The sequence below is a fragment of the Pygocentrus nattereri genome, chromosome 8, assembly GCF_015220715.1.
Source record: "Pygocentrus nattereri isolate fPygNat1 chromosome 8, fPygNat1.pri, whole genome shotgun sequence".
Taxonomy (NCBI): Eukaryota; Metazoa; Chordata; class Actinopteri; order Characiformes; family Serrasalmidae; genus Pygocentrus; species Pygocentrus nattereri.
Window position 1 is genome coordinate 2,945,287 of NC_051218.1, and position 72,089 is coordinate 3,017,375.

General features: G+C 41.7%; 2 protein-coding genes across 4 annotated transcripts in view; both read left to right on the forward strand.

Moving 5' to 3' along the window:
- The first annotated feature begins 27,726 nt into the window (after nt 1–27,726).
- Nucleotides 27,727–51,303, forward strand: exoc3l1 (exocyst complex component 3-like 1). Of its 3 annotated transcripts, XM_017686678.2 has the most exons (14): nt 27,727–27,801; nt 27,896–27,973; nt 31,702–31,877; nt 32,705–32,924; nt 34,206–34,621; nt 36,444–36,733; nt 37,829–37,946; nt 38,080–38,205; nt 38,909–39,009; nt 39,944–40,057; nt 42,691–42,961; nt 44,298–44,453; nt 48,841–48,974; nt 50,759–51,303. In XM_017686678.2, exons 2-14 carry the CDS (start codon nt 27,940–27,942, stop codon nt 50,943–50,945), a joined length of 2,343 nt encoding a protein of 780 aa, XP_017542167.1. In that variant the 5' UTR covers nt 27,727–27,801; nt 27,896–27,939; the 3' UTR covers nt 50,946–51,303. The 3 variants fall into 3 exon arrangements, with proteins under 3 accessions (XP_017542167.1, XP_017542168.1, XP_017542170.1); XM_017686679.2 differs by lacking the exons at nt 27,727–27,801; nt 27,896–27,973 and having other exon boundaries at nt 31,810–31,877; nt 32,681–32,924; XM_017686681.2 differs by lacking the exons at nt 27,727–27,801; nt 27,896–27,973 and having other exon boundaries at nt 31,863–31,877; nt 32,678–32,924.
- Nucleotides 51,304–57,188: 5,885 nt separating this feature from the next.
- Nucleotides 57,189–72,089, forward strand: part of prmt7 (protein arginine methyltransferase 7) — a 16,350-nt gene continuing 1,449 nt past the window's right edge. Inside the window, exons 1-15 of the mRNA XM_037540717.1 lie at nt 57,189–57,458; nt 59,245–59,281; nt 60,236–60,385; nt 60,473–60,581; nt 61,733–61,845; nt 62,629–62,858; nt 63,223–63,403; nt 65,269–65,393; nt 66,359–66,494; nt 67,469–67,552; nt 67,706–67,753; nt 68,058–68,147; nt 69,740–69,901; nt 70,575–70,649; nt 70,890–71,050. Coding sequence (XP_037396614.1) covers nt 57,364–57,458; nt 59,245–59,281; nt 60,236–60,385; nt 60,473–60,581; nt 61,733–61,845; nt 62,629–62,858; nt 63,223–63,403; nt 65,269–65,393; nt 66,359–66,494; nt 67,469–67,552; nt 67,706–67,753; nt 68,058–68,147; nt 69,740–69,901; nt 70,575–70,649; nt 70,890–71,050 — 1,796 coding nt within the window. The 5' untranslated portion in view covers nt 57,189–57,363. The remainder of the gene's footprint in view (nt 57,459–59,244; nt 59,282–60,235; nt 60,386–60,472; nt 60,582–61,732; nt 61,846–62,628; nt 62,859–63,222; nt 63,404–65,268; nt 65,394–66,358; nt 66,495–67,468; nt 67,553–67,705; nt 67,754–68,057; nt 68,148–69,739; nt 69,902–70,574; nt 70,650–70,889; nt 71,051–72,089) is intronic.

The following is a 72,089-nucleotide window of genomic DNA, read 5'->3' on the forward strand; positions in this document are numbered from 1 at the left end:
ATCCTTGAGCATTTTATTCAGTCAGTACGTGGAACACAATGCAAACGGGCTTTAAATCAACAGTTTGGTGAAAAAAAACACAACTTATCCCAAAGATAATCAATCATCCAAGACGTGTTTTGTGTCTGAAGTTTGCAGTAGAGCTGTGAGGCTAATGTGGGTAACAAGTAGTTGAAATTAAAGCACACCAATTAGAGCAATCAAAACTACTCGTTAAAAAAAAGCCCCAGATTGGACGACCATCGGCAGAAGTCAGCTGCGAGATTGTTTAAATGCATTGCGTCCCCTGTGCAGGTCAGTGGCTGGCCAGTAGCGCTAAATGGAGGCCGGAGGGAGAGGGTAGTGCCGGTGTCAATCACGGAGTCAGGCTGGACAATAGGCTGTAATTGGCGTGGGTCCACTTCATCCCCACATCCACTACTCACTGCTGGCCACCCCCATGCCCCCCCACACCTCGCACCATCCTGATTGTGACTGACCGCCAGCCGTTCATCAGGAGATAACTCAAACGTGCTGCAGGCAGCGTGGCAGACACACCGTGTTATAACACATTTACAACAGTGGTAGCACGGAAATGCAGTATGCTGAGTAGAACAAGGTTCACAGGACACTGCAGAACCCAGAAATTACGCGCTGGACCTCCGTATCTCAAACTGAAAATGAAGTGACGGCAGCATAACGAAAAGCTCAAGTCACCAAACCAAACAGGCCACGGCTTTTATCTACATTCTGATGTCACTCTGTTCTGCAAATTAGGCTCCAGAATATTTCAAATATCTTAGATTTTACACCACAGGACGGCGGATAAGCAGGAAAAACTCATCGAAATCATCTAAAGCTAAAAATGACAACAAAAAGAAAAACATCGCAGTGGGAGTTGTGGGAACTGTAGTAATATTACGCTCCTAAAACCAGAAAAACCTGCCACAAAGGGTTCTACGGGTGAAGCTGTAGGAAACATAATCCTTCTTGGTTCCCTGAAGAACCACAAAAGTAGAGATTTGTGTGTGAAGAACCTCTTAAAAGCTTAAAGAACCTTGACATAAGGTAGAGCTTCTCCACCTTTAAAAATCAAGGTGCCAGAAAAGATTATATGAGTGATGCCTCATAAGAACCACGCTTGGTTCCCTAAAGGACCATGAAATGTGTGATTTATAAGAGGGAAGAACCCTTTAAAGGCTTAAAGAACCCTCATGTGATGTGGAGCTTCTCCACCTTTAAAAATGAAGGCGCTAAAAGGGTTCTATGAGTGATGCCTCATAAGAACCATGCTTGGTTCCCTAAAGGACCATGAAATGTGTGATTTATAAGAGGGAAGAACCCTTTAAAGGCTTAAAGAACCCTCATGTGATGTAGAGCTTCTCCACTTTTAAAAATGAAGGTGCTAAAAGGGTTCTATGAGTGATGCCTCATAAGAACCACGCTTGGTTCCCTAAAGGACCATGAAATGTGTGATTTATAAGAGGGAAGAACCCTTTAAAGACTTAAAGAACCTTCACATAATATAGGGTTTCTCCACTTTTAAAAATGAAGGTGCTAAAAGGGTTCTGTCAGCGATGCCTTTAAATCTAAATTTTTACGGTTCTTTAGGGAACCAAAGGCATAAAGAATGTAGTGTAAAGCTTAAACACACTTAAAAACAAAGCTGCCAAAAAAGGTTCTTTCTGTAACGCCGCAGAAAAAACCTTAATCAATGGTTCTTCGGAGAAATTGATGTTTACTCTTGAGAAAAAGGTGTTGCCACTTTCAGGTCCCTCAAGAACCAAGCTTGAGTGTGAAGAACCTATTGAAAGTTTAAAGGACCTCCACGCACAGTGAGGTCCTCGGAAGAACCCTTAAATGGGCAAAATCCTTCCATGATCTGGAGATTTTTTTTTGTAATGGTTCTTCACACTCAGATCATTTCAAACATGGTTCTTTGGGGAACCAAACGTGATGCTTATATGATACTGCTTAAAGAACACCTGCTGTTTCTCAAGAGCGTGTATCAGTTTAAGGGTTCTTCCAAAAACCAAATGGAGGTTCTTTAAGCTTTAAAAAGCTTCTTTCCGGTCAGATTTACCCTCATTTACAAAAAGTTTAAGTAAAATAGTTTTTCCTTTGTCCAAAGAATCCTTTAGTCCCCTTTATTCATAATAATAACAATAATAATAATAATAATAATAATGTAGCATCCTATAGTTCCTATATAAATTATAACATAATAAATTCTATGATGATTATACTATAGTATAGTTATATATTAAATATACTGCTGTATTATAATTTTTATTTATATATTATCTTTAGTTCTGCCCATAATAAGCTGTTCTGTCTATAAATACAGTACTTTAAACCTTAATTTAAAACTCTCTCAATAAGATTTGAACTCTTTTGGTTGTTGCCAGGTTTTTTATAGCTTCACTGCTGTTATTTTAAAAATAATTGTTAATAATATAATAAAAGGAGATTTCTAGACTGTGATAATTAGGATATCATGCTCTGCAGTCCTGTGGGTGGATTTTCCAGCAGCGCCGCTCTTCTCTAATGATCTATTCTTCAGTGAAAAAATGCCGTACAGCAGCTCAGCGGGTCGTCTCTCTCCCTCTCTCTCTCTGAATGAGAGAGTGAATGGGAAACCAGTCCCTAACAGCAGGCTGAACATTAGGCTAATTCCCTGTGTTTAATACAAAAGGAGCAATTATATGCTAATCAGCTCAACTCAGCACTCAGCTCCTCTCCGTCTGTCCTGCGGGAGGACGGTCCTGTTTCCTTTTAGAGCCGAGCTTCGGTCACCCCTCGGAGAGGAACCTGCTTACATCGGTGTCCAATAAGCATTCGAATAAGCATTCGGCAGTGAATGTCAGCGCGGAGTGAGTGATATGTGCCACCATGGTCAAGCATGCAAATCTTCAGCCTATGCGTATCGCCTTACTTTAGGGTCATTTCACATTGAGAACTAATTGAGATTTCTTCAGTCTACCACAATTGGAGCAGTTTAAATGGTCATTAAGTCAGTGGACCTGTTTGAGTAAAGCATCCTGACTCAAATGCATGCAAAACGCAGCTCTGAGAAATTCCAATGTGTGAATTAAGGCTGTAGAAAAATATCAACAAATGTTGATATGCAGAATTTTAAGTCTTTGGCAAACTCATCAGACTGTTACTAAATAATAATAGTAATAATCAAAACCATCTGGGGGCCTTAAGTGATGTTGTAGTCGGAGGACCCCCATACATGTGGGGGTCTATATATATATATATATATATATATATATATATATATCAGAAGAAAGCCTAGTTTTTCAGTTTTTGACATCATTTGAAAGTGCCTGTTGCTCTTTACACTGGGTGTAAATTTCATGACTCGACCAATAGAAACAACCCAGAATTACTTGCAAAAACGTCTGGTTCCATTGACTTACATTGAAAGTTTAGTATATTTCTTCCTTCTACTGTAAAGATACCATTCTTCCGACAGCAGCGATGTATGTAAAAATGCAAATAAAATGTGTGCTTTTTTTGTAAAAGTAAAGTAATTAGTGACGTGTTTATACGATTTTCCTTATGACGTAAGACAATATGTCTCTGGCGATGCTGTGACTGAACCTAATGATATTAATAAACAGCAACAAAAACAGCCTAACAGAAAATAAACGATGCACTTGTGGCTTATTCACATTTTATAGCATCTTTCATACAGAAAAGAAGAAATATCAACCAAAAGTCTATGATATAGATTTTTATAATAGAGACTTTTAAAGTTATTGTAGTTAAAAAGTTAGAATATGACATACGATGCAAAAAATAAATAAAATGATAAAGAAATTCGACTTCAAATCGAGAGAGGATGGTGTGTACGTGATGTGTTTACGGTTCTCGCTTGCGGTTCTGATAAATAATACGCTTTCATTTTATCATATCACAGCCAACCGCAACAATCACTGAACTGAATGAGCCCTCAAATCATTTACCCTCATCCTCTTCTCAGTAAGACGTTATAACTGTGAGATGAAGGCAGCAGCCCAAGGCTGACCGTTAGCTGGACTCTTCGTGAAAAAGCAAACACGGTGCCTTTCACTCTCTGCCCTTCTCCGATTCAGCTCACAACCCCATTGTTTTAAAATGAACTTCCCTAAGTGGTTTCATTAAGTCCCGAGTCCGCCACCCAACACCCCCGCCGAATCCGTCCCACCTCCTCCGAAAAGGCCCCCGCAGTCTTTCTCCATCAAATGTACATTTACTAGTCGCTTGGCTTGAGACATCTGCTCCATGCAACCAGTCAATATTGCCCCCCAACCCCCCACCCCCCCAACACACACACACACACACACACACACACCTCCCCTTCTCTTCAAAGCAGTCAGTTCATTAGCTACGTCAGCTTTACAAGCGGAGGCTAGCGGCTCTGAAAGTGAGCAGCCACAATGCAGGCCTCATTAGCCAGTGATTTATCATCAGGCAAAAGGCCAGGTTAACCTCTGACCAGCGCAGGCCTCCCGTCCTCTCTCAAAGCCTCTATTGTCAGCTCCCCAGGGCTTCTGGCTCTGTGAAAGGAGGAAAAAGATGATCCAGTTAAAGTCACGTTATTCCACTACCCATAGCAGAGATAAATGGAAGGGCCTTGGCTGGGGATCGCGGCCGATTACCCCGGGGGTGGGGGGGTGGGGGGAGTGCCCCTGCTTAGCTAGCTTTATATGTAAACTTCTCGCCTGTTTCTGATGCCATTTATGCTCCTGAAGTTGATGGGATGATTTATATGCATGACCTGATGTTTTTAATAGACGAGTATATTGGAATTTCAACATAGCAACAACAACTGAAACCAGAATAGTAGTGATAATAATACAATTATAATAGGAATAGTAAATATAGTAATAATACCAACAATTTTACTGCTACTGTTACTATTACTGATAATAATAATGGTACTAATAATAATAATAATAATAATAATAATAATCTTATCCTACCCTATTGTAATAAGAAAGATCAAAATTAGACTTTTCTATATTTCACTCTTTTGCAAAGTGCCTCTACTAGTTTCATGTTTTTGAGTTCCGATGTTTTGGAATTTAAAAATAACAACAAAACCAACCACAATAGTAGTGATAAAAATGTAATTATAATAGGAGTAGTGGATGTAGTTATAATACCAGTACATTTTCTGCTACTAATTTTAAAACTGCTAATAATAATAATAATAATAATAATAATAATAATAATAATAATAATAACAACAGGAATAGCATATAATAACAACAGTGCCTCTTATTTTTTTAATTTTTATTATTATTTTTATTTTTTTTTTTTTTTATGCTGCAGATATTGGCCAAACTATTTATATCTGATATTTTTCATTGATGATGTAACCAGAACAGTAGTGATGATAATAAAATTATAATAGCAGTAGTAGATAGAGTTATAATAGCAATACTTTACCTACTTTAATTACTACTACTGCTAATAATAATAATAATAATAAAAATAATAACAATAAATTTCACCCTACCTTAATTATAATAAGGCAGATAGAATTTTTCATTTTTTTACAGATTGCCTCAACTACTTGTATGTTTCTTATATTATTAAAACATGCAGATAACTGAAATTAAAAGGCATTTTATGTCCCATTTGCACGAAGTTTATATAAAATTCAGAAGTTTATATTTGGCTTACAGATATTTTTATGTTTGAGCACTGATCTCACACAACCATAAGAAGCAGTCTCGGCATCCATGCGCTTTCTGTTAATATCTATGAGCAGAGTAGGTTTATTTTGTCTAGATATGAAAGCTGTCTGACTGGGGATTAGGAACTTGCCATGATGAGATTACATCGCCTGCATAACTACAATGCTGTCTAGACAGGTTTATTCTTATTGTTTATATTGCGGAAAACAATATCACACGTGCAAGTGAACGAGGAGCCCTCAGGGCCTCATAGACCTGATTCCGTGACATAAAAAATACATGAATGTAACTTTAATTCATTTTTGCTTAATAGAATCATAAACTAGTCGTATTAAACTCTTCATTGTAGTTATACTGTCACTGTTTTGGTTTTGCTTGGAAGCAAAATCATTCAGAACAGAAAATGATGCAGTCAGGGTTGATTTTTCTCTGTGGGAGATATTTGATAAGCTAGCTCTCCCATTGGTTCAGCCTTCAGGAGCCGGACTGAAGGCCTTGTGCATTAGATTAACTGCTACCATAATCACGAGGTGGCTAAGGATTTACGGATTTTGTGGAAAGAAAAACAAAAGCATAAGGCCATACAGCTTACGAGCTGTAGTCGAAACAGGTTTCAGTCAGTTGTTAGAAACAGAAAACAGCCACAAGGTAAAATATCGCGGCTCTCTGAAGAAAACCTCGTATCTCCAAAACGGTAACTTTACAGGAGAAGGAAAAAATGCACTTTACTTTTAATGTAAGTCAATGGAACCAGACATTTTTCCAAGTCATTTTGCCTCATTTCTTCAGGTCCATTCCTCATGAAATTTACACACAATGCAAGGGGCAAAAGGCATTTTCAGATGATATCAAAAACTGAAAAATGACAAAAAATGGGGATACAAGGTTTTCTTTTGACAGCAGAGATATGTTATTGTATTAAATCAAATAAAATCACATTTACATAAATGGAAAGTGAGTGAAAATCGTAGGTGTGTAGTCCCCTTGTAGAATTGAAATACCATATATATATATATATATATATACACACCGACTCTAAATGTATACACATACACTCAATATAGACTACTATTGCACTATTTCCAATGTATGAGTGTGTAGTAATAAGTTATGAGATAAAACTCTGAAATGTGCTGTTGCTCACATTCGCGTATGTGCAGTTAGTCTGAGGTAGATAATAAATGAGATGCAGGTACACAGGAGATAGAATATTGATACAGAAATGGATAGAAGACGTACAAGATGTCAATCTACATGAGGAGATTTTCGAGATGGCAAGTGTTGCAAAAAGGCAATTACTTTGCATGTGTGTACTGGATTCAATGGTTTTTTTTTCCCCTTCTAATATTTGATCCAGCGTTTTTTTTGCAAATATCGCCCCAGCACCTGATATCAGGTCAGTGTCAACAAATATTTCTGTTGACAATTTTCATTAACATTCAAAGTGATGCCCAACCTAGAGTTACTTAATGACTCAGCTTGAAGAGGGCTTTATTTATAGTATCATACCTATGAGAAAAGTGAAGGTGAAAGAAGGAATAATTATTATGGCTAACAGTAAAATAAAATAAATAAAACAAATAAATGAATAAATAAAAACTTCTGTTATAAAGAAGGACAAAGTGGTTACATGCAACATGTGCAAGCCTGACTTAGCCGTCCGCAGAAGCACATTACCCATGACTAAGAGAAAAGAGAACGTGTCCATTCAGAAGCAGCGGTCAGTAAAAAAAAAATGCTTTCTTTCTGTGCTGGTGTATAAATATAAAGGTGCAGTATGATCAGAGTCTGTTGGTGTGGATGAGGTGGATTGTCCATGGTGATCATCATGATGATGATTCAGAGGTGTGGTGACAGGAAACAAACCACGTACGGACTTTTACGTGCTTCAAATGTCCACGTTTAACTAGAACGGCCGAAAACTGGTGCATGTGAATCTCCACTAGCATAGCGCTAAGGTACTACTAGAATTCAATATAAGGGCTTATGTGTAATATTCATGCTTCACTGCTGGTGTAAATGTGAGTAACAGGGCTCAGAACTCGATCACGATTTGGGTGTTTGAAGCACTTTTGCGTTGCAAAATGTGGTTTAAGAACAGTTTGGAAAAGATAACTGTCAAATCATTATTTAGACTAAACCTGCTCTTCATAACACTTTGAGGACGAATACACTCTGCTTTTTTTTTTGTTGCTTAATTTAAAAATAACAGTGAAAATCAAGGAGAAAATTCCAAAAAAGAAGGCAAGTTGTCCACAAATGTGTTCCGATTGTCAGCACATGTTGAGACTTGCTGTCCTCTTGTCTCTTGCTCGTCTGTCACTGCTGGTCTTTCGGCAGCAGCAGCATCTTGGCTGCATTGTATGAGTCTTTATGTGTTAAAAGCTGAATCCTTAAACTGGTGTCTGTCATTGATCGGGCGCACAATGAGGATGCTTGCTGGGTTCCATATGGTCCTCACCCAACCCTCTGCTGCGTATAAATCTCACCACAGACCCGCCAGATAATGTATCACCCGTGGTTTGTAAACTGTTTTGTTAAGCGTGCATTATCAGAAGGAAGGAGAAAGGAGGGGTCGCGGCTGAATGTGAACAGTTGGTGCGGTGTTAGGAAAGGGTTTTTTTTTTTTTTTTGTAAAGCGACCACGCATACACATCCTCCCTCCCTCCTGCTCGCCTACAGCCACACCGCCCCGTTCTAACGAGGCATGACTTAGTCATACCAGCTGTCTGTGGCTGTTCCTCATGGGTGGTACTGCCCCCTGTCAGACCCAGCAGACAAAACCTCCACCCACTGGGGACGGGCATATTAACCAATGAATGCACACCTCTGTCGGCCAAAACTGTCGTCAAGCACAAGTTATTAATTTGTAAGAAAATCCCGAGATTAGTCGTAAAGTAATAGCTCGCATAACGAAGGAGAAAGTTAAGGAAACAAAACTGGAGCTCAAAATGATTAAACACTACTCCTAACAACCACCTGGAAGAGCAGACCCCAAAGCCGCCCCCATCAGACAAACAGCACTTAAAGCTTTCATCTCTGAGAGAGAGGAGAAGATCAAGCTGCTTCAGATCTGAAAACATCCACAGGTGTTTCTGTCCATCCTTCCACTGGGAGCAGACCGCTGAGCGCTGGGGGTCTGAAAGGACGTGTAGCTCAAGACTCAAGAAGAACCTCACTGAGAAAATGAGACGGACACATCAAACAAAAAAGCTGGACCATGGACTGACCACCCCAGAGGCAGCAGGGAAATACCACATACCTGGGAATTGAAAATGTATAAAATAATGCAATGAATAAAATCCCACAAGATGTGATGTTGATCCAAAAACAAAATATTTGGGAGTTTGGAGGTAAATTACCAATGGGATATAGAGATTCCTCATTAATGTTTCTCCTCTGGAACACTTAAGGCTGGTTGTGTTTGGTTCTCTTTCTGTTCCTTCTGATCCGTTTTAGTTTACATTCCTCAAATCATCCCTGACCACCAGTGTTCTGCGAATCATGATGTAGAAACCTGAGTAGTAAACCAATGTTTGCTCATGTCATGTCATGCTCATAACAACATGGGGCCTCGTTCACCTACCCTTCCTAAAGGGGCATTACACCACTTTTTCAAAATTTCTGAATCTTTCGATCACTGAGATGAAAACAGTGTCTTCAGTGGTCTGATGTGAAATGGTTCACAGTAGAGAAAGTTACAGACTCTGATTTCTTCACCGTGGGGGTGTTGGTAACCTGGGGGGGTTGCCATGACTACAACACAAATATAGACATTTTCTTTACTATCCAAAACCAGCAATGACCCTAGACTTGTTTTCTCAGTTCCTATATGTCACATTGATAATGGTAAAAAAGGATAAATATGAAAACACTTTTGACTCGGCCGGTTTTCAAAGCATTTCACATCAGTGGAGTTCCCCTTTAAGAAGAAACTTCTTTTAAGATTAAATGACCCATATTAGTCCCACAACAGGGAAATTTCACCTCCGCATTTAACCCATCCGGCACACACACTAGGGGGCAGTGCGCACACTTGCCCAGAGTGGTAGGCTGCCCTATCTGCAGCGCCCTGGGAGCACTTTGGGGTTAGGTGCCTTGCTTAAGGAGACCTCAGACATGTACTGTCGGCGCTGGGGATCGACCCGGCGACCTTCTGGTCACAGGGTCCATGACTGCCCCCTTTTAAGACTCACTTATGTCAAAGGTGTGAACAGTTCTGCAGTTCAATTTCTCCAGAACACATTTAAGAAAAAGCTTGAGAAGATATTGATGACTGAGGCTCATTACATTTAAACAGAGTGCTGAAAATGCTCAAGAACAGCTAGATCAGTCAAGCTGTTCAGGTCAGCGTTGCCTCTTATTTTGGCTGAAATCATGTTTAGTCTTATATTTTCCAATTTTTTTATTATTATTCCAGGCACCCCTTGACCCAGAAGGAGATGTAGCTTAGATGTGTGTGTGTGTGTGTGTGTGTGTGTGTGTGTGTGTGTGTGTGTGTGTGTGTGTGTGTGTATTCCAGACACTCTAACCCATTCCCCCCTTTGTCAAGGCATATGATAATGTAAAGCCGGGGTGCCCAATACTTCGATCACGATCACCCAGTCTATCTTACAGTGCACGCTGGTCCACTCAGAAATAAATGTACTATTGTGTCACTGGGGCAGGACCCCTCTCGTCACTGGGGCAGGACCCCTCAAGGCTCCATCCCAGTACCTTTAGTCAGGGAACATAACTGAACCATAATCCACTGAAATGGATTAAAGCTGTGGTGTTCTAAGCTGGACTGACTCCACACACCTCGCCTCGCCTCCAGGCTTTTATTCTACTGCTCTGTTTTAAAGCATCCAGTGATGAAAAGGTACAAATACCAACTTTTCACCTGGAGAAACTGATTTAAGCTCCACAATCAGACCTTAAACCCACTGTAGAACCTCTGAGGGAACATTTACATTGTTTGTACCTTGATGAATGAAAAATGTACCTGCACAGAACCTTCATTTCCAACAGTGTAGATCATGCCTCATCTAAACAGGCTGTCAACATTTCTACACTAGAGTTTTCCTCTCTAGAAAAATGTAACGTTTTCATTTGTCATTGCCAGTTCGTGCAGCGCCATTATTGTATAACCTGCACTGACTCTTTCAGAAGATGAGTGCGAGACCAAGCACTTGGCTGTAACTGGAGCAGGAGGGGGACTATTTTTTTACAATGCCAAACTTCAAATGCCTCTGCTTGATTTGCCAAGTAGCCATCGCACTTCCAAAGAAGGGTAACGTCAGGAAGCATTTTCAAACTATACACCAAAACTACAACTACGAATTCCCAACTAAAAATGAACGCGAGGCGACACAAACCTGGCTGACAATAAGCTTAGAGCACGTTTTCAGTCACTTGCTCTGTAATGGTGAAGTATATCAGTATAGGAGGCCACTGAAGTGCATTGAGAAGTTTTAAATCTTTCAACAAAGGGATGAGGCCAGCCTTTTGTTTGAAGGTAGATCATGATGACCTGTCCACTGGAAAGAGCAAATCTCAAGCCACAAAAGTATGGGCACCCCTGATGTAAAGTATATTAGGCCGTGCGTGGGCCTCGAGTCCCTTAGAATTCAGCAAATTCATTCGTCTTCATTCCTTCAGGAATGTGAGCTGCCAATGCAACCAGAATTCCAACGCGGCAGATCAATCAGCTGTCCGAAGGCAAAGAGAATGACGTACAGAAGAAACGGATCAGTTCTGCTTTAAGCCCGTCAACAGTCCCATTCTAGTCAGACTCAATTTGTAACGTTTCAATTCAAAGTGCTTTTCGGCGCATTTGATGCCGCGATTGCGACGTGTTAAGCAGAAATACGAGTGGGTCTTTTCAGAGAGTTTATAGATTTATAAAATCGCTCTCTTGTGGAGCTCAGATTGTGTGGTCCTGATCGGCCCATTCTCTCGAGTGTCACTTGAAACGTCCATTGCAGTCCGTGGCTCTGTGTCTGTGGTGCTAAGACGCGAAGGCATTCGCTTTGTAGTGGAATCTGCTTAGTTTGGTCAGCATACAGAAGATGTGGGACAAAAAAGAACTCCCCCCACACACACAGACAAACGCACCTATTACAAAAGTCCCTCAGGGCCTAAAGAGGGACAAAATTGAAAAAACGTGAGCTGCACGTCCGCTAAGCAAACAGAACAATCTAATGGATCCCCTTCTTCTCCACCCATTCCAATTATACTGATCCTGGGCTGAGAATATGGCTGGATTGGTTCACACCAACTCCACTACAGCTAATCCCTCACATACGTGTACATATCACACTCAACAGCACGACTTCACAGCCACCCAGGCAGTCCAGCGGGCCGCCGGGAGCGAGAAGCCGCCTTCTTCAGGTTTGCATAAGCTAATGAAGGCTATGCTAATGGCGCTGGAGATTATGGGATTACCACTTGTCTAACACTTATTACAGATGTTAGTAAACGTCCATTAGCAGTTTGGCCTATTCATATCCTGACTGTTCCAACAGCGCTGGTGTTTTTGGAGTTGTGTGTTTGATGCTGGGGGACATGGTCAAGGCTGTGGTGGGTCCTCCTCAAGGGCCCTGTTGATCCACACACCACATACACAATATGAATACCTCTATGCAATAATACGTCACATCTGTTTTATATATATATATATATATATATATATATATATATATATATATATACATACACACCTTGCTAGTAAAAAGCTGGACCCCCTTTTGCCTTCAGAACTGTCTTAATTCTTCATGGCAGACTTTCAACAAGGTGTTGGAAACGTTCCTCAGAGATTTTGGTTGGTTATTTGAGTTCCTGCTGCCTTTCTATCATCTGGAACCAGTCTGCCCATTCTCCTCTGACCTCTCACATCAACAAGGCATTTTCGTCCACACAACTGACCGCTCACTGGATATTTCCTCTTTTTCGGACCGTTCTCTGTAAACCCTAGAGATGGTTGTGTGTGAAAATCCCAGCAGATCAGCAGTTTCTGAAATACTCAGACCAGCCCGTCTGGCACCAACAACCACGCCACGTTCAAAGCCCCTTAAATCCCCTTTCTTCCCCGTTCTGATGCTCGGTCTGCACTTCAGCAAGTTATCTTGACCACCTCTACACGCCTAAATGCAGTGAGCTGCGGCCATGTGATTGGCTGATTAGCTATTTGTGTTAACAAGCAATTGAACAACCTAATAAAGTGGCCGGTGAGTGTATAATATTTCCATGCTCTCAATAATCTGATCTTAATCAGATTGCAGTTATCTGCAGTTATCTGATTATTCAAATGGTCATATAAATAGCACGCTCTGACTCTAGACTGGAGTAAGGTCTAGAAATCCGATTGAGAAATCTGATAAAGAGGCTGGACTTTAGCTCAGTAGTCAGATTTCTCAGCCCATCTGAACTCTGATTTCGCATTTCTCAGTCTGCGCACGTGTGAAACCAGACGCCGGTATTTCAAATTAGTGAGCAGCGTCACAGCAAGAAGCAGCGAAACACTTCTGGAGTGACGCTGAGACCAAACACGTGCTTGACTAAATGGAAGATTTAAATATTCTTCATCTTCTGGATGATGTATGTTCATATTTTCAGGTAAAGTGTCGCAAAGTTTTATTGGCTGGTTGCAAAGCAGAAATCTGATTACTGTCTGATTCATGTAGACTTGAAAGTTTCACATTATCTGATTACTCAAGTGCATGTAAACGCATTGATTGGATTACTGACAAAATCCGATTTTTTGCTGTTATCAGATTGATAAGTGCATGTAAACTCACTGTCTTGACAAAATCCCCATTTTTTCATTTTTAATTTTTTTACCTTATTTTGAGAATAACAGCTGCCCTTTACATTGTGTGACAGTTTTATGACGAATTGGCCAGTAGTAATGCTCCAAAAATGCTTGGAATAAACTCTTATTACATGCGTGTTTTGGTGCAACAGTGCTGGTGTCTTTACGAGAATCCACATGCAACATGTTCCATGTAAGTACTTATGTGTTAAGAATTTCCAAGCCTATTACTAATTTTAACCTCATAAACAAAGAAACAAAAAAAAATCTCTTTCAGTTTTAATAAGCAAAACATGAAGCTTTTGTTAAAAGTGCTTCACAAAGTCAGGAATATTTGATCCTGTAAGCCAAAACTGTTTGTCTCTGGTTTTCCTGCAAACATGTTTGTCCGTAACCTTCGTCCTCGCCAAGAAAAAAGAAATGGAATTTAATTTATTTCATTTTTTTGTTGTTTGGGGCAATAATAAAAATTATGTGTTTCTTTCTGTTTTTTTGACCCCACAATTTTTTAAATATTCACGTCCACCAAACGGTCGAGATGGTTGAGCAGAACATTAAAGGGCTACATTATATGAAAACAAACACGTGCAGGTGTGCAAACACACACACAAACATGCATACACAGAAAAAAGATTAGAAATCATTCTCAATCTGTTTTATTAGAGTAACAGCACTGAATGGTTTCGCCCAATTCTGCAGTAATTCTGTATTTGTGAAGCACATGAGAGCTAATGAAACAAGTTTGAGAAATTCATGAATGCAGGGCGTATCGACTCTGCAAACGAACTACATGTAAAAAAAATAAAAAAGTGTTTCAGAGGTGCTAATATCAGCCATTGTAACCAGCGGTGCTGAGTCAAAGAAGTCATTAAGATTATCTAGGCAGGACAAAAGAGAGGTTTGAAATGGCAAACAGAGGAGGCAAATCAAACAGAGCTTTGTTCAAGAGGCTTTGGTGTGACGCTGAGGTCCATACCAATTTGGAGATTTTGCAACTCTCTCTCTCTGTCCTGGGAAAATCACAGAGCCTCTTTTTCATGTGGACAAAAGCATTAACCATGACTAGAACTACTCAGATAAGTAAGCTTCAGTAGCCCGCTAGTCACCATGTTATTGGCAGCACTTCTCTATAGAAATGCGTGTGTGCCACCGTAATTGAATTCAGGCCATTGAGTTTACAAAACAAGAAATTCAGCCAGTCAGCAAGAAACGGGTCCAAGCACCCATAGAATTAACATTCCAACAGTGAGAAGCAGCAGTTTTCATGTAGGTCGCATGTTCTAAGTTTGATGAATGCCTTGGTGTGATTCTGGATCTTGGTGTGATTCTGGATCTTGGTGTGATTCTGGATCTTGGTGTGATTCTGGATGGCCAGTTGTCGTTCTCGACTCACATCGCGAACCTGACTCGGTCATGCAGGTTTCTCCTGTACAAACATCTGGAGGATCCGACCCTTCTTCACTTGAGAGGCCACCCAGGTGCTCGTTCAGTCTTTTGTCATCTCAAGACTTGACATCTGCAGCTACTGCAGCCACGTAACCCCACTGCTGCACTCCTTCACTGACTTCCTGTAGCTGCATGGATCAGATTTAAAACCCTAATGCTGCCTACAGAGGCAAAAATGGACCAGCCCCTACCTGATGGCAATGATGAAATCTCAAACTGTACCATGGGCCCTTTGAGCTTCGAGTGCAGCTCGTCTCGACCCGCCATCCTTCAAGGCGCGTGGAAGACAAGCGTGGAGAATGTTCTCCGTACTGACACCCAGGTGGTTTAACAAACTCCCACTGGCTGTCCGAACAGCAGAGTCTCTCACTGTCTTCAAATACAGACTGAAAACCGTCTCTTCACACAGCACTTAAATCAGCACTGAGTTATGTATTGATTGTAATGCATTGTACTGCACTTATGTGTTGTATTGTACTGTATTGTATTATAGTGTATTGTACTGTATTGATTTATAGGGTATTGTATTGTACTGTATTGTATTGTAGTGTGTTGTAGTGTATTGTATTGTATTGTAATATACTGTATTTCATTGTATTGTAGTGTATTGCATTGTATTGTATTGTATTGTATTGTAGTGTATTGTAGTGTATTGTATTGTATTGTAGTGTATTGTAGTGTATTGCATTGTATTGTACTGTATTGTAGTGTATTGTATTGTAATGTACTGTATTGTATTGTATTGTATTGTAGTGTATTGTAGTGTATTGCATTGTATTGTAGTGTATTGTAGTGTATTGCATTGTATTGTAGTGTATTGTATTGTATTGTATTGTAGTGTATTGTAGTGTATTGCATTGTATTGTAGTGTATTGTAGTGTATTACACTGTTCTCTGTTCAAGTCTGTTCCTTTTTCTCTTGGTATCTACAGTGACTTTTGTTTCTAGCAGTATCTGAGCTCAGGACCGTCTTTCTCTCTAACCTACTGGTAACTAGCAAAGATATTTTCTCTAGACAGACGAAGCGCGTCTGCTAAATGCTGTAAATGTAAATGAATGTGCAGTTCAATTCATTTCACCTCAGTTTTTTTAAATATCTCTCTAATTCAGTTTACGGACTCAGATTTCTTTACAGTGCTCAGTGTCTACAAGGCAAATACAGCCAAAGCAATACTACCCAAAATGCTTTTAAAGGCAAAATCTTCTTAAAGCTATCATAAAACACTGTCTCAGGCATCAGGCAGTGAATTCATAACCATCTCATGTAGTAACTTTCTGTAAGGAAACTTTTAGAGGTGGATGTCTGGTTCCTATCACAACAACTCTGACTCGGTAAGTTCCTCTAGAACTGAGCATTTCACACCAAACCACTCTGAATAAGTTTGTTTACATCTTGATCATTTAATTATGCGGATATAAAAATTAAATATGTGGGGAAAACGGAATAAAACCTTGCTGTAAACTCCAGACATGGGTCCACACTGTGGTTCCTCACTCTCTCAAGCACGTAAATGAGTAATATGTGTGGTAGTTTCTGATTAATAAGTATTAATATTAATACCTAAATAAAACACCTGTAGTTTAAGGGGTTAACACAGGCGTTAACGTCTTGAATGTAGGCAGTGGTGGGGTATGTAGACGTCTCATTAGGGGATGAGTGTAAGATGACTATTTGATTGTTTGATGTGAGCTGCTCTTGTTGTTTTACTTATTTACGTAACTCAATTTTCTTGGCTGCCTAATACTACACAATAGAAAACATATCTATCTATACATGTAAAAATTCTACATCTTTTCTTTTTTACAGTGTATGTCAAGTAGCCACCGTTCACCTTGAGAATATCCAACCTGACAGACTAGTGTGTTGATATCATTGCGTCGTCCAGCTCTTCATTCAGACCCAGTCAAACTGCCCCCATCAGATAAACAGCACTGAAAGCTTTGATCTCTGAGAGAGAGGAGAAGATCGAGCTGCTTCAGACCTGAAAACATCCGCAGGGGTTTCTGTCCATCCTTCCACTGTGAGAAGACGAACATCACTGAACGGGCTTGATTACTTCAGAAAATGATCAACCAGCTTCTAAGACTGAACTTTAGAGGTGTGTCTGCAGGTTCCTTTGAGAAATTGAAAGTGAGTCAAAGTGAGATCATATACAGTTGTTGAGTGTTGAGGCTTTTGTGTGACTGTCTATTAATTATTTTCTAAATCTGGGCTTGACTGCAGAACTCATGAACAGTGCATTCAGATTTAGACATTTAAATGCAGGAACCATGATAGGGTGCCTGCCCTCTGCTGACAGCAGCTGAAAGTGATATACTAAAAAAAAATGTAATATGTATATATACATAAAAAAATGTAATGTATATATATATATATATATATATATAACAAATATATTTCTTGTTTGTTAGCTTACTTTTTTTAAGTATATCACATACATATATACAGTAAAAGTTTTAGTCATCTAAGCAAATTTTTAAATGACCTCAGCAGTGAGTTTATCACAACATATATTAGAATAAAGGCATATTCATAATTCAAATAAACAGAAAAACAATAAAAAGATATGATACTGGGCTTCCTCGAGGAGAGGCCTGGAAATGGAAATGGGTAAACAAACACACTAACATCCAGAAAATCACAGTTTATACAGTTTATATATATATATATATATATATATATATATATATATATATATATATATATAATGAATAATGAATAATGATATATATATATAATCATTATTAATTAATATTCTATAAATTTTGTTTATTCAATTATTATTTTCTCAGCAAATAAACACAAACTACACAAATAAATAGATTTTGAAAATGTGTCTTGGGTGCCTCAGACTTTCGCTCAGTACTGTATATTTCGTACATATACATATATATTTATACACATATATACACAAGGGAGATATGCAACAAAAATTTACAAATTAACATTAACATAAAATTAACAATTAACATTTGATTGATTTGATTTGCATCAGCAGATGTAGGTATAACAATCTGCAGTACTTAGTGAGAGACTTGTCTTGTATTTATGTTTTTTCCTCTAAGGTCCACTTAATGTGGACGACTCCATGGTTAATAACAAGTCTGTGGTTTTCTGCACCAACACAGTCTTAATTCAATTTGCATGACCAGACAGATCTATGTAAATGAGCTTTGTTGTGATTGGCTGCCCTGTATTGCACCTCGTTCAGAAAAAAAAAACACTCTTTATAACTTCACTGGGCTGAATTTAAGCTCTGTGGGCTGAATGACCTGATTTATGCAAATGTGTTGGTTTTTGTGACACAGAAAAATTGAATTGACGAACAGCCTCGTGTCTCGTGTGGACTGGTGTGTTTTAAAGCTTTAACAGTGTTTATGTACTAAACTCTTCTGTTTGAATGCAGAAAAGAAAATGTAGTTTTAATGATATGGGACACTTTAATGTCATTAAATGGTACCGAAGGCCTCGGTTAGCAGCATCTGTTGAGTCCAGATTAGGCCTCATTAGACCTCCTATGTTTTAAACATTGTCACAGGGTAGCACTGGGTGCTTATTGGAGAACTTACTTTGGAACAAGCACTTTTAAAAGCTCTGTAGCCCGCATGAGGAGCTTTATGATATGTCTATAAACTTTATTTTTAATACTGTCAGCAATTCCCCTGAGAAAAAAAGCTAGTGACCATGTAATTCCAGCCTCTCCACAAAGCACGGCCTTAAAGTCTTTTGTTGCTCTGCAGGCTGAAACGAATCAGCTGAAGGCGTTTGAAGGTCCACACCGTGATCTGCTTGTTCCAGGCTCCCTTAATAGCGTTTTAAATAGAGGAGAACACAAGAATGGTCATTGTAATTGCTGTGGCACTGGTCCACACAGAAGAAAAGCGGGGGACTATGGGAATTCCCCAGGATGGATGGATGTATGGATGTATGGACGGATGGATGCAGCCTTTTATTTCAGAGGTGGCATCTATTTGGAGCTCATAAAACAATATTTAGGGTGAACTTGGGCGATTTGAGCGTTGCCTGGCTGAATAGGCCCCATTGATGCGGGGTGAAGGGTGCAGCGTGGGGCGCTGGGGTGGTAGCGTGGTCCCCTGTGTTTTTGGGAGGGGCTCACGGTTGTTGGTTGGATCCAGAGAATAGCGTCTCTTGCTTGGGTTCGAGCCGCGGTCATTTAACTGCGTAATCGGATTGAAAGTGAGCCACGGTATTTATGTCAGTTCACATTTCATCAGACGCCGAGTGTGAATCGAAGTCGACAGTACAGAGGGCTAATCCAGAACTAAAGCCAAAATAATTAGGGGCCCTATCTAATCCCCTACTCCATTACTCTCCTGCTCCTGAATTACATTAACATCAGGGGACGCTTACTTTCTGCTTTCTGCTGCTGCTGCTGCTCAGTCTCCAACAAATCAAGGAGCATCTTTAAATATCATGATGGTTTAAAACCTGTAGCACAGATGGCTCTGAAGGAATGCACCACGAGGCTGTTATCTAACCTTAGGCTTGAGTTCGGAGGGAAAATATCCTAAATATGCATGTGTTCTTTCATGAAGTACGCTTTATTTGCTTGCTTATGTTCCATGTTATGCTAATTATATCAATTATTATTGGGATTTCAAACGACAAATCAAATTAATGACCACAATCATGACTTTAAATGAAATATTTAGCTTCTTTACTGGCTTATTGAGCAAATGCTCATTAGTTTGTGCATCATATGCTCTCGACTTTGTTTTACTTGCACCTTAAAGTAAAGTTGTGAGTTCAGGTTTTTTAAAAGAGACTAGAAACTTAACAAATCAGATTCTTCTGTTTGCAGTTCAGAGTTTGGGAAATAAAATTAATGAATTAAAAAGTAATTTCATATATATATATATATATATTTTTTTTTTAAATGCTGCCACCACCCCCCGTCTTTGGAGGACAAATTTTTCTTTATTACTCGTATAGCAAATTTCTTTTAGTATATGTTGCCATCGTGTACAGGGAGGACAACAAATTGCAAACATACAAGTAAACTAAAATTACAAGGGGGAATAAAGGAGGGAAAAAATGGTAGAATTGGGAAAAAAAAAACACAAAATAATAATAATAATAATAATAATAATAATAATAATAATAAAAGAAACATACAAAACATGTAAAACAACAACATAAAAATAGAGAAAAGGGAATATATATATAATTTGTATTCTCAGAGAATGAATTGAGCTTTAGCTATTTGTTATACAACTACCTGCCATATAAATTTAGCTCTGTGTGTGTGTGTGTGTGTGTGTGTGTGTGTGTGTGTGTGTGTGTGTGTGTGTGTGTGTGTGTGTTTTAGGCATCTATACAAATTTTTAAACGGTTGACCTCAGCAGTGAGTTTATCACAATATACATTAGAATAAAGTCGTATTCATAATTCAAATAAACAGAAAAACAATAAAAAGTAACAAGAATTTCTCGGGTCCATATTTTTACTGGACACCTTCACAGCCGCCACAGAGACTCGTTAATATCATCAATTACATCATGAGCTCAATTTACTGAGCACTGATTGGTCAAACCAGGAGCGGCTTTTTAACTACATATAATACTGGACTTCCTCGAGGAGACGCTTGGAGATGGGTAAACAAACACACCAACATCCAGAAAATCAGAATTTATATATATATATATATATATATATATATATATATATATATATATATATATATATATATATATATATATATATTGCATATATGCATTTACATTATATGTAAATTCCATAATGAATGCACTAAAAGAAACGGCCCAAAATTACTTGGGAAAAATTCTGGTTCCATTGACTTCCATTAAAAGTAAAGTGCATTTTTTCCTTCTCCTGTAAAGTTTCCGTTTTGGAGTTACGAGGTTTTCTTCTGACAACAGTAAGATTATATATATAATTAATATTCTATAAATTTTGTTTATTGAAATATGAACACTTTTCTCAGCAAATAAATGCAAATCACACAAATAAATAGATTCTGAAAATGTATCTTGGGTGCCTCAGACTTTCGCTCAGTACTGTATATATCTATATCTGTCCTTCGTGTTCATGACAAATCTGCCACCAGGCGGCGCACTCGGATCACTGAGGTTTCCCTGCAGCAAAACACGCCACAAACCCTAAACCTAGAAACAAGTGTTTCTGTTGGTTCCTTGTGGTTTTGTAACGTGTTTTTTTTTTTTTCATGGGTTGATATCACCATGCAAATGATCCTAATGGTCTACCAGGTGACCAGTGGCTGATTCTAAATGCATTTGATGGTTTGCTGATGGGATCTAAAGGTGTTGTACAGGAACCTAGTGGTCTCTTTTGGAAACCATTAACGCAGCTCCCATTAGAAATCAAAGCGACTCGGTTTTAGGGTACCGTTTACATTTGTCTGTACATTTGTTTTGATTTATTTCAAAAATACATAATATTATCCTAAAATCAGATGATCAACAAACAAATCATTCAAAAAAAAAAAAATCTGGCCAATTTGTTCAAAGAATTAAGCCTGTGTGTTTAGACTGACCCCTGCTGGTTCTCAGTAAGATGACCAGATTGTTGAGATTCAAAAACGTTGTCTCTCTCACACACACACACACACACACACACACACACACACATATATTTCTGAAATAGTAACTTAGGACTAAAACAATCTTACCTTTCAGTGTAAAGAGGAAAGAGATTTTATTCAGAGTAATTTTGGGGCATTTCTATTGGTCCATGCATCATGACATTTTTAGACAGCATAAAGGACAGACGGTGTGTTGAAATGATGGACATACATGGTTTTCTTCAGACAGTGACTCGAATGCTTTTGCCTGCCATTTAAATGGCTTTATGGGCTAAATACAGTTGTAATGAAAACTAAAGCATCGGAAATAAAGGAGTGAGGAAAGAGGGCAAACAGTAAGATGTAAATGGATGCAGGCAACATAAATAACTAACAATTAAAGGCCAAAGCTCACAAACAAAGTATAAACAAGAGATAGAGCAAGTCAATACGCCGAGAAATACTCCAGACTTGGAATGAATGGGAAGATAATCAGTTACTGTGGCCAAAAGCAATGCAGGCCTATTACACCTCGAATACAACCTGCTGTCTGCGCTGTTGCACCGCCGTTGGTTTAGTTGTTCACCTCCGGCAAAGTCGTGCATTACAGCCAACAGAGCGTCCTTTGTGAATCTGTAGGGTGTATTTGTGAGTGAAGTGTCTGTGAACTGCCTGATTCAGCGACCCACCCATTTCTCGCTGACTTAACACGAGTTTGGCGTTTGTAATGGTTGTGTTTGAGGAATTGTGTGTGGGTGTGTGTGAAAGAGAGAGAGAGCCCTTTTGTGTGTGTTTGTGTCTGGGAAAGACACAGTGAAGCAGGAACTCAGCCCAGGTCAGGAATGTCAGGCAGGAAGTCCTCCGGCTGCTTCAGAAATAGCCTTCCTGTTCCCTGCTGCCCCCTTTGGGTGGGGGTGGGGCTTCTTCTGAGGTGTTGACAGCGAGGGCGTGGCCATTTGGAGGTACAGCTAGGGAAGCAAAGACAGAGCAAGTGTGGCATTGGTTGGGAAAAGCATCGGCGCTGGCTACATGAGAGCACAGCATTGCCCGTAGTGTCTGAGGATAATAAACGGAGACCGGCTGGTGGAATAGTAGTTATAGCACTTTGGACGCTGACCTGCTTTGTAAAGACTTAAGTTTAAGTGATACTTTTTTAATCCCACCAACGGGGAAATTCCACCTCCACATTTAACCCATTCGTGAAGTGAAACACCACATACACACACTGGTGAGCACACACACAGTAGGGGGCAGTGAGCACACTTGCCCGGAGCGGTGGGCAGCCCTATCCACGGCGCCTGGGGAGCAGTTGGGGGTTAGGTGTCTTGCTCAAGGACACCTCAGTGGACTCATGGACTGTCAGCACTGGGGATCAAACAAATTCCCTAACCTCCAGCCCACGACTGCCCCAACTTAAACTTAGTCGTGATGCCACAGCCATACGTAATCACCCACGCCCCCCACTCAGCTTGTTGCTAGCTACAATGGGTGTCTGTTAGGAAACGAAAATGATCAGGATGCTGAACTCAGTCGGTCTCCACAGTAATGATGTTCATGTAACTGTCATATAAGTCTGTCATATAACTACCTCAGAACACAATACAGGCTGTACATCGAAAACCTCGTATCTCCATTTTTGTCTTTTTTTTTTTTTTGCATAATTTGAAAGTGCCTGTTGTTCTTGTTCCTGTGTGTATACATCATGAATAAAGAACCAAAAGAAACGGCTCAAAAAGTCTGGTTACATTGATTTACATTAAGAGTGAAATGTGTTTTTTCCTTCCCCTGTAAAGTTACCACTTTGGAGATATGAGGTTTTCTTCACAGCGATATGCATGTTCTGCTTTTCATACTCAGCTGTATCTTTAAAGCCTTGGGTACATTACACGACTCTTAAAGATTACAAAAGACTGGGCATCTCACACTATCAGATTTTTTGAGCAGGTAAACACGCTTAAATGAGGGTCCTTTATTTAAAAATGTGATCAGTTTGATACTTTTTAAAGTTTTAAACATAATTAAACTTGATTGTGCTCATGCCTTAAATTCACTCAACACGTGAGAGACTTTTCGCCATTTTTCTTTGCTTACTTGCTGTATTTTCTTCTTTCGTGCTCTGTTTTCATTGGCTGTTGCAGGAATCCATTCAGATTGAGTCGTTGGCCAGTTTACCTTAGATTAGACACAGAGTCGGCCAAAAATTTGAGTCTGAGCCCCTCAAAAACCTCTCGACTCTCTCTTCAACCGTCAACTCTGACTGACCCAAAATCTGCAGACTAGAGCCGACGAGCACAGATTCAGCCAGACTGAGAATCAGAGCTAAAATTGGGTAAAAGTCCTGTAGGTTAACCCCATCTTAATAGGGTGGAAAGGTGTTTCTAAAGTTGTGAGAGGTGGGCGCTGTCGCCTCACAGCAAGAAGGGCCTGGGTTTGATTCCCCGGCCGGGTGACCGGGGTCCTCTCTGTGTGGAGTCTGCATGTTCTCCCCGTGTCTGTGGGGGTTTCCTCCGGGTTCTCCGGTTTCCCCCCACAGTCCAAAAACATGCAGTCAGGCCGTTTGGACGTGTTAAATGGGTGTGTGAGTGATTGTGTCTGTCTGTCTGTCTGTCTGCCCTGCGATGGACTGGTGACCTGTCCATGGTGTATCCTGCCTTCCGCCCAATGACTGCTGGGATAGACTCCAGCACCCCCCCGCGACCCAGAAGGAGAAGCGGCTTAGAAGATGTGTAGGTGCGCGATATAGGAAACGTACAATGTCTTGATAGAAAAAGACACTTTACCAATATATGTTATGTGTCACAATATTATATTATATATAGATATAGTTTTCTGATACTTGATAACTAGAGGGAATGGACAGGGGCCCCCAAGTGGCATGTCCATCTGAGCATTGGCCTTGTCATTAGGAGATCAATCCCCTGTCGTGCCACAGCCGTCAGTGGATGGGAATTGTCCTCTCCCTCACTCAATGTGGTGCTAGACAACGTGGGCCTGTTTGCTGATGTGTGTATATACATATATATATATACAGCTCATCTGCTGCTGCACAGTTTGTGTTGGTCATCCCCTAGTCCTTCATCAGTGGTCACAGTACGCTGCCCACAGGACACTGCTGGCTATATTTTTGGATGGTGGACTATTCTCAGTCCAGCAGTGACACTGAGGTATTTAAAAACTCCAGCAGCACTGCTATGTCTGATCCACTCAGACCAGCACAACACACACTAACACATTATCACTAACACATCAGCGTTACTGCAGTGTTGAGAATGATCCACCACCCAAATAGTACCTACTCTGTGAGGGTCCATGGGGGTCCTGACCATTGAAGAACAGGGTAACAGAGTATCAGAGAAACAGATGGACTACAGTCTGTAACTGTAGAACTACAAAGTGCAGCTATACAGTAAGTGGAGCTGATAAAATGGACAGTGAGCGTAGAAACAAGGAGGTGGTCAGAATGTTACGCCGGATCTGTGTATTTGTGAACTGGCAAGGAAAATGCAGTTTTGTTTGTTATGTCTCATTTAAGCAAGTAATAACAATACCTCAGTGCCTTTCACCCCGAAGGAGCTGTTCCCTCAGCGGAAGAGCTCAATTAGTGTCATGGTGCTCTAATTATTATGGCACTTTGTGCGGTCAACAAACTATTGATGGTTATTTATGGGGCCGAACTGGACCTTAACGTTCTCCGTTTGTGAGAAAAGACAGTTGGAGAGTTGAAACAGTTTCAAAATAAACAACTTCTTCACATCAAAACCTTACACAACGCTTTTTTAAAGACAAACACTTACTAAAACAGCTGGCAGCGAAACGTAACACTTATCCAGTCAAAACAAAATCATCTTATAATAATACACAGTTTGCACCTTCTTGCCATAAAAGCTCTTACCAAACACCCACACATGCGCACAGACTCGCTTTCTGGTGGAGCCACTCAGCCAGGCGGGGGTGTTTGTGTGCATGCGTGAGTGTGTGTTTAGCCAGCCTCTTCGGGAAATATGATATAAACACAGACGCCGGGGGGGCGAGGTCAAAGGCCCCGGTGACTGCACGTATAAACAACCTCATAGAGGGTCAGCGTTTTGTCCAGTGTGCAGCTGTGGACCATCACTGACTCGTTTCTAGAAGTATACCAAAGCCTCATAGAACAATTAAGCACTAAAGCTCTCTCATTGTGCTCCAGTTACCGTTTTAAATGGCTTGACCTGAGGTTAAAGGAATACATCAGTGTTTTTTTAGCCTAACCTCTATTTGCTGCAGCTTTAGTGGGCAGTCAGTCACAATGGGAGGATAACTATGACATGCGTCCCTGTACTTAGACAACCCACTGACTCAAAACACTTATAATAGAAGGCAATGAGCAGAAGCATTTATAATCAGGCATGTCATTATGACCACCTCGTTGTTTCTACGCTCATTGCCCATTTTATCAGCTCCACTTACTGTATAGCTGCACTTTGTAGTTCTACAGTTACAGACTGGAGTCCATCTGTTTCTCTGATACTTTGTTACCCTGTTCTTCAGTGGTCAGGACCCCCATGGACCCTCAAAGAGCAGGTACTATGAGTGTATCAGACACAGCAGTGCTGCTGTCCACTCACTGTCCACTGTATTAGACACTCCTGTCTTGTCGGTCCACCTTGTAGATGTAAAGTCAGAGACGACAGCTCATCTGCTGCTGCAAAGTCTGTGTTGGTCATCCTCTAGTCCTTCATCAGTGCCTCTAGTCCACATCACTACCACGTCAGTGTTACTGCAGTGCTGAAAATGACCCACCACCCAAATATTACCTGCTCTGTGAGGGTCCATGGGGGTCCTGACCACTGAAGAACAGGGTAACAGAGTATCAGAGAAACAGATGGACTACAGTCTGTAACTGTAGAACTACAGAGTGCAGCTATACAGTAAGAGGAGCTGATAAGATGGACAGTGAGGGTAGAAATGAGGAGGTGGTCAGAACGTTACGCCTGATCAGTATAGCCAACGAGAAACGTGTTAACCTTAAAAGTCACTCATTTAACTCTGCCATCAGAGTAACAACACTACATACGCATCAAAGGGTGAAAAAAGAATAAAATAATTTTATCAATTCCATTGTTGACACCTGGAGCTTTCTGTCTGCCATGTTTTCTATCACTGTATCAAAGATGCGCAAGGTTTCCTTTTACTGGATGTGCTGAGTGAGTGAGTGAGTGAGTGCAATTCTGGTTAGTAAGAGCTTATTATTGGTTTATTTAACCCCTGTGTGGTGTTGATGTGTTTGTTACTCAGTGGTCTGGTGGACCACCACATTATTGCTTCATTAAATCAATACAGCCACAATTTATGTAGAAATACCAGATGTTTAAAATATCACAAGTGTGCAGCATAGGGTTCTCACACACACACACACACACACACACACACACACACACACACAGACTAACAGCAGTGCAAGGAAACAGCACCTCCACACTTTTATTCCCCGCAGGTTCAGCCCAACACCACATGTGTAATATAAATGTGTGGGGGGTGTTTTATATGATCTCCACCGAAAATGAGGTTGGCCAAGAATCTGAGGTTGAAATAATGATAAATCGCATCATTTTTCCTTTTGATTAATGTTGAAAATGGGTCCCACAGACCTGAACACCACACAAGGGTTAATCACAGTAATAATACTTTCATTCCTGTTGTAGTAAAACCCTTAAGGCTTACGTAACCCTACAGCGCTTCAATAGACCTTTTCACTGTTTTGACCTTATGATAAAGGAATATTCCAGTATTTTAACCCAGAATCTGCTGATTGCCTTCTATTCTAAGGGGGGTTTTAAGTTCATGGGTTTCCTTTTCTTTTACTGTGTACAGAAAAATGGGTTGAAATTATCGTCCGTGCTGATGGATGATGTGCTACAAATGAAGCAGACAGAGTTTAGCGTGAAAAACACTGGCATGTTCCTTTAATAGCATGAGGAGAGTCGATCTGAAGGTTGTTTGGTTTGGTTATGGTGACTGGCGTTGGGGCACTGAGACCGTTCTGGACATGAAAAAGTCCACCACCCCCACCCTAACAACTCTCCATCTGGATTGCTTCTACTAACCCCACCCTCGCTCGTTTCTTCTCTCTCACTCTCCTGTCTCTCTCTCTCTCTCTCTCTCTCTCCATCTTTCTCTCTCTCTCCCGTCCCTACTCCTCCTCTCTCTCTTTTTTATTGTCATAGTCTCTCTCTCTCCCTCCCTCCCTCCCTCCGTCCCTTCCTGTCGGCCTGTGAGTGGAGGATGTGTCTGAGAGAGAGAGAGAGAGAGAGAGAAAGAGAGGAAGGCCGGCTGTAGTAGAGCAGCTCGGGTATGTACGCTCTCTCCTCTACCACCTCTTCTCTCTCTTTCTCTCGCTCTCTCTGTCTGTCCGTCCGTTTCACTGGCTGTCCGTGGTGTTCCAGCGCCCGGGGCAGAGAAAACAACAGCTGAACCACAGAAGGCCTAAATGTCCCACGGAGAAGAGAATGGCCGTAATGAAGGTAGAGCCCTTTAGCCTTTCACTAACAGCTCACTGACTCTAACTCTGCACTCGCGCACGTTTGGCAAAGCTTTTGTCAAAGCAGGATTAGTGCATGGCTGCCAGTAACTCGCTGTAGAACTAAAGTTGTGAAAGTGCACTTTAAAAAAAAAAAAACGCTGCTTTGAATTGACATGACTGACACGTGCATTTGATTGACAGTCATATGAAGTCAAAGCACCATAACAAATAATGGGAAACATATGAATGAACGAATGAAAGGAAGCTGAAGAACGAGAATGATTTCAGATGTGAACAAAGCATAACTGAGGTTTAGCATCGTGGGAACGGTTGGCTGAAGAGGTTGAAAATGATCAGGATGCTGAGCTGAGTCATTCTAAGTAATGATCACTTACACTGGTAAGCTGGAGACTTTGCTGATGTCAAACCCCAGCAAATCACTGAAATTGTCCTAGCCTCGTGACCTCAACGGAGGATGAACAGGCTTATTCATAGAAAGAACTTGGGCAAGTTAACTAAAGCTGTCATTATGACTGCCTCAGAACACAATTCAGGCTGTTCGGCTGCAGAGCTGTACATGCTGTAGATTTAAGCAGGATGGAAAGATCTTTCTAGAGTTGGGAGGTATAGAAAAAAACAGCATGTAAATAAATTTTAAATAAATCTATTTTACTGGTAAAGGTGGGCGATATGGGAAAGATACAACGTCATGATTAAAGACTCTTTACCAATATATTTCATGTATCTCAATATTAAGGTACTTAGATATAGAGTTTTTTGAGGTTGGCAAACAGAAAAGGAATGGACAGGTTGTCCCAAATGGTGCAACCATCTAAATGAAGGCCCTGTGCTTGATTTGGCCTCTGATGATGGGAACTGTCCTCCATCTGGGTGTGTAGGACAGGCCTCTCTTCCCCCCAGCACTCAGCCACTGTGGTCGTCTGTTAGCTAACACAACAGAACTGGAGGTTAGTGTTCTCCTCCAAGTGTGTTGAGCTCCAATGACGTTGTGTCAGCAGCAGTTACTGCAGTGCTGAGAATGACCCACCACCCAAATATTACCTGCTCTGTGAGGGTCCATGGGGGTCCTGACCACTGAAGAACAGGGTAACAGAGTATCAGAGAAACAGATGGACTACAGTCTGTAACTGTAGAACTACAAAGTGCAGCTATACAGTAAGTGGAGCTGATAAGATGAACAGTGAGCGTAGAAACGAGGAGGTGGTCAGAATGTTAGGCCTGATTGGTGTCTTATATACTCTTTATAACACTCAATATGTTATTAACCATGAGTGGTGTAAAATCTATTTGAAACCTTCTTCTTGTGAATTGCTTTGGCTTTTTGCCCCTCAGCCCACCGCAGACATTGCACTTTGGCTCCCAAGACACCTCCCACAAAGTCTGAGCCCCCTCTGGGCTAAGTAAAGTAATGCTAAGTATAAAACTGCATAGGTTTTCAGTGTTAATGGTTTTCAGATACAGGTCAGTGTTGGGTCAGGACCAAAGCAGGATCCATCAGTGAATTTCCAGATAATGAGGCCCAGACACTTAATGGTCCAACCAATGGTTGCAGTGTGAAGTGTAAACTGTGTTGGCATCATTGAGGCCTCTGAGGTTTCTGAGGGAGAAACCTCAGAGGCCTTAAAAGAGAGAGAGAAGACTCTAAAGTGGAGCCCATCTGCAGCACTATACATGAGAAAATCATATGCTTAAGACATCTAGAGATGAAATTCATAAAACTACACACTTAGGAAAGATGGTTCTTCAAGGCTTCTTTAATTAATTAATTAATTAACTAACTAACTAACTAACTTTAAAAAGATGGTTCTTCGAGGGTTCTTTAGTAAAGAAAGCGATCCTATACAGAATTCTAAACACTTAAAGAACCCATGGCACGATGAAAGGGTTCTTCAGGTTGAAAATATTTGAAGAGGGTTCTATACAGCACCAGATGAGGGCTTTGTCATTTTAACATGCTTCATATCGTAAAAATACAATAACAGTTTTCAAAAGGGTTCTATGTAGAACCATCTATAGCACATTCTCCATTAATCGGAAGGTACATTTCATGATTCAAAGATTCCTTTAATTGTCAAAAGGGTTCTTTGAGTGTTCATGGTTCTACATAGAACCATTTTCTTACCAAAGAATCTTTGAGGAACCATATTTTTTGACATTGCGAGGATTTCACACTGTTTATGACTGATAAGCACACAGTTCTTCACCATTTGGTCGTCAAATGAACTGAAGGTATTTTCTATAATAGCACAGCAAATTGCTGTGAGGTCAACCTTGAGCTATACCGCACAGCATTATGGGATGTGATAGCAAAGTGTTATAACAGTTCAGGTTTTGGTGATTTAAAAACTTGAAAGAAATGTTGTGGTAGATGTTCATTTAATTTTAAAAGAGCGTATTTGCATGTACAATGCAATAAACAGCGAATAAATATATTCATTTATATTGTTTTTTAAAATGGCATATTTATAGGTATGATTTAAAAATTAAAAGTCAATATTTAATACATTAGCTGCATCACAGCTATCTTATCATTATTTACTGTTAATAGTATGCAGTAAATTACTGTGAAAGTAACGTAACAAGTAGCCAGTGATTTACTGTAATTTTACAGTGTAATTTTTACAGCATAATCATGCATATGAGCTGAAATGCCTGAGTTAGTAAACTCTAACTCGGATAAAGCACTAAATTGTACAGTGTTTAGGTGCTATGGGCCTCTTAATGGGGCATATTTACATTTATATACTAAGCAGATGCTCTTGTCCAGAGTGACTTACAGTGGTAGATGAGTATGAAGTTGTGCCCATGAGCAAGCAAGCAAAGTTTATTTATATAGAGGTTTTTACAACAGGTGTTGTCACAAAGCAGCTTTACAGAACAATCCGTGTTACAGAAAGAAAGAAAAATTAAAATCCGGGTCCGAGCCCCCATGAGCGTCGCCCCTGGCAACAGTGGCAAGGAAAAACTCCCTAAAAGAGGAAGAAACCTTGAGAGGAACCCATCCTCCTCTGGTCGACACCGGACAGCAAACATTGTTACTATGAAGTTTTATAGAACAAAGTGGGGGAAAAAAAGAAAGCAGTGGCTGATTTGATTAGTTTATGATTATAAAGCAGCAGCAGCAGCAACAGTGGTGGTCAAGCCGATGGCTGGTGAGCAGTGGCACCCGATCAGGGCAGAAGGGCCAACAGCTGATCAACTCGGTAAAGAAAAGAAGAGAACACAGGGTCAGTTCTGTAATGAGTGGCTGACCACAGATTACAGTATAACAGAGCAGCAGAGACTCCGGCAGGTCTAGATCTGACAGGGGAGACTAATCACCAAAGGCTCCACTATACAAGTGAGTTTTTAGCCTAGACCTAAAGACTGAGGCTGAGTCTGAGTCCCGAACATTAACATGAGCTCTTATTCCTATTGCAACGGCATCTGGACGCAAGTCAAATCGCTCGTGTGTGAAGTGATGGTGTTACCACACTGGAAAGGGGATGCACTGAACTGACGTGGTTCAAATGTGAGCATCATTTCCTTTTCTTACCTCAAAACGATTGCTGCCTCACATAAGTAGCCTGAAAGTCATGCCTGTGTTGATGTGACACTTCATTCATGTGGAAATGATGTACGTTTGACTCAAGTAAATTCAGTCCATCGCTTTTATCAGTGCAGTGTTCTGTCCAGCCCGGCTGAGTGATTGTTTCCTTTGGGCTGCAGATGTCCTGGTCCCGGGTGAGGAGTGGCCGGAGCTGGAGCGGGCGGAGTGTTTGGCGCGGGGAGCTGCTCTCAAATGGGCCTCAGGTGTGTTCTGTCGGCCGGAGAACCTGGAAAGGCTGGGACACTACAGGAAAAGGGAGAGTCAAAGAACCACATCCATCAATTCCAGATTAAAGGTACATCAATGTTATTGTTCGGTGTTTTGTGTGATTTTGTGTGATTCCTCTTTGTCTCATTGTTTTGTAGCTGACCATATAGGACAATATGGGCCTAGACAGGTTTAACCAAGGTTCAATATGTCAGTTAACCCTATATGTCAGTTAATCTGTGGGCCCAGACTTTAGTTCCTCACTCTCGAGCCTACAGAACAGTTACTGACTGTATTATAACAGTTGGTGATTAATCAGCTTAACGCTTACCATTGAACTTCAGTGCATCATTCAGTGGTTCATATTAACACCTGTTATTCAGTAACTACTGTGATGTGTATGTTCTACAACTAATGTGTAAGTTCTCTAGTTATCAGAGTGAGGAACCAAGCATGGACCCACATATACATCCTATACGGTTGAGCCATAAAAGCACCACTTTTGGTTCCCTAAGGAAGCATGTTTGATAAAGAGGTTTATAAGTGCGAAGAACCTTTAAAAAGGTTGAGAGAACCTTCACATAATGTAAAGGTTCTGTCCCAGTTTAAGGATTCTTTCCAGACCCTTTGCATTATGTGGAGGATCTTTAAATTTCATAAAGGTTCTTCACACTCACACCACTTTATTGAGTGGAGAATCATTATATAGTGTAAGGAACCCTTGTAAAGGTTGAGAGAACTTTTATATAATGTAAAAGTTCGACACCATTTTAAGAGTTACATTCTATAACTTTATAAAGGTTCTTCTCGCACATCTCATTTAAAAAATGTTTGAGGTTCTTCTGTGGCAAAGCGTAAAGAACCGATGTTGGCACCTTTCATTCTAAGAAGGTTCCTTAACTGTACTGCCTGCAGTCAGTAGTGCAGTCCTACCTGGAGGGGGTGGACTGGGGTTTGGGGCAGCTGCGGGAGGCGCGTACTGAGCTGAGAGAGGCGTCTCACTCCATGCACAAAGCCAGGCTGGAGTGCAGTCAGAATGCTGAAGCCATCGTCACCCTGGAGACGCTGAGGGAGATATCGACCAATCACTGTCAACTCCTGGCTGCTGTTAGCAACCTGCCACGCCTCTACTCAGGTCAGCGTTCATACACTGTCATATCACACTTCACTGAAATGAATTGATTCAATTCAATGTACATCAAACTATGTAATTGTAACCATTGCTTAAGTCAAGTGACCCCTATTAGTCCCACAACCTCCGCATTTAACCCATCCGTGAAGTGAAACACCACATACACACAAGTGAACACACACACTAGGGGGCAGTGAACACACTTGCCCAGAGTGGTGAGCAGCCCTATCCACGGCGCCCGGGGAGCAGTTGGGGGTTAGGTGTCTTGCTCAAGGATCCTTCAGTCATGGACTGTCAGCTCTGGGGATTGAACCAGCAACCTTCTGGTCACAGGGCCAGTTCCCTAACCTCCAGCCCACGACTGCCCCACCTGTTTTCCCCATTTCTGCGTTTTAATATTTTATACTAACATTGTTTGCCATCTGGTGTCGACCAGAGGAGGATGGGTTCTATAATCGAGTCTTGGTTCCTCTCAAGCTTTTCCTTGCCACTGTCCCTCATGAGGCTTGGACCTGGATGTTCCTGTAAAACTGCTTTGTGATGCTGCCTGTTGTAAAAAGCGTCAAGTCAATTCAATCCATTTTCAGAGCTGTATCTTCAGACAAACGCCTAACCAGGCTGCACATTGGTTTCAGCTAAAAGCTCTGTATGTATTATATCTATTGCATCTTCAAGTAGGGGACAGTCGTGGGCTGGAGGTTAGGGAAGTGGCCCTGTGACCGGAAGGTCGCTGGTTCGATCCCCAGTGCTGACAGTCCATGACTGAGGTGTCCTTGAGCAAGACACCTAACCCTAATTGCTTGCCGGGCGCCGTGGATAGGGCTGCCCACTGCTCCGGGCAAGTGTGCTCACTGCCCCCTGGTGTATGTGTGTGCTCACTAGTGTCACTGTGTTGTCCTGATTAAATAAATAAATAAATAAATAATGTAGCTGCTAGCTGATAATGGCTAAGTTTGGAGCGAATCTCTGAAAAACCTCCGTTTGGAGGGCAATGTAGCCCTAACACTTCGCCCCACCCCTCTATCCCAACAAACCTGGGACACCCTACCCCGAGGTGTGAACACACAAAATAGAGGATAAAGGGATCAGTGCTAGGGGCGAAGGGTGAAATGGAATTGGGTCAGTACCATAAAAATTCTGTAGTTATGAGAGTGAGGAATTAAAGCAACAATGCACAGATCCTTACAGTTCAAGGGGTTATTATTATGATTATTATTATTTTGTCATAAATGTGTGATTCAGTATTTAATATTGACAGTCATACTGCATTTGCTTACAACTCAGTGCGGAATATGGTGCTGGAGACGGAGCGCCTGGTGGAGTCGCGCAGGCTGCTGGAAGCCCATGCCCGGCTCATGGAACTGGAGCGCTGGCAGGACGAGGTGCTGCTGCAGCTCCGTGGATGTGGGGGCGCGTCCAGGACCACCCTGAGCCCTGAAGATGACAAGTTGGTGCAGAACTATTTCTCTGGAGTGGGACGTTTGGTGGAGGCCCTGGCTAAAGAGCTGTGGGCAGTGGTGAGCAGTGGACTGACCCTGTCTCTCCAGAACCCCACCCCGTTTGTTTCGGCGGTGCGCATCGTGGAGCGCGAGGAGGCTCTGGATCAGATCTTTCTGGAGGAGCGGCGCGGTGTGTCCGGAACGCACAGCAGGCCAATGCCCCCTGGAAGGCCACGCTGCTGGAGAGAGCGCTTCTTCAAGGTCTGAGGCCCACTGACAATGAAATGACCTGCAAGGAAACTGCGATAACACTTTCATTACTTATAGACAAATTGTTTGGGAAAAATTCTCATTCACACATTTTTCACTTTTGTCCCAAATGTAGTCGATCAGCCAAGACATGTTTTGGACTGGAGCTGGGAGGGCAATGTAGCTGACAAGTAATGGAGGCTTGGGCCTTGGGTAGCAGACTGCATGTCTAAATCATTATGCCTTAAACTTACTTATGCCGTTGCTGGAATTGTAAGTTATTGATTCCTGTAACGGGGAGTGAGGAGGCGGAAACGTATGCGGAGATAAGCGAGATTTATTAAGGGCAAATCCAAACTCAGGGTCGAGACAGTCCAGGGTCATAGAGCCAACACGGATTGATCGGGGGACAGACATGACAAACCAGAAACAAAACAGAACAAACAACTGTACATAGACCAGTACACACAACACAGCAGACAACACCAACAAAGACCAGCAGACACAAGGCTTAAATACACAGGGAATACGAGGGACAGGTGGAAAACAGGCGGAGAAAATCAGGGGCGGAGTGATGAAACCAGGGGGCTAAACCAAAACAAACGCACGTGGGCTAAACCAAAGCACGAACATATGGACAGGACTGGGAGGGGCCAATCTTGACAATACCTCTGTAAATTATACACCTAGCTGAAACAAATTCTGAAGCCTGAACATTTTCTGTGCTGTTATCCTTTTTTATTGATAGCAGTATGTGGTACAGTGTCAGAAGCCTTAAGAAAGTCTGTTTGAGATAACTTAATCTAGTGGTATCTAACCCCAGTCCTCAGAACCCCCCAGATTGTCCATATATATATATATATATATATATATATATATATATATATATATATATATCGCTTATATATATCTATCAATATATATATATATCACTATTTTTCAGAACAAAACCTTGTGTCTCCAAAATGTTAACTTTGCATTAGAAGGAAAAAAACACACTTTACTTTTAATGTAAGTTAATGGAACCAGACTTGTCCAAGTAATTTTTGGCTGTTTGTTTTGGTCCATTCGTCATGAAGTTTACACACAATGTAAAGGACAACAGGCGTTTTCAAATCATGTCAAAAACTGAAAATGGAGATACGAGGTTTTGGTCCAACAACAGCAATACGTATGTATATGTTTTTCCATCAACAACATAGATGAAATACGTTTTGATGGAAATGTGTGTGATTTACAAAAATCAGAAGCAAACTGAATCAAACTGGTGATCAAATGAGTCCGCCTTTAGAAAAGTGTTATTTATTGTGGAACTTTATTTAAAGCTGTTGTCAGTTATGCATTGTTTCATATGAAGAAAGCTGCAGATCAGCATGGCTGTCATTCAGGGGATCTCACCCCTCCCCCTTCGCCCTCATTGCTCGCCAGCAGCTCAACACACAGTCACAATGTTAACAGTGTCCTTGTAACATAATAACATAGTACCAGGAAAATGAGGTGTTATTTGATTATGCTAATTAAAAATATCTCAGTCGATTTCCATTCCACTGGAGGAATGGCCAGTAGGGGGCAAGCCGACAGAGGCTACTAACTCACTGACAGATCTTAGATCAGCCCTCCTGCTATGAGAAACTTTATGACTGTTGGTTCTGGTGTGGTTTGCACAGGGCTATTTAACTCCAAAGCGAAGGAAAGATGCAGACTTCAGGCACCAAACATGTTTTGGCTGACCATTATCTATATATTAAAATAGGACATTAACATTAGTAGTGAAGCACTTTGTTTGTTGTCCAGGCCTTTAGGTGTTAGTGATGCAGCATAGTGTGTTTCTCAGGTGCTGGAGGAGACGGTTGCAGCACGTTTTCGCAGCGCTTCCTACCTGCACACTCGAGGCCCTGGACTGGCCGGACATCTTTCTGCCCTTCAGCACAGCATCATGAGTGACCTGGCCACGGTGCGGAACCTTCTGGAGCAGTGTGTCCCTCCTCACTACCAGCTGACCAAGGCTTACCTGCACGCCTGCCACCGCTGCCTGCAGACCCACCTGAGCCAAATCATCGGCTGGGAGTTGCAGAGCGGAGAAATCTTTGCTGTCCTTAACTGGGTCCTGCACATCTACAACAGGTGGGGCTGTATCTGTGCAATCTCTTACATAAGTGCGATTGAACCCAGTCTAGCAGGATAAGTGCCTAAAGTTGTCCCGTCGTGTGAAATTAAAATGTTGAAATTAAAGAATTCGGTGTTGTGCATAAACATGTTAAATAGACCCTTTTCACAAGGAAAGGAACTGCATAAACATTGAGTATAATAAGTCCCGCTGTTGCTTTACAGACAGTTACTAACCTCAGAAATAAGGCTGTTAGTATCACTAGTTGCCGAGATTAGAAATTAGAGGACGTCTCCAACTGCTGGAGAACCAAGCACACAACAATGTGAGTCCAAACTAAATAAAGTATATAAATGCTCTGTGGAAAAATTCACAGCTGTCAGAGTACAGTAGCGTCAGCTAACGTCTACAGAGGGACAAATCAGTGGATAGGTGACAATGACTGTCACCAAAATGCTAGATAAGCCATGTTAGCTGGAGATTGAAACTTACTAACTAACATATTTGGCAAAAAGCTAAACACGTACACACTCCGGCAGGGGGCACACCGGGTCGCCGTGGTCCGCAGCACCACTGTATACAAACACAAGCTCCAGTGAATGATCACCTGCCCCTTGCTGAGCCCTCGCGCTCTCTGATGCTGACAGTTTTTGAGGGAGAAAATGAAAACTGTTCCTCTGAAAGCGGCTGTAGCAGCGATTTTCATGAACTGCATTCGGAGTAATATACATTACTACACACACATACACATACATACAATAATACACACACACTAGGGGGCAGTGAGCACACTTGCCCGGAGCGGTGGGCAGCCCAATCCGCAGCGCCCGGGGAGCAGTTGGGGGTTAGGTGTCTTGCTCAAGGACACCTCAGTCATGTGCTGTCGGTTCTGGGGATCGAACCAGCGACCTTAAAGATCACGAGGCTGGTTCCCTAACCTCCAGCCCATGACTGCCCCATATGCCTTTAAAAGAAGAAAACACTTATTAATATTAATAAAGGATAAGACACTGGAGCGCCGCAGCTTTGTTTTTATAATAGATAAACAGTCTACATGAATGTATTCATATTTGAGGTCATTCATTTTGACCAGTGAGTATTTGCTTCTCTAGCTCAGAGATGATGGGTGACCCTGCCCTTTCTGCATATTTGGACCAGGACGAATTGGGGCCATTGATATCTCAAGAAGGTCTGGAGCAGCTGCAGAACAAATATGTTCAGAGTGTTCGGGTGAGGCTACAGTGATTTATGAGGTCCTGATTCATTTTAAATGGCTTTGTCTGAGAGGCAGTTAAGCACCCAGACAGCATGTGGAGAGTGCATGGTTGCATGGCTTAAGCCTATCTGTAAACTGTTCTGGTAGAAAAGCGTTTCAGAATGGATGCAGAAGGCACTCGAGGTGGAGCTGACAGACTGGCAGAGGGATCAGGAACCTGATATTGATCACGAAGGCTGCTACCACACAAGCCTCCCTACAATCATCACTCAGGTAGAGCAGCACTCAAGCATCTCTAAAAAGGAAGAAATTAATTAGTATCTGATTTCATATGAAAATGAATAAGATAGAAGGCAAGAAGTGATCCAAGATCTGCACTTTTACCTCTGAATTTGGGTCGTTCTCTTGGTGCCATGTTATGAGTACCATACACTTACTGGCCACTTTATTGGAAACCCTTCTAGCTCCTGGTATACAGTTAGAGACGGTGCTGAAGCCTATCCCGGGCGGAAGGCAGGATACACCCTGGACTGGGGTCGATAGTCCATCTCAGGGCCCATTGCTAACAGGTGGACTTTAAACACGTGACTTTAAACACGGCACTGTCATAGGACGCCACCTCTGCCACAAGCCAGTTTGTAAAATTTCTGTCCTGCTAGAGCTGCCCCAGACAACTGTCAAATGCTCTTCTGGATGAATCGGCAAAAATTCCCACAGACTCACTGTAAACCCAAACTCTTGTAAAAAGATTCCCAGAAGTGTGGAAGCTGTTATGGCTGCAACAGTGGGACCAACTCCATATTAATGCCTATGGGTTAAGAATGGTATGTCATAAAAACTCCTGCAGGCGTAATGTATAAGTGTCCCAATACTTTTTTTCCATAAACTGTGGTGTGTCTTATGTTAACAGAAGCTTTCTCCATTGTAAGTAAAGAAACACTGTACAGGTGAGTTGCTCTTGTCTCTGTGTTGTTAGATGTTGGAGGAGAATGCACGTGTGGCTCTTATGATCAGCGAAAGTCTGCGGGACCAGACGATCCAGATGGGTCTTTATGAGATGGAGAACCTTCTCAGTAGGTTTGTGCTGTAAATACATTATTTGGGTGTAATCGAGTACGTCAAAATCCAGGTCTGCAATGGTTTCCCGGTCTAAATGATTAAAGAACAATTCCATAATTTTTTTTATTTCTGCATGATTCAATTGTTGAAATGTAAACAAAGTCATTAAATTGCTTTGAAGTGAAATGGTTCATAGTAGAGGGAATTTTCAGACTTTTTGGGAATTTTTGTGCAATTCCACCGACTTCCCAGAATATTTGTGCATAATTAAATTGTTAAAATCTCAACAAAGTCATTGACAGTGGTTTGATGTGAACCGCTCCATTCTAGAGAAACATGCCGAGTCCGAATCGTTCAGGAATCGTTGTAGAGTTTAATGCCTCTAAACGCTCCCTCACAGAAAGTTATTACACAAGCTGGTTATGAGTACGCTGCCTGATGTCTGAGACGTTGTTTTATGGTGGGTTTGAGAAGGTTCTGGTCCAAAACACATGCTGGTACATGCAGGGAACTCTATGGCAAAATAGTCCAAGAAAACAAAGCCGATTTTTTTCCCCCCAAATTTACTGCTATTTTACCATCATCAATATTACATGTAAAAACTGGTGATTTTGGATAGTAAAAATGGCAATGACTTGTGTTGTAGACATGGCAACCCCTGGTTCTTATCACTACCACTGTGAACAGTTCTGACTCAGTAATTTCTCTAGAATGGAACAACTAGAACAACTTTTTTTACATCTTAATACTTTAATCATGCGCAACTTTTCTGAGAAATGAGTGGAATTCCCCTGCAAGCTCACGAAGGCTTTGAAGATTAGGGAAAGAGCCGGACCAGATGTGCAGAAATGTAGCACAGCTAGATTTACTTCCTGTAGATTTCTTATATAAAGGCTGTATTAAGTGTGTCATATTAAACTAACACCAGTTTGTCCTTGTAAATCCCGCTCAGATTTCGAGATGCCATTGTCGAATTTGGCAAGGAGCATCGTAAGGATCCAACAGCAAACAGCAAGTTCTACCTCCATTACCTTCTGGCCTGCATAAGCAACTGCATCATCCTCAAGTGAGATGGTGTACAAGTATCTTTCGACAGTATGTCTGTGTTAGTGCTGTTTGTTACAAACAAGTCTGTGACTTCTGCATCTTGTTTTGTTTAATTCCACGTGCAAAGCTCTTGAAGTGATAGTCTGACCATAGCCTGCCTAAAGTTTACTTTAGTTTTATTCTGGTGTAATGTAGTGCAGCACGTCATGTGCCAGCCCAGGCTCAAGGAGAGCGCTGCAGGCAGGATTCAGTACCGCAGCAGCCGTAACTTTAATTTTCACCGGCAAACAAACACAAAACAATCAAACAAAGCCAATGATACACTGGCCACTTTTCAGTGGCTTTCAACTGGACTTTGCCGTCCTTTCCAAGCTAAGTCTCTCGGGCTGCTACTGCCACTCTTCCTACTCTCAGCTGAGCTTTTCAGCTTGTCAGTCCTCTCTTGTTGCTGCTGCTCGTCCCTCTCTCTGTCTCTCTCTCTCTTTTTGTTCTTTTTAAAAGGTGCTCACATTGCAGGCCAGGTCAGCTTCAGGTGGCTCTCACCTGAGCGCCTGAGCCGAGAGCTTGTTGTTCTGCCTCTTTGTCACCGCCCTGGCTCCACATCTCAGCCACGTGGATTGAGCACGAGCTGTAGTGATGGGGCCTCGCTGTGGAACAGGGGGCAGGGCCCGGGCAGCAGAGTTTGGGACTCACTTCCCGCCTTCGTGCCTCTCCTGGCCGGCATCGTCATCTTCCTTCTCCCACCATCACTCGTGCCACTCAGCAGAGCTCGGGTTTTGAGCTTCATCCCTCACTCATTCACGGTCCTCCCCCGCCATCCTTGCGGGGCTTCGTTCTCGTAGTTTGGGCCCCTGACAACTCTTGCGGCTGTCATTGGAGCCTGGGGTGGCGCAGGCACATACCACATGTAGTTAATACGTAATGGACGTTTATAGGTGGCACTGCATTGAATCAATACACTCACATTACACTCACTGGGTAGTCGTGGGCTGGAGTTTAGGGAACCAGCCTTGTGACCGGAAGGTTGCCGGTTCAATCCCCAGTGCCGACAGTCCATGACTGAGATGTCCTTGAGCAAGACACCTAACCCCCAACTGCTCCCCGGGTGCTGCAGATTGGGCTGCCCACCGCTCCGGGCAAGTGTGCTTACTGCCCCCTAGTGTGTGTGCTCACTAGAGTGTATGTGGTGTTTCACTTCACAGATGGGTTAAATGTGGAGGTGAAATTTCCCCGTTGTGGGACTAATAAGGGTCACTTAAACTTGTTAGCAAGGGTTAAATTGTTCAAATTTAATAGACACAGGTTAAAGCTTCTTATTTATATGGTCAGGTTTTAGTTTGCTTTTGCCTAAGACTAACTTTTACATGTCTTGGAAAGTGGCTGTTCAGACTGATTTACTTGGCACAGATTTAGTTGTAGAAAAAGATTTCCAGTGATAAATAGATACAGTGCTGTGCAAAAGCCTACCCATGAAAAAGCAGGAAACACAGAAAATTACACAGAAATTACACAGAAAACCTCAACAACTAAAAATAATATCAGATCTATCAGTGTTTAATGCGTCCACTGTTTATTTTGTGCACCCTCTTGCCACTTTAACCCTTCCCTCTTTAAACCATTGACTTATGGCCGTGTCCTTCTAACAAAAGCTTTTTTAAATAGACATCACAATAACCAAAACTTGCCTTTGCTGCTTTGCAATTAAGGATGCAGATAAAAGGGAACTCTGGAAGACCTGGTAGACACGCAAACTGCCCCTTCAGATAAACAGCACTAAAAGCTTTGATCTCTGAGAGAGAGGAGAAGATCAAGCTGCTTCAGATCTGAAACCATCCACAGGTGTTTCTGTCCATCCTTCCACTGTGAGAAGACCGCTCAGCGCTGTGGGTCTGAAAGGACGTGTAGCTGATCAAGAAGAACCTCACTGAGAAAAGGAGACGGACACATCGAACAAAGAAGCTGGGCGATGGACTGACCACCCCAGAGTTGAGACCCCAACACCACTGAATTTGGATCATGGGAAGCAGAAAATACTAAACCAACTTCTAAGACTGAACTTTGGAGGTGTAAAAAAACAAAAATCATCATCATCATCACTAACCGCTTAGTCCAGATAGGGTCGTGGTAGCAGTTGGGAGAGCAGAGAATCCCAGATGACCCTGTCCCCAGCAACTTCCTCCAGCTCATTCCCAGGGACACCAAGCTGCTCCCAGGCCAACTTGGAGATGTAATCCCTCCAACGGGTCTTAGGACAATTCCGGGGTCTTATTCCGGTAGGCCCACTGGGAGGCGTCCAGGAGGCATCTGAATCAGCCACCTAAACCACCTCAGCTGGCTCCTCTCAATGCGGAGGAGTAGCCCTAGCGGCAGAAACTGTGGAAAAGTATCCTTGCAGAAAAGAATGGAAGCTGTAATAAAGGCAAGCCTGGACAAACTAAACGCTGAGCAGTTAGATAATGTATTTAGCTGTTCAGGCTTCTCTATAATTTTTATCCTAATGCTAAAAATGCTAGACGACAGGGTGGTCTCAGAATTTTGCACAGTACTGTATACCCCTGGAGTCTTGTCACAGACAGACACTGTATCTGAAATCCTGGGCATGCTCTTCCACTCTATTTCTAATTAAATGCTTAAAATGCTCCCACCCTCTAGAATGTCCACAGAGAGCCTGCATCAGCAGGTTGGCTCTCGAGCATCAGTGCGTTTTTCCCGGATTCCCCCTGGGCCGCTGGCCGCACTGGACCGGGCTGTGAAGAAAGCCTGTCGACTGGTGATGGATCAGCTGCTGCTGGACCTGCTGCCCCACTTGCAGGAGCTCCTGTCTCGAACCTGGCTGGCCCAGGGAGACGTTATCCCTAAGGTGTGCATCGTTCTGGAGCACCACTATGAGCTCTACAGTCGCGTGCGGTCACCCTGCCGCCAGGTGAGTCAACCTCCATCGCCACCACTGCTGTCCAGAACGCAGCAACAGAATGATCTTGACAAGTAAAATCATCTTACAGCTAATCAACATGTCAGAAATACACTAACCGGCCACTTTATTATTTTATGTTCAGTTGCTTGTTAATGCAAATAGCTGATCAGCCAATCACACGGCCGCAGCTCTCTGCATTCAGGCATGTAGAGGTGGTCAAGACAACTTGCTGAAGTGCAGACCGAGCATCAGAACGGGGAAGAAAGGGGATTTAAGGGACTTTGAACGTGGCGTGGTTGTTGGTGCCAGACGGGCTGGTCTGAATATTTCAGAAACTGCTGATCTACTGGGATTTTCACACTCAACCATCTCTAGGGTTCACAGAGAACGGTCCGAAAAAGAGGAAATATCCAGTGAGCGGTCAGTTGTGTGGACGAAAATGCCTTGTGAGGTCAGAGGAGAATGGGCAGACTGGTTCCAGATGATAGAAAGGCAACAGGAACTCAAATAACCAACCAGAATCTCTGAGGAACGTTTCCAACACCTTCTTGAAAGTCTGCCATGAGGAATTAAGGCAGTTCTGAAGGCAAAAGGGGGTCCAACCTTTTACTAGCAAAGTGTACCTAATAAAGTGGCTGGTGAGTGTATATCAGAATGTTGCAAAATTATTCAGCCCTTCTCTAGAATTCGCTGTCTTTTGTTCTTTTCCTGTTTCATTGTTTTTTAATAAATAAATAAATAAATAAAGCTAAACTCAAAACATAAAACATGTAAACTGTCTAGAAATAGATTGAATGATCTTATAATATACCTGATATTCTAATAACAATCTTATAATGAGAAATATTAAACATATTGACTAGATTTAAGATGGTTTCAGTTGCTAAGTGCATTGTAACTACAGGTCAAATGAACCCGTGCGGCAGTATTTAAGGGGAATTCCCCTGAATTTTTTGAAAATTCTGCTAAATTCAGTGGTTGAGATATGAACAAAGTCAAAGAGTGGTTTCATGTCAAATGGCTAATTGTAGAGAAACGTACATGTTCAGATTTTTTACAGCGGTGAGGAACCAGGGGTCACACGTTCTACAACATGAATATAATCATTTTGTTTACTATTCAAAATGACTTTTTTTTTCATTTTGAAAAAAGTGTGCAATTCCCCTTTAAGAACATCTGTGCAACTCATATATTACGTAATTTAAAAAAGCTGTTGAGTGGCCGTCCACTTAGGAGAGAAATGCAGTGTTGCAACAACTTAACAAGTGTTCCTGGTACAAATACTCACCAAGCAAACAAGCAAGCAGGAGATATGCTTATAAAACGGTGGTGTGTTTGTGCGCAGCGGCTGCAGGAGGAGTCTCAGAGGCTGACGGTGGTGGAGTATGTGCGAGCACTGATGCAGAAGAAGCTGATCTGCCGGAGCGAGGAGGAGAGGCAGCAGCTCGCCCAGCAGATGGCCCAGGATGCTCAGCAGCTGAGAGAGCATTTCCAGAGCATGGTGAGAAAAGTCCACCCTCAACATGTGAGAATATGTGAAATGTGACAAAAAGTGTCAAAAAATGGCAAAATACCAAAAATTCACACACTAGAAGTCAAAAGTCGCCCAGATCTTTTCCGTAAATAGGTCAGGGGAGTGTCAACCATTGATGTGGTTTAATGCACAGCATGCATCCTATAGGAAAACTTCACTGTATGTGTGTATTTTTGACAATATATGAGCAGGTGGAGAGATGTTTTGGAGATGTATTTATGAAAAAGCTTTGAGTGACTGTTGTTTTCTAATGTGTGCTGGAAATATTGGCTTGTAGTTCCAGCACTACAGACATGTCTCCAGTGATCGACTACATCTGTGGGAAGGAGAAAATTGTGTAAATGTGATTTTTCACTGAACCATTCTCTGTATTTAAGTTACTTTTTTAATCCCACAAACAGGGAAATTCCACCTCCACATTTAACCCATCTTTGAAGTGAAACACCACATACACACTAGTGAATACACACACACACACACACACTAGGGGGCAGTGAGCACACTTGCCCGGAGCAGTGGGCAGCCCAATCCTCAGCACCCAGGGAGCAATTGGGGGTTAGGTGTCTTGCTCAAGGACACCTCAGTCATGGACTGTCGGCACTGGGGATCGAACCGACAACCTTCCGGTCACAGGGCTGATTCCCTAACCTCCAGCCCACAACTGCCCCCACTTGGAGCCAGACTCTGAATGTGGATCCACACTTCAATTCCATCAGTTTCACTGCAGTGACCAAAAAATCAGTGTCAGTCACCTAACGATAAGATTTAAAAGAGAAATGTGGCAAAAATCTGAAAGGTCTAGCAAAACAGCAAAGTAGATTAGCCTAGGCTAACGATGCTAACAGTAGAAGTCAATAGTCACCCAAATCTGTTCTGTAAATACATCAACAAAGCATGATCCTGCTCAGACTGCACCCAGGTCTTCATTAAGGTGGCACAGACTTGTTGATGTGGTTTAGGGCGCATTATGACTTACTATAAGCTGTAAAAACAAAGAAAACTTCACGGTATGTGCTGCGTCCAGCCACTGTAGACAACCCATACGGGTTGAGCGGGTTGAGAGAAGCTCGGCGATGTATTTACATAATAAAATAATAATAATAAAAGATTTTATTGACTGTTGCTTTCTAGTGTTTATTCGCAACGTTAGATTGTAGCTCCAGCACTAAAGACGCAAAATCTGGACACCAGACACGTCTCCACTGATCGACTACATCTGTGGGAAGTAGAAAATTGCCTAAATGGGATTTTTCACTGAACCATTCCTTTAGCAACCGCCCTAAACTCTAAGACTTTATGGATCTGTGGATCTATGTGGACCCACACTTCAATTCCATCGGTTTCACTGCAGTGACCAATAAAATCAGTGTCAGTCACTGAACGAGAAGATTAACCCTTTAAACTGCAGGCTGCTTTTTCAGTGATTAATACTGAGACAGATGTAAACTAGTACGACACAGATGTGAACGATATGAGAGTGAGGAACTGAAGTCTGGATCCACGCGTGGGCCGTTAGGCTTCGGGGACTAACAACTTAGCCTAAAGCTCAAGGGGTTAACTTGGATGTTAGTTTCATAATAGATACTGTTAGTTGCTGAATAAGTCTTAGGATTAGTAGCTGAATGATAAGCTTGCAGTTTAAGGGGTAAAGTAGTTTGATGTAATTGGTACATGTGTATGTATGAGTTTGAATACCCCCCGTTTTCTTGATTTTCTAAGTAAGTTAACACACCTTCTATAGAGAACACACTTAAATATTAAAATATGACATTTTTCTGTTCATTTTAGTGCTCAATGTATTTTCTGAGTATAACATATTGGGAAAAAACATAAATTATAAAACGTATACAGGCCATATTTAATGTTTTAAATATAATATATATCAATATATGTCGTTTGACCAGGGGCGCGTGTGATTGTGTAACACTTGTTTTGACGAGGCCCAGATGTTGTGAGTTCCTCAGTGACGTCCAGATTTGGTAGAAATTCACTGTGCGACTGAAGACAGTCAGTCTGATGGGTTGCAAACACCGTGTACAAAGGAAAAGGCTGCTCTTCCTGTTTTGTCCTTGCAGTTATTTGATTATGTGAGACAGTGACCGGATTATCAGAGTGATACGATTCCCCTCTCAAACGAGTGGACGTGGTCCCATAATAGTGGCTCCATATCAATCCGGCAACCTTCATAAAAGTAAAAACAAGAAAGCATTTCAACATAAAAAGGTAAATAAGGCAAACTAAAACGTGAAACAGTCAAGTGAAGGGATTGTAAAGTAATACAATAAAAAAAAATAATAAAGTGAATAAAAAATATGTTTTTAATCAGCCAAATAAAATTAAATCAATTTAAATGAAATAAAAAGGGAATTTTTTTCAATTCCCCAGGCCAGTGTTCCTTGGCCACCCGCCCCCTCCTCTTTTACGAGGATGTTCATTTTTCTTTTAATAATAAGTTTTATTAATGTTAATCAAATTAATTGTATTAATCGTTTATTAATAATCATTGAGATGTAAGGTGATGTGATACCACAACCACCCAACCCCCCCTCCATCCACAGCCACTCACCCTCCCACTACAGATCCGCTGAATGACGCCTGCGAGTCGAGTTCTAGAGAGTTCTGCAGTGAATTCCAGCTCTGCAGCTAAAAGCAGACCCAAATCAGTAACTATTCAGCCTGTACATGTCTATTAAACTGGGTAACTGCTGGGTCCAGGTGTATTTGAACATGGAAATCAGTAAACAGTGCTGGGCTCCTGCACTTCTGGGGCCATATTGCAGAAAATTCTTAAGCTGGAGATCTGCTTTGCCGTCGTGGCAACTTTAGTTAACTCTTATTCACCAGAGTGTATTTTGGTTTTTCCATCTGAATTCACGTGACCAAATCATAAGGCAAATTATTCACTAACTACATGAAATAAATATCAATTTTATTTTATTCATTTATTTATTTATTTTTGTAAAAGCTCCTCTCAAACTAACAGAACATGTGTTTTATGATCTACACATGTCACTACATGTTTACAATTTACTGCTGAAAGCCAAAAATCTCTGACGCTCTTTGTGTTATTTTATAAAAATAATGTTTACAGAGCAGATCACCGAAGAGATGCCGTCTGTTTATAGTTTATAGCCCAGATTTGTGGAAAAATGGGTCGACTCCCAGCTTCTGAATCTAGCTTATGAAATATGAAAGTTATGAAGATTATGACGAAGTGCGTTTTGCATTTAAAATGGTTAAGACTGAAGTTAGGACAGAACAGAAGTCTATAATCTTATTTCCAGATAAGAAAACGGTATTACAGGAACATCTTAAGTTGCCAAAATATCCTGTTTTCTTAACTTTAAGATAAACCCCAGAGCATCTTAACTATAGTTTCAGTCGTCTGTTTTTATTGTTTTATGCAGTGAGAGGCAGCACAGTTCACTATAACTGGCATAATGACGCTTTACCTATGGTGCATTGACTTGTGAGTTTTTTTTTTTCTAACAGCATTTAAAAGCACCAGACACTGCCACCATCCACTCTTATTACCTTCGGGTGGTAATGTTAGATTAAATCTCGTCAGATAAAACATTACAGTGATGGTGGTGAATAATGAGGAGACGGAGCTGAAGGTGTGTCTGTTTATTAGGAGGAATAATGTTTGGCTAAAGAGTTTGGGAAACTGAAACTGAAACTGAGAGCTGCGACTCTGATAAACAGCACGAACCACTGACACAACATTATTAACTCTTAGTTTATCGGGCTTTAGTTTTATTTGACCTTTTTTACCTCAGGGACGGTACCTAACCTGAGCTGCCTGGCTAAATAACTTGATTATGTGTTTACATTCCAGTTGTGCTCGTGTGGTCAGCTTCTAGCTAACAGACACGACAGTTGATTGACAACTTCAATCAAGAAAGTTAGGATTTCCTAATTTGAGATAAGAAAAGATGCTGTTAGATAAGATTACATAAGATTCTTAAGATGAGATTTGCTTCTGTAAGACGAATTTGTGAGCAATCTTATCTTGACCTGTCAGATCTTAAGACAAAAAGATCAGAATTTTCTGTAATACGGCCTCTCAGGACCACAACTGATGACCCCTGCTCTACTGAAAAGACACTGAGGAAACAATGCATTTAATCTACTTGACTGAAACATGTAGGTCGTTTCCACATGAGTGAAATATATGAACATATCACAGGACCATCTTACAGATTCCCACTTTTGGCAATAATTGTGTTTCATGTAAAAATGATGTACATCAGGTAGGCTGAGCTTTTCAGTGTAAGCTTACCGAGGGCTACTCACCTTTAACTTCATGTAAGACATTTAAAGCCGTTGTTTTAAAGTTGTCTGTGTGTTTTAGGAGGTTGACAGCACCGTTAATGAGATGAACCCCACAGCTCTGATCCCTGTGCTGGCAGATTTAATTAAACTCAAAGACCCTGGCCTGCTGACCCTCGAGGTTTCTGGACTCATAGCCAAATATCCTGACATCAGGTAAGCTAACCAAATCACACTGGCATAAAAAAGAACGCTTTAGAAAGCATGAACAATAAAGGTGCAATAAATGTTCCCAAAGGTACAACTGACATTAATGTGCGCCGCTTAATTTAGCAGTAATTTAATGTGTTCGTGGAGATACAGCAGCTGTACTTTAGAGGTCATGCAGCAAAACCAGCTTGACAAGCTTTTAACCTTTGTGTTCGGATACTGCATTTATGTTGTATCTGAAATTTTGCTTACGTCAAATGCATTTTTCAGTGAACCCGTTCCTGGGGTTTCCCTCCAGAGATGCGGAATTATTTGGCTGATAACTGAAGTGAAATAGGCATAGACTTTGGCCCAATCCCATTTCACCCCTCGCCCCTACAACTTGGCCCTTATCCCTAAATTTTTTTGCGTTCATGCCAAGGGGTAGGGTGTAGTGTTAGGGCTACATCACCCTCTGAAAGGGTTTTTTTTCACAGCCCACACAAAGTGTTGTGAGAAACCTGTAATGTTAAAAATTACAATAACCTTTTTTATTATCTTAATTTAACGTAATTTTAATGTATTATAGTCCTTTTTCATCATAACAGGCATAAGAACTGCTAGTAATATGCTGATTTCTCGGTAGTTAGATAGATAACTTTCCTGTTCCACCTTAAATAGTCCAGCTATTTTGACACCTGAAGCGCCAGAATGTACCTGCTGCTTCATTTAAGGTGGAACGGGAAAATTCAAACAAGAATCTGGCGAATGTCTGACTTCGGCTTCACATCACTGAAGAATTAGTGGGGAGCGATAATAAATAACTGCCCCCCTCTTTGAAGGCGTATGATCCCTAAATGTAACTAAAGCCCAGCAGTGAGGAGCTGAACTTTCCCCTCCTCTGCTGACTCTGCACACGGGCAGGGTCGCCTACAGAGCGGCGCCAGTAGCTGTTAATGAAGTGATGCTCTGTTTATTTGAGGGTCCCGTTTCATAGAGGAAGATTTCAACCACCACTCCTTGTAATTCAGTTCCAAGGGGCAAGGCTGCAATCAAAAACAAGGGGTTTAGGTAAAAATAAGAAATGGGATTAGGCCTTAGACTAGTTACCCATTTCACGCTTTGTTTGTGTCTCCATGACAGTTCTTCTTCAGAGAAACTTAGTGTCTGTTTTGTAGCTTTAAAAAATTTTTTAATAAAAAATATTTTTTAAAATAAATTCTTTTTAAAAATATTACAATAAAAAAGTTTAATATTTGATTTTAATAAATTATGCTGGGGTGCTAGTATGCAAAACATGAAAGGGATCATTTCCTACATTTTCCTGTACAAGGTCTACTTTGTGTTGGTTTATGTCATAATAAAAGTCTTAGTAATTCAATATTTTCAAACTTCTTTTTATCTTTTAGAGTTAAACAGGCTGTTTTTGTTACTGTGCCTGATATATATATATACCTGTTATATATATATAATTGACCTGTTTTATATATATATATATATATATATATATATATATATATATATATATATATATATATATATATGCACATAGTTATATTTAAATGCATTGGTTTTAGTGACATCACAAAAGCAGTTCATTCAAAACAGGCTGCTTTTGCAGCTCAGTTTCTATATATGGACTCTTCGGACTGTATGGACTTTTTGTCAGTGTTTAGTACTCCATCAAACTCCTTTACTTCAAAAGAGGAAGTAGTTTCTTGACATGGGCTCTTTAAAAGTTTTTATTAATATGTCCAAAAAATGTAGAAGCTTTAAGCTACTCATGGCTCCTGGTGTCTCTCTTTTTTAAGTGAGGAGCATGTGTCTGTGCTGCTGGACGTAAGAGGGGACGTTCCCCGAGATGTTCGTGGGACAGTGCTGTGTTTACTGGAACAGAGTTCCCCACCCTTGCCGCCAGGATACCGTCCAATCTTCCCCGACATCCTCGTGCCTCCTTCCAGCATGCCTTTCTGCCTGCCCACTGCCAAGTGCGCCTGAGGGGTTCTCTCTGTGGACTAGACTCACACACAGCATCCTGTCCAGCCCAGCAAACAGGATTCATCAACGCCACTCTGGGCACAGGCTAAATTTAGCAGTTTCCGTCTCTCTCGTACCTTCTGCCTGGTTGAATGGTGAAATATTCCACAGTCCTGATGAGGAGAGGCCGTAACACACATGGCATGAGACCAACTGTGGCCTGGACTGCTCTGCACTGACAGAACTGATGTTTAATTAAATTGATTCTTCATCATTTCCACATATAAAATATACACTCACCGGCCACTTTATTAGGTATGTTCAGTTGCTTGTTAGCACAAATAGCTAATCAGCCAATCACACGGCCGCAGCTCAGTGCATTTAGGCATGTAGAGGTGGTCAAGACAACTGGCTGAAGTGCAGACCGAGCATCAGAACGGGGAAGAAAGGGGATTTAAGGGGCTTTGAACGTGGCGTGGTTGTTGGTGCCAGACGGGCTGGTCTGAGTATTTCAGAAACTGCTGATCTGCTGGGATTTTCACACACAACCATCTCTAGGGTTTACAGAGAACGGTCCGAAAAAGAGGAAACATCCAGTGAGCGGTCAGTTGTGTGGACGAAAATGCCTTGTTGATGTGAGAGGTCAGAGGAGAATGGGCAGACTGGTTCTAGATGATAGAAAGGCAGCAGGAACTCAAATAACCAACCAGAATCTCTGAGGAACGTTTCCAACACCTTGTTGAAAGTCAGCCATGAAGAATTAAGGCAGTTATGAAGGCAAAAGGGGGTCCAACCTTTTACTAGCAAGGCCGGTGAGTGAATACCCAGCATATCACTGTTGTTGGAAGAAAACCTTGTGTCTCCATTTTTGAGTTTTGCAGTTTTTGACATAAATTGAAAATACCTGTTGTTCTTTACATTGTATGTAAATTTCATGATGAATGGACCAAAGGAAATGGCCCAAAATGACATGGAAAATGACTTACATTGACTTACATTAAAAGAGGAGTAGATTTTTTCCTTCTGCTGTAAAGTTGCCAATTTGGAGATACAAAAATTTTTGTTCCGACAGCAGCGATATATGACGTAATATACAGTGAAGCTTGAAAGTTTGTGAAGCCTTTAGAATTTTCTATATTTCTGCATAAATTTGACCTAAAACATCATCAGATTTTTACACAAGTCCTAAAAGTAGATAAAGAGAACCCAGTTAAACAAATGACACAAAAATATTATACTGGTCATTTGTTTATTGAGGAAGATGATCCAATATTACATATTTGTGAGTGGCAAAAGTCTGTGAACCTGTAGGATCTGCAGTTAATTGAAGGTGAAATTAGAGTCAGGTGTTTTCAATCAATGGGACAGTCAGGTGTGAGTGGGCACCTGTTTTATTTAAAGAACAGGGATCTGTCAAAGTCAGCTCTTCACAACACATGTTTATGGAAGTGTATCATGGCCCGAACAAAGGAGATTTCTGAGGAATTGTTGATGCTCTTCAGGCTGGAAAAGGTTACAGAACCATCTCTAAAGAGTTTGGACTCCACCAATCCACAGAGAGATTGAGTACAAATGGAGGAAGTTCAAGACCATTGTTTCCCTCCCCAGGAGTGGTCGACCAACAAAGGTCACTCCAAAAGCAAGGCGTGTAATAGTCGGCGAGGTCACAACGGACCCCAGGGTAACTTCTAAGCAACTGAAGGCCTCTCTCACGTTGGCTACTGTTAATGTTCATGAGTCCACCATCAGGAGAACACTGAACAACAATGGTGTGCATGGCAAGGTTGCAAGGAGAAGCCACTGCTCTCCAGAAAGAACATTGCTGCTCGTGCCATGCACAGTTTGCTAAAGATCACGTGGACAAGCCAGAAGCCTATTGGAAGAATGTTTTGTGGACGGATAAAACCAAAATAGAACTTTTTGGTTTAAATGAGAAGCCTTAGGTTTGGATAAAGGAAAACACTGCATTCCTGCGTAAGAACCTTATCCCATCTGTGAAACATGGTGGTGGTAGTATCACGGTTTGGGCCTGTTTTGCTACATCTGGGCCAGGATGGCTTCCCATCATTAATGGAACAATGAATTCTGAATTATATCAGATAATTCTAAAGGAAAACGTCAGGACATCTGTCCATGAACTGAATCTCAAGAGAAGGTGGGTCAAGCAGCAAGACAACGACCCTAAGCACACAAGTCGTTCTACCAAAGAAGGTTAAAGAAGAATGAAGTTAATGTTTTGGAATGGTCAGGTCAAAGTCCTGACCTTAATCCCATCGAAATGTTGTGGAAGGACCTGAAGCGAGCAGTTAATGTGAGGAAACCCACCGAGATCCCAGAGCTGAAGCTGTTCTGTACGGAGGAATGGGCTAAAATTCCTCCAAGCCGGTGTGCAGGACTGACCAACAGTTACCGAAACATTTGGTTGCAGTTATTGCTGCACAGGGGGGGGTCACCAGATACTGAAAGCAAAGGTTCACAGACTTTAGTCAATCACAAATATGTAATACTGCATGATTCTCCTCAATAAACAAATGACCAGTATAATATATTTGCATCATTTGTTTAACTGGGTTCTCTTTATCTACTTTCAGGACTTGTGTGAAAATCTGATGTTTTAGGTCAAATTTATGCAGAAATGTAGAAAATTCTAAAGGATTCACAAACTTTCAACCACCACTGTAAGCAGAATATTACATCAATGCATTTGACCATCTGCAAAATTCTGATGAGTCTCTTAGTTACCGTCGCTATGGCCAGCTAACTTTCAGCTCAGGCTATCTAGCAGCATCCGAAGCCAGGGCTGCACCTTAAAGGAGAATTCCACCAATTTTTAAAATATCCCGTAACAAAGTCATTCAGACTGATCTGCTGTGAAATGGTTTATTGTAGAGAAACTTGCAGATTTCTTCTCAGATTTCTTTACAGTGGTGGTGATAGGAGCCATAGGGTCCCCACCTACGCTGAGTTTTTATATGTAATACTGATGATGATAAAATAGTGGCAAATAATGTTTTTTTTTTTTTAGGGGACTGTGTTGCTTCACATTGGCCTGCATGTACTTCTCCGCCGTGAAAAGATAAAAATGTGTGAGGCTGAAAGCTTAAAATTATATATCAGTGTTTTAGGCATCAGGCAGCGAATGCATAACCATTTCATCCAATAACCTATTGTGAGGGAGCTTTTAGAGGCTTTTTAGACCAGTGGTCCGCAAGCCCTCAGGTCCTCAGGAGCCCCAGACGCTCCAGATTTTTACTCCATCTCTGTGTTTTTTGAGTTGGGTTGGAACAAACATCTGGACCATCTAAGAGTCCCTGAGGGCCGTTTTGAAAGCCACTGCTTTAGATGTCTGATTCCTATCACCGTCACAGTGAGCAATTCTGGCTCGGTCGTTCTCTCTAAAGTGAGGCATTTCACATCAAAGCACTCAGAACGATTTTGTTAAATGTTTTAAATTTTGTTAAATCTTAAATGATTATTGATGCAGAAATTTTGAAAAATCATTGGAATTTCCCTTTAAGGGGAACCTAACCACTTCCAGTTTCTCCCATTATATCAAATTCAATTAACTATTGGTCAGAACGAGGAATCTGCTGGCCGTCTGGAATCTGACTGCTTTAGGATGTACATAAACTGACAGTGTGATATACTAAGCTCTGGAAAACTTGGTGTAATGTGGTTTACAAAATATGTGTATATTATGGTTCAGTGTGTACAATAAAGACTTGCAGACAGCATATCATGTATTTTGTGGACTCTTCTGACATCTTCTGACATCTTCTGCTGTGTGCATCTCCCAAAGAGGATTAAAAACCAGATAAAGACAAATAAACAAATAAAAAAGTGTGATTTCATTAAATGGCCCACTGTCTCATGCATGGGCCTACGCCCCCCTCCATTAGGAAAAGGACACAGAAAAAATATCCTTCATTTCTTCTGGGGTTTATAGGATTATTTTCTAAATTTCACAAACCGAAGAAAGGTACTAATGTGTCTATTCCAGGGAACGCTTATCACTGGGTGTTGTACCCTCAAAGATTCGTCTACAGGGCCTCAAGTTAAAAGACATATGTGCCATATTCCATTGCAGTGGTTTGACTCCAGTGGTCGTATTACAGAAACCTGTTGGTGACATCCTGTGTAAATGAAAATAATGCATGGCCACAACTTAGTTACGCGTTGGGAATGAGATAATTTAGTCATGGCTTCGACTTAGTAAAGCATGGGAACAAGATCCTAATGCATAGCCATGACTTAGTAAGCCATGATCTCGTTCACACACCTTACTAAGTCATGGCCACAGCTTAATCATCTCATTCCCACGCCTTACTAAGGCCACTCATTATCTTTATTTATACAGGATGTCTTATCTCAAGTTAGGAAAGCTTAACTTTCTAAATTGAAGTCGACAATCAACTATCATGTCTGTCACCTAGCAACCGACCATCCATGCACAATGTCGCAGCTCTCAGTTTCAGTTTCATTGCCCAAACTCTTTAGCTGAGCACGCTAACGCTATTCCACCTAATAAACAGACACCCGTTCAGCTCTGTCTCATTATTCACCACCATCACTGTAATATCTTATCTGATGAGATTTAATCTAACATTAACACCCGGAGGTAATAAGAGGGGACAGAGGAGTTTTCAAAAAATGTTGTTTAAAAAAAAAACTCACAAGTCAAAGATAAATGTAGTGTCATCATGCTAGTTATAGTGAACTGTGCTGCTCGTCACTGCATGAGACAGTTGAAACAGGTGTTTATAACAGATGTCAAGACGCTCTGAGTTTATCTTAAAGTAAAGAAAATATTTAAGATTTAGGATCAGTGTGATTTTTATTTAAAAATAAGTGATATTTTTTGTTCCGTGGTGTCCTGGAGACCACAACTTTCACAATATATTTTATAATATTTATTTGGATTTTGTTTTCTTTGTCATTTAATTTACATATTCCATAGTCATGTATAAATTATTGTAGTTAAAATCGCAGAAAAACATGTTTTTGTCTTCAAAATATGGCCTCACCCTGTACACATGACTGTGAGGATGAGCTCTTCTGTGGTGCTTTGAGTTCTAGATCAAAGCACCACAGATACAGCAGTATTTAAAAACCAATATTGCTAAATTGAGGCTCAAGAAGGTGTATTTGTTAAAATAATGTATTGTTTTATTTTAAAATATAAATAAATTGTAACCCCAACATGTTTTTCAAGTATAATATATCTGTATAGGGACAAAAAAATGGACGTTTCTGTAGAATGACCCTTATCGCTTTTGTCAGAACAAAACCTCGTATCTCCAAAATGGTAACTTTACAGGAGAAGGAAAAAAACTACTTTACTTTTAATGTAAATGTCAATGGAACCAGAATTTTTTAAAATAAATTTTGGGTCATTTGTTTTGGTCCATTCATCATGAAATTTACACGCAATGTAAAGGCCAACAGGCCTTTTCAAATTATGTCAAAAACTGAAAAACGACAAAAATGGATATGCAGCGATATGCATGTTTGTATTTGTGTAACACCAAATAATATATTTCCACACATAACAAAAAAGGTTTTGCTATTATTTTATTTTATTTTTTTACAAATTGACTGCCAAAAATATGTGAGTGGCCGTCTATAGATAGGCACTGTAGTAGGTTGTGGCAGAGAACTTGTAGAGAGGAGAATTCCCACTCTTCAATGTCATACGCTAGAGGGCGCTCCCGATCGAGCCGAAATGAACGGGTTCATATGGAGCATTTGAGCAAAATCATAGTTTATAAGCGCTGAAACATTTTTAATGTACAAGAACACAAACTTTTACTGAACGAAGAACAGCATAAAACATTTTAACACCAATGTCATATTTTTAAGCGCTTTTAAACTCGAGTTATAAGAGTTTAAAACGGCGCCTCGTGTACATTCATAACGTCAGTGAGCGCGAACAGCCAATCAGCTGCTCCGCTCGCCCATCAATCATCCCGCTCTAGCAGTAAAGCCCCGCCTCCTGCTGGCCGAAGCCCGTTTGTTGTGGAAATAAACGAAACATACAGGAGAGATTTATTTATTTTTTGTGAAATAAATCCTTCTGCTCTCTAAAATTAAAGAAATGTTTTGGGCGAGTGATTAGAGACTTTTTTAAACTCTTCGTTTTCAGCCGTCGAGCTCCATTCACTCCCATTCACTCACTCGCGGGCGCCCCCTGCTGTTCCAGGCTCCTCATAAACCGGCTCTGGTCCCGGTTTTGAAAGCGGCTCCTATCACTGACACGTGGCCAGCAGGGGGCGGGGCAAGGCTCGGTCACGTGACCCGAAAAGCGTGCTTTGGGTAAACCGAAGCATGGCCGCGGCCGGCGAGGCCATCGTGCGTTAGTGCCCCGGCGCGGTTAATCCGTAAAGAAGCCCAGTGAGTGTTAATCTGTCCGCGCTGCTGAGCGGCTGCACCCGCGGCTGCAATGAAGACGTTCTGTGGCCGCGCGAATCCCACCACAGGCGCGCTGGACTGGGTGGAGGAGAGCGAGGAGTACGACTATCACCAGGAGATCGCGAGGTGAGGGATTAAACGCTGTAATCCCGTCCGACACAGAACCGAGCCGTGGTGCATAAGCAGGAGGTTCTCCTGGATTCCGTTAAGAACGCGGTGTTATCAGAACCAGAATCCTTTAATGATCCCGGAGGGACATCGCAGTTATTACAGCTGAAAGCGTTTGGGTAAAAGAATAAACACACAAAATGCGCGGCCTCGATTTAGTAAGCCTTGATCTCGTTCCCAAGCCTTACTAAGTCGTGGCCGCGCATTAGGATCTCGTTCCCGTGCGTTGATGAGGCGTGGCCACGCCTTATTTTCGTTTGTACAGGATGTCACCAGCGGGGCTTCCGTAAGTAAGCGGCGGTGGCTGTGATAATAAATATTAAACATCTTGTATAAAGCAGTTATAATTATTGTATCTCTGAGTTTTGGCATGTAATTATCATTATTATTACACATATGAACCACGTTGTGGTTGGTTAGTGTAGTGGGTAACACCTCTGCCTCCTACACTGTAGACTGGGGTCCAGTCCCCCTTCCAGGGCAGGTACCCTAGACTATACCAATAAGAGTCCTTGGGCAAGACTCCTAACGCCACCTTGGCCTTCCTGTGTAAATTAATCGAACTGTAAGTTGCTCTGGATAAGAGCGTCTGCCAGATGCCGTAAATGTGAATATGAACAGCGCAGGTAGGGACTGAGTTTTGCACAGATGAGCCACACTTTGTGAATCACACCCTGTTAGTGAGTATCAATGAGTGACCTCCTGTAGCGCTCTATGGTCATTTCGGTAGAATCAGTCTTGCACTGAATGAGCTCCTGTGTCTCATCATCGTGTCGTAGAGTGGGTGGGAGCCACTGTCCATAATGGCCTGCTGCTTAGACAGCATCCTCCTCTCCGACACGGCCGTCAGAGAGTCCAACTCCACACCCGCAGCATCACTGGCCTTGCGGATCAGTTTGATGAGTCTGTTGGCGTCTGCCACCCTCAGCCTGCTTCCCCAGCATGCAGCAGCATAGAGGACAGCACTCGCCACCACAGACTCATAGAAGATCCTGAGCATAGTCCGGCAGATGTCGAAGGACCTCAGAAGATAGTGACGAGTTTGGCCCTTCCTGTAACCTTCTGACATTTCTCCACTAAAAGTCCCATTTAGTCCAGGTTTAGGCTTAATCTGGATGCGGGAAACCAGTCCGTGGTTTCTTAGAGTTAAAGTTCATATTTAAATCGTCCCATATGGAAGATAAATATATCGCTGCTGTCGGAACAAAACCTTGTATCTCCGTTTTTGTCGTTGACATAATTTGAAAACATCTGTCGCCCTTTACATTGTTTGTAAATTTCATGATGAATGAACAAACAGAAATTGCCCAAAATGACATTGGAAAGACGTCTGGTTCCATTGACTTACATTAAAAGGAAAGTAGGTTTTCTCCTTCTCCTGTAAAGTTCCCATTTTGGAGATGCGAGGTTTTGATCTGACAGCAGCGATGTGTATATTTGCTCATATTAGAATATGTGTCCTATATGTAAATACCTTTTCAATGCATATGCTATGTTATTATTTGTATTACATAGTTTTAACTCCTTAATTAACATTATTGGGATGGATTTGACTTTTCTTAGCACATGCATTGGTCACTTTTTTTCATTTAAGTGATCAGTGTTTCTTAATGGACTGGATCAAAAACTTGAGGTCAGCTTAGGTCAGCCTGGGTTACGGTTGGTGTTTAATTCCCTACTGAGGGAATTTGCATTTTTCCGTATTGATATTGACATTAAGTGCCGCCTCTTTTCTGTTTGACAGGTCCTGTTATGCTGACATGCTGCATGACAGAGACAGGGTGAGTTTCATCTGTGCTAGATAATCTCCGCTCCAACATCCTCTCCTGTAGTTTGCCACTGACCACAGCCCTGTCTAAAAAAAAAAAAAATCAAGTTCAGCTCAGACGGCGTTCCTGACCAAGTTTCGGCTTCACAAGCCCTAACAGGTGCAGCCGTGGTTGACTGATTTTATCAAGGCACGTAACAGCTGTCTCTGTTAACCCGTGTGTAGGTACTCCAACTAGGATTCAATTTTCTAAGTATCAGGCTTTAAAATGTTAATTAAATGTAATTACATTTCTGTTTTAATCGTTATCAATGATCAAATTTCTCAGTTTCAAATTACATCCATGGATGGATGGATGGATGGATGGATGGATGGATGGATGGATGGATGGATGGATGGATGGATGGATGGATGGATGGATGGATGGATGGATGGATGGATGGATGGATGGATGGATGGATGGATGGATGGATGGATGGATGCTGTTTTTATTGCAATATAAACAACGTGTAAGCTGTTAAGGGGGTTGTGGAAAGGGGGTTGTAGTTTAGGATCGAAATGGTTCATTTTGGACTCGGATGTCTTTACAGTGGTGGTGATGGGAACCAGGGGTCACCATGTCTGCCACACAAATAAAGACATTTTATTTACTATACAAAACCTCTTATATGTAATATTGATGATGGTAAAATAGTGACACCAAACACAGCCGTAAAATCGAGGCTGAATGAATGTTTTTGGGGGATTGTTTTGAATGCATGTACCCCTCCAACACGAATGGCTGTGAAAAAAGACTTTTTGGTCCAAAGCCTAAATCAGACGATGTATTCTTAACCATTTGGTTCACTGCCTTTATGTGAGGGAGCTTTTAGAGGCGTTAAAGTCAGAGGTATGTAAGACAACGGGCGCCCGATTTGTGTCTTGCTTTGTCGTTTGAGTTTTGAACTCTCTCCTTTGTGTCTGACAGAATGAGAAATACTACCAGGGTATCCGAGCGGCGGTCAGCCGGGTGAAAGCTCGAGGGGAGCGGGTCATCGTTCTGGACATCGGCACAGGAACAGGCCTTCTGTCCATGATGGCTGTTTCCGCTGGAGCAGACTTTTGCTATGCTGTCGAGGTACTGACTGCGGCCTGATGTGGGAAGGCCTTGCTCTGTCTGGTGTAAAGTGAAAATTCACCCTAATTACTCACTCTGTACTTACAGGTGTTTAAACCCATGGCCAGAGCAGCTACCTGCATTATAAAGAAAAACGGCTTCTCTGATAAGATCAAGGTCATCAATAAACACTCCACTGAGGTCACAGTTGGACCAGGTTGGTTGACCACAAATTTTGGAATAAACTGAATACTGAGTCTTGCCCTGGAAATGATGTCTTGAAGGAGCCACAGTTGGCTGGACTGTATTTCAGGAGGAAGCCTTTTCTGGGTTTGGAGAACCAGCTGAAGTGGTACAACCCAGTCTTGGTATTAAATACAGAATAGTTTTAAGTCGATTTTATTTAAAATATTTTGACACCGTTAGGATGATTGAAACACACAGACAGTGTTAGAGTTGAAATGACTTTATTTAAATTTGAAATGATAACACTTAAATAGATGTAGGTAAATGTGCAGCACTGTGTGAAAGTTTTAGGCATATGAGCAGATTTTTAAACGATGTACCTCAGCAGGGAGTTTATCACAATATACATTAGAATAAAGTCGTATTCATAATTCAAATAAACAGAAAAACAATAAGAAGTAACAAGAATTCCTCGGGTCCATATTTTTACTGGACACCTTCACAGCCGCCACAGAGACTCGTTAATATCATCAATTACATCATGAGCTCAATTTACTGAGCACTGATTGGTCAAACCAGGAGCGGCTTTTTAACTACATATAATACTGGACTTCCTCGAGGAGACGCTTGGAGATGGGTAAACAAACACACCAACATCCAGAAAATCACTATATATATATATATATATCTCCTTGCTGTCGGAAGAAAACCTTGTATCTCCATTTTTGGCATTTTTCAGTTTTTGACATAATTGGAAAGTGTCAGTTACTCTTTACATTGTTTGTAAATTTTGTGATGAGTGGCCTAAAAGAAACGACCCAAAATGACATGGGAAAAATTCTGGTTCCATTGACTTCCATTGAAAGTAAAGTATGTTTTTCCTTCTCCTGTAAAGTTACCATTTTGGAGATACGAGGTTTTCTTCCAACAGCAGCGATATATAATCATTATTAATTAATATTCTATGAATTTTGTTTATTCAAATATTAACACTTTTCTCAGCAAATCAACACAAACTAGGCAAATAAATAGATTTTGAAACTGTGTCTTGGGTGCCTAAGACTTTCGCTCAGCTCTGTAGCTACAAAGAAAGACGTTAAGCACCAAGGATCCTGATGCTGCATCAGTGTCTGTTTATTCCTGTGCGTAAGAATGAAAGTAATTCAATGTGTGTACTTGCAGATGGAGACATGCAGGAGAGAGCAAATATATTAGTGACAGAGCTCTTTGATACGGAGCTGATCGGAGAGGGAGCGCTACCCAGTTATGAGCACGCACACTTGCACCTCGTCCAGGTACGACAGATTACTCTAGATAATATTAACCCTTAGAACGGGCAAAAATCTAGCTGACCTCTAGTCTTCATAACATCAGCACGGTTCAGCAGACCCGGCCCTAACTAACCCTCACCCAGCCCTAACGTCGGCATCATGCCCACTCTGATCATACACACTCATACACGTGGTTCGTCAGGGGTCCTATAGTAAAGAAAATGGTTCTTTATAGAACCATGAACACTTAGAGATAAGACTCTCTAAGCCTTCAGCATAATTCATTGATTTAACAACTCTTTCTGGACAGCTTGCTTCTCAATGTGCATAAATGAGCCTGCTTTTTATCTTGTTAGTTTGCTTGAATTGAATAGGAAGCAGTTGAGCCGTTTCTCCGTGCAAAAACGGCAAGCCAAAGGTCCGGCATATGATATCAGCACTAATCAGCATTCAGCAGATATTTAATCCACCTTTGGGCCAAATGAGTTTGAGTGCATGCTTTTAACAGTAGTTTGGAAAGCAGTCAGATTATTATTCGAAGAAGAAATTGCTCTTCATACCAGATAATTGTAATAAATTTACTGAGCATTAATCAACGGCTATTTTGTTGTTGTGGTTTTTTTTTTTTAAATACATTTTTAGTGTATTTTTAATATGAAAATTAACCATGAAAATCAAACCACTACACAGAAAGCTTTCATCAGAAGGCCAGGTGTCCCCAAACTTTTGACGGGCAGTGGGTATTAAGTGATGGTATTATCATTTTCATGTGCTGAAATGGGCCTGACTTTTGTGTCCCTCCCGCAGGTGGGCTGTGAGGCGGTGCCCCACCGCGCCACCGTTTATGCCCAGTTGGTGGAGTCGGAGCAGCTGTGGAGCTGGGCACAGATTCGGTCGGTGCAGGTGGATGAGCGCGCGCTGGTGCCCCCTGCTGCTGTCAGAGAATGTGCTGGAGCTCACGCTGTCTGCGATATCCAGCTCAGCCAGGTCCCCCCGAGCGCTTTCACCCCCATCAGCCCCCTCTGCAGCATGTTCAGGTGGAGGCTCTGTTTTTTGAAAGAAGATGAACAGACTTTTAACTGTCTTTGCTTTTTATCTTCTTGAGCCCCAGGCTTAGTTATTAATCTTCTTAGTGCAGTTATGTGTTTTAACACCGGTTATTTAGAACCGGCTCTGAATGAATCAGTAATTACTGTGAAACGAAGGTGTAAATTCTGTAGTTATCAGACTTAAGGAATCAAAGTCTGGACCTACATACAGACCATCAGAGTTTACGGGGTTCATTTTTTGCCAAAGCTGGTTAAAGTCTATGCTGTGATACAGATTGTATACAAAATTACTATCAACATCTACATTGTAAACATTGTACCGTGTAAACAATTCTCTCTCGCTCGCTTTCAGCGTGGACTTCAGCAGGCCGGTCAGCAGCGCACCCCGCTCGTTTTCCTGCAGGTTTGTGGTGCAGGCGGGTGGGAGAGCTCAGGTGGTTTTGTCCTGGTGGGATTTGGACATGGACCCCAGTGGCAGCATCGTGTGCTCCATGGCCCCCAGATGGACATACTCTGACCCCAGAGAGTATCCCGTAAGTTCGCTATTATTGCCAATAAATCTGATGGACATTACTGTCCTGATAAAAATTATGCTTCAGAAGAAAAAAATTGGGTAGCATTTTATTTGGAGTGGGCCTTTGTAGATGATTAATAAACTCCGAACAGATTATCAGTAACACATCAGTGCAGTAGCAGTAATGAAGCATCTGAATGCACTGAAGTAAATATGCTGCAGATGTTCTGTTGATACATCACTTACATTAAATAGATGTGCTAATGTGTTACTTCAATTACGCAAAACCTAACCCAACAGCTCACCCTCACCCTCACCCTGGCCCTAATACTAACCCTAACCCTAACGTTAACCTTAACCTCAACCCAACACCTAACCTTAAACTCAACCCTAACCCTCACCCTAGATCTAATCCTGGCCCTAATCCTAACCTTAAACTCAACCCTAACCCTCACCCTAGATCTAATCCTGGCCCTAATCCTAACCTTAAACTCAACCCAAAACCTAATCCTAGCCCTCACCCTGGCCCTAATCCTAACCTTAAACTCAATCCAAAACCTAATCCTAGTCCTCACCCTGGCCCTATTCCTAACCTTAAACTCAACCCAAAACCTAATCCTAGCCCTCACCTTGGCCCTAAACCTAACCCTAACCTTAAACTCAACCCAAAACCTCACCCTGGCCCTAATCCTAACCCTAACCTTAAACTCAACCCAACACCTAACCCTAACCTTCACCCTGGACCTAATTCTAACCCTAACCTTAAACTCAACCCAAAACCTCACCCTCACCCTGGCCCTGATCCTAACCCTAACCTTAAACTCAACCCAAAACCTCACCCTCACCCTGGCCCTAATCCTAACCTTAAACTCAGCCCAACACCTAACCCTAACCTTCACCCTGGCCCTAATCCTAACCCTAACCTTAAACTCAACCCAAAACCACACCCTCACCCTGGCCCTAATCCTAACCCTAACCTTAAACTCAACCCAAAACCTCACCCTCACCCTGGCCCTGATCCTAACCCTAACCTTAAACTCAACCCAACACCTCACCCTCACCCTGGCCCTAATCCTAACCTTAAACTCAGCCCAACACCTAACCCTCACCCTCACCCTGGCCCTAATCCTAACCCTAACCTTAAACTCAACCCAACACCTAACCCTAACCTTCACCCTGGCCCTAATTCTAACCCTAACCTTAAACTCAACCCAAAACCTCACCCTCACCCTGGCCCTGATCCTAACCCTAACCTTAAACTCAACCCAACACCTCACCCTCACCCTGGCCCTAATCCTAACCTTAAACTCAGCCCAACACCTAACCCTAACCTTCACCCTGGCCCTAATCCTAACCCTAACCTTAAACTCAACCTAATCCTAACCCCCATATGTTTTTGCCATGCTGAGATTGAGTCCATTGAGTTTTCAGTCTTCATCCTTTTATTGAAGTTCACGTTCGAGTCTGTGACGCTGAGCGCAGGCGGTCATTAAAGCAGAAGAGGGACAAAGACGAAGAAATTCATGTTAACATTTTGAAGATTGTACGTTTGACTTTTGGTTGTTCTGCTGATCAAATAATTTGTAATGAAACATTTTGTATTCAATCAGAAAAGATTGTTTGGTTTTATTAATTCTAACAGAATTTCACAGAATGTGAAAAATCTAATAAAAATCAAGTGTATCCAACAATTTAAAGGAATAATCAGGACTCATCACTTTTGTCTTATTTGCTCAGTGTCTTAATTCAAATATAGTTTTTGGCTTTCACAGCGCAAAGCATAAGACAGCATAGCTGCGTTTCTTAGGTCTTCTTGCATGTCGTATATAAAATAAGGCAGTGTGGTGCGAGTCCAGCTTAATGCTGGCTGTGTTCTGTGTGCAGTGGAGAGATCACTGGATGCAGAGTGTGTATTTCCTCCCTGCCGAGAGGAGAGTGTGTGAAGGAGAGGAGCTGAGCTTAAGTGTCTCCCATGACGACTACAGTCTCTGGTACAACCTCTCTGAGGGGTAAATAATTCACATCCTTCATTCTTTGTGCTGTACATGTTGGTAAGATATTTCAAAGAATTCAGAGCCCTGTTTCAGACAGAGATGATCAGAAACACAACCAGAATCAGGCTTTATTGGACTAATATGGGTTCATATATATATATATAATTTAATTTAATTTAATTTAAGTGACCCTTATTAGTCCCACAACGGGGAAATTTCACCTCTGCATTTAACCCATCCATGAAGTGAACCACCACATACACACTAGTGAGCACACACACACTAGGGGCCAGTGAGCACACTTGCCCAGATCAGTGGGCAGCCCAATCCGCAGCGCCCGGGGAGCAGTTGGGGGTTAGGTGTCTTGCTCAAGGACACCTCAGTCATGGGCTGTTGGCTGTGGGGATCGAACCGGCGACCTTCCGGTCACGAGGCTGGATCCCTAACCTCCAGCCCATGACTGCCCCTCAAAATATATATACATACATCGCCAAAATGGTAACTTTACAGGAGAAGGAAAAACCTACACTACCGTCAATGTAAGTCTATGGAACCAGAATTTTTTCCAACTCAGTTTGGCCCGTTTGTTTTGATCCATTCATCATGAAATTTACACTCAATTTAAAGAGCAACAGGCATTTTCACATTGGTAAAAACTGAAAAACAGCAAAAATGGAGATACCAGGTTTTCAACAACAACTAAAATATATATATATATATATATATATACATACATACATACATACATACAGGGGAAAATGCATATTTTTTATATATATATATATATTTTTTTTTGTTCAGCAGTAGCTTCATGATACACTGTAGTTCACAGTAGAAATTTGTCATTCTTTTCAAGAGACTCACTTTCAGTTCCTCACAGAAATCCACACGGCCGCACCTCCAAAGTTCAGCCTTAGAAGTTGGTTTGGCATTTTGTGTTCTAGTGTATCGTCACAATGTGCTGTTTGTCTTTCTCTTAGTCACCAAACTGATGTGGAGCAGAGCTTCTGCCGGCCGTGTTGTACCTGTCAGGCTCACCTGGTGTGGACGCGGCCGCGCTTTGGAGAGCTGAACGACTGGCAGAGAACAGAGAGTTACCTCAGTGCTCTGCGCAGTGTGAGTCCTGCCGTTCAGAGCTAAACTGCACAGCTATTAATGTCTGACTGTTTGCACATGCTTTATATATATATAGCTGATGTCAGGGGTTTTGGGGGTAAAAACACTAATCACAATATTAATAATTTATTATTATTATTACAAATATTTCTATAAATATAAATGAATTTTAAGTAATGTAACAGTCATAAAATAGTCATATGCTAACTGCTACAATTACTGTTTAACATATTGTAGTGAAAAAAAAACTTTAAATGTGGCCTGTGCAAAAATTATAGCACATTTTATATTATTAGCAGAAATGAGCAAATATATATATATATATACACACACACACACCGGCCACTTTATTAGGTACACCTTGCTAGTAAAAGGCTGGACCCCCTTTTGCCTTCAGAGCTGTCTTAATTCTTCATGTCAGACTTTCAACAAGGTGTTGGAAACGTTCCTCAGAGATTCTGGTTGGTTATTTGAGTTCCTGTTGTCTTTCTATCATCTGGAACCAGTCTGCCCATTCTCCTCTGACCTCTCGCATCAACAAGGCATTTTCGTCCACACGACTGACCGCTCACTGGATGTTTCCTCTTTTTCGGACCGTTCTCTGTGAACCCTAGAGATGGTTGTGTGTGAAAATCCCAGCAGATCAACAGTTTCTGAAATACTCAGACCAGCCCGTCTGGCACCAACAACCACGCCACGTTCAAAGCCCCTTAAATCCCCTTTCTTCCCCGTTCTGATGCTCGGTCTGCACTTCAGCCAGTTGTCTTGACCACCTCTACACGCCTAAATGCAGTGAGTTGCAGCCGTGTGATTGGCTGATTAGCTATTAGTGTTAACAAGCAACTGAACCTAATAAAGTGGCTGGTGAGCGTATGTATGTGTATGTATGTGTGTGAGAGAGAGTGAGTGAGAGTGAGAGAGAGTGATATAATAGAGATAATATGTGTGTGTGTGTGTGTGTGTGTTTGTTGTAGGTTCTGGGGAAAGATGGTGTGTGCTTAGTCGTCAGTGATGGAAGTCTTCTGCCCATCTTTGCACACCTGCTTGGAGCTAGAAAGGTGTGTTTTTGTGTCTCAGTCAAGCTCTCTTTACTTTTAATAATCACTATCTTTAAATTGTTGTACTGTTCACACAATAATGTTGTTTAAGAAATTCCTGCTTTTGACCTTAAGTGCATTTTTGGTGAGACCTGATTTAATCTCCAATTTCAGGTATTCAGTTTGGAAAACTCTGGAATGTCAAAGCGAGTGATTGAGCAGGTAAGGAGGAGATAAATATTATTAAGTGGTTGTCATAAGACTATAAGGGCACTTCAGTGGCTGCATCTCAAAGGGCTCCCTGTTCCCTGCATAGTGCACTGTGTAAGTTATGAAACTCTCTGAAGTTTCTGAACCCAGACACTGCACTGTTTGTGGACACATGACTGAATCCCAAAGGGCTATTTGTTAGACATATTATGCACTGTTTAGATGCAGGAGCCAATATTTTATATGTAGTGCACTATGTAAGGAGTAGGGAGCCGTTTGAGATACAGCCAGTGGGTCTTAAACTTGTTTGTTACAGTTTCTGGAGGCTAATTCACTGAAGAATGGGGTCCAACTGCTGGCCATTCGGGCAGAACAGCTGACATCCGCAGACTTGGAAGGAGAGCAGGTGCAGCTACACACACACACAGTTTCTCAAATTATAATGATATAATATAGAATTATCCATCCATCCACCCATCTTCTAAGCCGCTTCTCCCTCAGGGTCGCGGGTAATATAGAATTATTTATTTATAATTTAATTAGTTATTTATAATACGTTTATTTGATAAGATATTCAATTTGTTATTTAAAGTAATGTTAGGACTACAGTATGAGGTAGAAAGACTCGCAGAAAGCTTGGATTTACTAAAGCATGTGGTATTAAAATACACTATATTGCCAAAAGTATTCACTCTTCCGCCTTCACACGCATATTAACTTGATTCTTAATTCTTAAGCATGAAATTGTCTAGAATTTCTTGGGGCTGAAGCATTAAGAGTTCCTTTCACTGGAATTAAGGGACCGAGCCCAACTCCTGAACAACAACCCCGCACCACCAAACTTTACACTCGGCACAATGCAGTCAGAGAAGTACCGTTGTCTTGGCAACCGCCAAACCCAGACTCATCTTCCCGATTCCCAGACGGAGAAGCGTGATTGGTCACTCCAGAGAACACGTCTCCACTGCTCTAGAGTCCAGTGGCGGCGCTTTACACCACTGCATTCCACGCTTTGCATTGCGCTTGGTGATGTAAGGCTTGGATGCAGCTGCTCGGCCATGGAAACCCATTCCATGAAGCTCTCTACGCTGTTCTTGAGCTGATCTGAAGGCCACATGAAGTTTGGAGGTCTGTAGTGATTGACTCTGTAGAAAGTTGGTGACCTCTGCGCTCTATGCCCCTCAGCATCCGCCGACCGCTCTGTCATTTTACGTGGCCGACCACTTCGTGGCTGAGTTGCTGTCGTTCCCAATCGCTTCCACTTTGCTATAATCCCACTGACAGTTGACTGTGGAGTATTTAGTAGTGAGGAAATTTCACGACTGGTCTTGCTGCACAGGTGGCGTCCGATCACGGTACCACGCTGGAACTCACTGAGCTCCTGAGAGCGACCCATTCTTTCACTAATGTCTGTAGAAGCAGTCTGCAGGCCTAGGGGCTCGGCTTTATACACCTGTGGCCATGGAAGTGACTGGAACACCTGAATTCAGTGATTTGGATGGGTGAGTGAAAACTTTTGGAAATATAGTGGACCTACAATCCTATACAAAGCTTTGGGCGACCCTGGTCAAATTACAAGTGGAAAATAAGTGCACATCCTCTATAGAGAACACATTTCTGCACATTTCAATGCACAGTCGCCATTTATTTGCTGAATTTAATGTAGAAAGAAAAATCTATTATAAATGTTGCTTGTGCAAAAGTTACGGCACATTCCATGATGTTAAGCTCAGCAAATAAGTACGAATGCTGTAATTAAGCTCTTTTCACTTGGATAATCAGTAAAACATGCCATTTGACTGAGGCTCCTCACGTTTGTGTGTGCGCCTGTGTTTTTGAAGCGTAATGGGAGCGTACAAGCTGCAGCTTCAGTTTATCTACCACACATACATGCATTTCACTGGGAGCTGTTGTAAGACACTGCAAACATGCGATCCTAAATAAAGCACAAAAGAGTAGTGTGGTGTTGAAGGCCCCTCTTTTTCACAACGCCTACAGATATCTGTTCTAATGGGTGAGCCGTATTTCAGCACCAGTCTGTTGCCATGGCACTCGCTGTTTTTCTGGTACTGCCGCACGGCGCTGGCTCGTCTCCTCCGGCCTGGTGCCACCATCCTGCCCTCCTCCGCCACGCTCTACCTCCTCGGCGTGGAGTTCCAGGTACAACACCTTCTCTGGATTCTACCTTCAATTCAAGTGATAGTTTAAAAAAGGCTAATAAACATTGATATGGGGACAAGATTGCTATCTGCTGATAATTGCTTACAAATGCACAGCATTGGACTGACTGACTAGTAGAATAGCAGTGTTTAGATGAACATGGGTTACTGCACCTTCAAGTAGATACAGTCAAAGATTTTATTAATGTTCAAGTATTGACTTATGTACATGAACGGATGTGTGCATGAAAATATTGCACGTCAGCATTGACCCACAATTCCCATATTGGTGCATCCGTAACTATTAATAATGGGAGAAATCACAAGAAATCACCCTGGCAGCGCTATCATTTTTACAGAAGTGTCCCTTTTAGTCAATCAATTTTAATTAAGATTAAGTGACCCTTATTAGTCCCACAACAGGGAAACACGTGCCTGGAGGGGTGGGCAGCCCAATCTGCAGTGCCCGGGGAGCAGTTGGGGGTTAGGTGTCTTGCTCAAGGACACCTCAGTCATGGACTGTCGGCTCTGGGGATCGACCCGGCGACCTTCCGGTCGCAAGGCTGGATCCCTAACCTCCAGCCCACAACTGCCCCTAGTTATGCTTTTCAGGGGGCACCCGGATTGAACCAAGTCTTTAACCATGTGCTTCATGGCTTTCCTTCTCCTTGCAGGATTTATGGAGAATCCGAGCCCCCTGTGGTACCTGTGAAGGATTTGATGTCAGCCCCATGGACGAGATGGTGCAGGTACGCATGATTTCAGCTCAGGTCATCGTTCAACCATGAGGTGTGGTATTCCGAGGCTGTAGAATAGTTGTAGCCCTCTTTAGACCACAGAAACCTAAACTGAGATGCTGTTGAGTAGCAGGAACATCTATGGCATAAAATACTGACCACTGTTATTTTCTGTTGGTCTTATTCAAATACTTGAACGTTCTAGCCGAGCAGTGATCATTAATGGACGTACGTTTTTCCTTTTTTTTTCAGCAATCTCTGGATTTCCGGGAGTCTCGCGAGGCAGAGCCACATCATCTATGGGAGTACCCGTGTCGTGCCCTGAGCAAAGCACACCCAGTTATGACCTTTGACTTCCAACAGTGTGTTCCTGAGCAGCCAATAAACAGTCAGGGAACTTTACCTCTTATTGGGTGAGAAGCTTTTAAAATGAAACTTGCATCAGGCTTTCAGTTACAGTGCTTAAAAACACATAAATAACAAAGATATACAGCAAATACGTTTCAAAATAATTAGGACACTGTGTAAATTTATTGTTTTTCGAAAAACTAATGTCCACGTTGAATCTGATGCCAGCAACACATTCCGAAACAGTTGAGAAGAGGGCATGTCTATCACTGCTATCACTTCTTTTAATAATCTGTAAGGGTTTGGGAACTGAGGAAACCGATTGCTCTAATTTTGAAAGTGAAATGTTTTCCCATTCTTGGGAAATGAGCAGATCAGAGGGACAGTGAAGGTGGAGCAGTTTGGAGATAAAGCCAGAGAGGCCAGGTTGAGATGGTTTGGACATGTGTTGAGGAGGAATAGTGGAGATATTGGGCAAAGAATGTTGGAGATGGAGCTGCCGGGTAGAAGGAGAAGAGGTAGACCTCAGAGAAGGTTTATGGATGTAGTGAAGGTGGACATGGAGATGGTTGGTGTGAAAGTAGAGGAGGCAGTGGATAGGGCAAGATGGAGGCAGATGATCCGCTGTGGCGACCCCTAAAGGGAGCAGCCGAAAGAAGAAGAAGAAATGTTTTCCCATTCTTGCTTGATAAAGAATTTCAGTTGTTTTCAATGAGTGACACATCTGGACTGCAGGCAGGTCAGTTTAGCACCCAGACTCTTTTATTACAGAGCAATACTGTTGCAATACGTGCCGAATGTGGTTTGACATTGTCTTGCTGAAATAATCAAGGCCTTACCTGAAAAAGACGTCATCTGGATGGCAGCATATGTTGCCAAAACCTGTATATATCACTCTGCATTAATGGTGGTTTCACAAATGTGTTAGTCACCCATGCCAAGCTTACTAATGTAACCCGTACAGTCACAGATGCTGGCTTTTGAACTGTGTTAATAAACAAGCCGGGTCGTATTTAGCCCAGAGGATGCGGCGTCCATGATTTCCAAAAAGAGCATAAAGTTTGATTTGTTGCACCACAGGACACTTTTCCACTTCGCTTCTAT

Bases quoted from the DNA above. Each gene is read 5' to 3' on its own strand.
- exoc3l1 (XM_017686678.2), top strand. From the start codon at position 27,940: ATGTCCCACGGAGAAGAGAATGGCCGTAATGAAG. The intron at 36,734-37,828 runs GTGGGGCTGTAT...TTGCTTCTCTAG, and splicing joins GTCCTGCACATCTACAACAG to CTCAGAGATGATGGGTGACC. The intron at 38,206-38,908 runs GTAGAGCAGCAC...CTGTGTTGTTAG, and splicing joins TCCCTACAATCATCACTCAG to ATGTTGGAGGAGAATGCACG.